Below are 72,089 nucleotides of genomic sequence, written 5' to 3' on the forward strand. Positions count from 1 at the left end.
GATCAGGAGAATGCAGTAGTGTATGCTCCAATGTCAGATCAGGAGAAGCAGTAGTATATGCTCCAATGTCAGATCAGGAGAATACAGTAGTGTATTCTCCAATGTTATATCAGGAGAATACAGTAGTGTATGCTCCAATGTTAGGTCAGGAGAATACAGAAGTGTATGCTCCAATGTTAGATCAGGAGAATACAGTAGTGTATGCTCCAAAGTAAGGTCAGGAGAATACAGTAGAGTATGCTCCAAAGTTATATCAGCAGAGTATAGTAGTGTACGCTCCAATGTTAGGCCAGGACAAGGCAGTAGTGTATGCTCCAATGTTAGATCAGGAGAATACAGTAGTGTATGCTCCAATGTTAGATCAGGAGAATACCTTAGTGTATGCACCAATGTTAGATCAGGAGAATACAGTAGTGTATGCTCCAATGTTATATCAGGAGAATACAGTAGTGTATGCTCCAATGTGTGATCAGGAGAATGCAGTAGTGTATGCTCCAATGTTAGATCAGGAGAATGCAGTAGTGTATGCGCCAATGTTAGCTCAGGAGAAAGCAGTAGTTTATGCTCCAATGTTAGATGGCAGTAGTGTATGCTCCAATGTTATATCAGGAGAATACAGTAGTGTATGCTCCAATGTTAGATCAGGAGAATACAGTAGTGTATGCTCCAATGTTAGATCAGGAGAATACAGTAGTGTATGCTCCAATGTTAGGTCAGGAGAAAGCAGTAGTGTATGCTCCAATGTTAGATCAGGAGAATGCAGTAGTGTATGCTCCAATGATAGGTCAGGATAAAGCAATAGTGTATGCTTCAATGTCAGATCAGGAGAAAGCAGTAGTGTATTCTCCAATGTCAGATCAGGAGAATACAGTAGAGTATGCTCCAATGTCAGGTCAGGAGAAAGCAGTAGTGTATGCTCCAATGTCAGGTCAGGAGAAAGCAGTAGTGTATGCTCCAATGTCAGATCAGGAGAAAGCAGTAGTGTATGCTCCAATGTCAGGTCAGGAGAAAGCAGTAGTGTATGCTCCAATGTCAGATCAGGAGAAAGCAGTAGTGTATGCTCCAATGTCAGATCAGGAGAAAGCAGTAGTGTATGCTCCAATGTCAGATCAGGAGAATGCAGTTGTGTATGCTCCAATGTTATATCAGGAGAATACAGTAGTGTATGCTCCAATGTTATGTCAGGAAAATACAGTAGTGTATGCTCTAATGTTATATCAGGAGTATACAGTAGTGTATGCTCCAATGTCAGGTCAGGAGAAAAGAGTAGTGTATGCTCCAATGTCAGGTCAGGAGAAAGCAGTAGTGTATGCTCCAATGTCAGATCAGGAGAAAGCAGTAGTGTATGCTCCAATGTCAGATCAGGAGAATGCAGTAGTGTATGCTCCAATGTCAGATCAGGAGAAAGCAGTAGTGTATGCTCCAATGTTAGGTCAGGAGAAAGCAGTAGTGTATGCTCCAATGTTAGCTCAGGAGAATACAGTAGTGTATGCTCCAATGTTAGGTCAGGAGAAAACAGTAGTGTATGCTCCAATGTCAGGTCAGGAGAATACAGTAGTGTATGCTCCAATGTCAGAACAGGAGAAAGCAGTAGTGTATGCTCCAATGTCAATTCAGCAGAAAGCAGTAGTGTATGCTCCAATGTCAGATGAGGAGAAAGCAGTAGTGTATGCTCCGATGTCAGATCAGGAGAAAGCAGCAGTGTATGCTCCAATGTTGGATCAGGAGAATACAGTAGTGTATGCTCCAATGTTAGGTCAGGTGAAAGCAGTAGTGTATGCTCCAATGTCAGGTCAGGAGAATACAGGAGTGTATGCTCCAATGTTATATCAGGAGAATGCAGTAGTGTATGCTCCTATGTTAGATCAGGAGAATGCAGTAGTGTATGCTCCAATGTTAGGTCAGGAGAAAGCAGTAGTGTATGCTCCAATGTTAGATCAGGAGAATACAGTAGTGTATGCTCCAATGTCAGATCAGGAGAAAGCAGTAGTGTATGCTACAATGTCAGGTCAGGAGAATACAGAAGTGTATGCTCCAATGTTAGATCAGGAGAATACAGTAGTGTATGCTCCAATGTTATATCAGGAGAATGCAGTAGTGTATGCTCCAATGTTATATCAGGAGAATACAGTAGTGTATGCTCCAATTTTAGGTCAGGAGAAAACAGTAGTGTTTGTTCCAATGTCAGATCAGGAGAAAGCAGTAGTGTATGCTCCAATGTCAGGTCAGGAGAATACAGGAGTGTATGCTCCAATGTCAGATCAGGAGAAAGCAGTAGTGTATGTTCCAATGTTAGATCAGGAGAATGCAGTAGTGTATGCTACAATGTTAGGTCAGGAGAAAGCAGTAGTGTATGCTCCAATGTTAGATCAAGAGAAAGCAGTAGTGTATGCTCCAATGTTAGATCAGGAGAATGCAGTAGTGTATGCTCCAATGTCAGATCAGGAGAAAGCAGTAGTGTATGCTCCAATGTCAGATCAGGAGAAAGCAGTAGTGTATGCTCCAATGTCAGATCAGGAGAATGCAGTTGTGTATGCTCCAATGTTATATCAGGAGAATACAGTAGTGTATGCTCCAATGTTATGTCAGGAAAATACAGTAGTGTATGCTCTAATGTTATATCAGGAGTATAAAGTAGTGTATGCTCCAATGTCAGGTCAGGAGAAAAGAGTAGTGTATGCTCCAATGTCAGGTCAGGAGAAAGCAGTAGTGTATGCTCCAATGTCAGATCAGGAGAATGCAGTAGTGTATGCTCCAATGTCAGATCAGGAGAAAGCAGTAGTGTATGCTCCAATGTGAGGTCAGGAGAAAGCAGTAGTGTATGCTCCAATGTTAGGTCAGGAGAATACAGTAGTGTATGCTCCAATGTTAGGTCAGGAGAAAACAGTAGTGTATGCTCCAATGTTAGAACAGGAGAATACAGTAGTGTATGCTCCAATGTTAGGTCAGGAGAAAGCAGTAGTGTATGCTCCAATGTCAGATCAGGATAATGCAGTAGTGTATGCTCCAATGTCAGGTCAGGATAATGCAGTAGTGTATGCTCCAATGTCTGGTCAGGAGAAAGCAGTAGTGTATGCTCCAATGTCAGATGAGGAGAAAGCAGTAGTGTATGCTCCAATGTCAGATCAGGAGAAAGCAGTAGTGTATGCTCCAATGTCAGATCAGGAGAAAGCAGTAGTGTATGCTCCAATGTCAGATCAGGAGAATGCAGTAGTGTATGCTCCAGTGTTAGATCAGGAGAATACAGTAGTGTATGCTCCAATGTTAGGTCAGGAGAATGCAGTAGTGTATGCTCCAATGTTAGGTCAGGAGAATGCAGTAGTGTATGCTCCAATGTTAGGTCAGGAGAAAGCAGTAATGTATGCTCCAATGTCAGATCAGGAGAATACAGTAGTGTATGCTCCAATGTCAGATCAGGAGAAAGCAGTAGTGTATGCTCCAATGTTAGGTCAGGAGAAAGCAGTAGTGTATGCTCCAATGTTAGGTCAGGAGAAAGCAGTAGTGTATGCTCCAATGTTAGGTCAGGAGAATACAGTAGTGTATGCTCCAATGTTAGGTCAGGAGAAAACAGTAGTGTATGCTCCAATGTCAGGTCAGGATAATGCAGTAGTGTATGCTCCAATGTCAGATCAGGATAATGCAGTAGTGTATGCTCCAATGTCAGGTCAGGATAATGCAGTAGTGTATGCTCTAATGTCAGGTCAGGAGAAAGCAGTAGTGTATGCTCCAATGTCAGATCAGGAGAAAGCTGTAGTGTATGCTCCATTGTCAGATGAGGAGAAAGCAGTAGTGTATGCTCCAATGTCAGATCAGGAGAATGCAGTAGTGTATGCTCCAATGTCAGATCAGGAGAATGCAGTAGTGTATGCTCCAGTGTTAGATCAGGATAATACAGTAGTGTATGCTCCAATGTTAGGTCAGGAGAAAGCAGTAGTGTATGCTCCAATGTTAGGTCAGGAGAAAGCAGTAGTGTATGCTCCAATGTCAGATCAGGAGAATACAGTAGTGTATGCTCCAATGTCAGATCAGGAGACAGCAGTATTGTATGCTACAATGTCAGATCAGGAGAATGCAGTAGTGTATGCTCCAATGTTAGATCAGGAGAATACAGTAGTGTATGCTCCAATGTTAGATCAGGAGAATACAGTAGTGTATGCTCCAATGTCAGGTCAGGAGAAAGCAGTAGTGTATGCTCCAATGTCAGGTCAGGAGAAAACAGTAGTGTATGCTCCAATGTCAGGTCAGGAGAAAGCAGTAGTGTATGCTCCAATGTTAGGTCAGGAGAATACAGTAGTGTATGCTCCAATGTTATATCAGGAGAAAGCAGTAGTGTATGCTCCAATGTTAGATCAGGAGAAAGCAGTAGTGTATGCTCCAATGTTAGATCAGAAGAATGCAGTAGTGTATGCTCAAATGTTATAGCAGGAGAATACAGTAGTGTATGCTCCAATTTTAGGTCTGGAGAAAACAGTAGTGTATGCTCCAATGTCAGGTGAGGAGAAAGCAGTAGTGTATGCTCCAATGTCAGATCAGGAGAATGCAGTAGTGTATGCTCCAATGTCAGATCAGGAGAAAGCAGTAGTGTATGCTCCAATGTTAGGTCAGGAGAAAGCAGTAGTGTATGCTCCAATGTTAGCTCAGGAGAATACAGTAGTGTATGCTCCAATGTTAGGTTAGGAGAAAACAGTAGTGTATGCTCCAATGTCAGATCAGGAGAATACAGTAGTGTATGCTCCAATGTCAGATCAGGAGAAAGCTGTAGTGTATGCTCCAATGTCAGATCAGGAGAAAGCAGTAGTGTATGCTCCAATGTTAGATGAGGAGAAAGCAGTAGTGTATGCTCCGATGTCAGATCTGGAGAAAGCAGTAGTGTATGCTCCGATGTCAGATCAGGAGAATGCAGTAGTGTATGCTCCGATGTTATATCAGGAGAATACAGTAGTGTATGCTCCAATGTTAGATCAGGAGAATACAGTAGTGTATGCTCCAATGTTAGGTCAGGAGAAAGCAGTAGTGTATGCTCCAATGTCAGATCAGGAGAATACAGTAGTGTATGCTCCAATGTCAGATCAGGAGAAAGCAGTAGTGTATGCTACAATGCCAGATCAGGAGAATGCAGTAGTGTATGCTCCAATGTTATATCAGGAGAATACAGTAGTGTATGCTCCAATGTTAGATCAGGAGAATACAGTAGTGTATGCTCCAATGTTAGGTCAGGAGAAAGCAGTAGTGTATGCTCCAATGTTAGATCAGGAGAATACAGTAGTGTATGCTCCAATGTCAGATCAGGAGAAAGCAGTAGTGTATGCTCCAATGTCAGATCAGGAGAATACAGGAGTGTATGCTCCAATGTCAGATCAGGAGAATGCAGTAGTGTATGCTCCAATGTTAGATCAGGAGAATGCAGTAGTGTATGCTCCAATGTTAGGTCAGGAGAATACAGTAGTGTATGCTCCAATGTTAGATCAGGAGAATACAGTAGTGTATGCTCCAATGTCAGGTCAGGAGAAAACAGTAGTGTATGCTCCAATGTCAGATCAGGAGAAAGCAGTAGTGTATGCTCCAATGTGAGGTCAGGAGATTACAGAAGTGTATGCTCCAATGTTAGATCAGGAGAATACTGTAGTGTATGCTCCAATGTTAGGTCAGGAGAAAGCAGTAGTGTATGCTCCAATGTTAGGTCAGGAGAAAGCAGTAGTGTATGCTCCAATGTTAGATCAGGAAAAAGCAGTAGTGTATGCTCCAATGTTAGATCAGGAGAAAGCAGTAGTGTATGCTCCAATGTCAGATCAGGAGAATGCAGTAGTGTATGCTCCAATGTCAGATCAGGAGAATGCAGTAGTGTATGCTCCAATGGTAGATCAGGAGAATACAGTAGTGTATGCTCCAATGTTATATCAGGAGAATACAGTAGTGAATGCTCCAATGTTAGGTCAGGAGAAAGCAGTAGTGTATGCTCCAATGTTCTATCAGGAGAATACAGTAGTGTATGCTCCAATGTTATATCAGGAGAATGCAGTAGTGTATGCTCCAATGTTATATAAGGAGAATACAGTAGTGTATGCTCCAATGTTTGGTCAGGAGAAAACAGTAGTGTTTGTTCCAATGTCAGATCCGGAGAAAGCAGTAGTGTATGCTCCAATGTCAGGTCAGGAGAATACAGGAGTGTATGCTCCAATGTCAGATCAGGAGAAAGCAGTAGTGTATGCTCCACTGTTAGATCAGGAGAAAGCAGTAGTGTATGCTCCAATGTCAGATCAGGAGAAAGCAGTAGTGTATGCTCCAATGTCAGATCAGGAGAATGCAGTAGTGTATGCTCCAATGTTATATCAGGAGAATACAGTAGTGTATGCTCCAGTGTTAGATCAGGATAATACAGTAGTGTATGCTCCACTGTTAGATCAGGAGAAAGCAGTAGTGTATGCTCCAATGTCAGATCAGGAGAAAGCAGTAGTGTATGCTCCAATGTCAGATCAGGAGAATGCAGTAGTGTATGCTCCAATGTTATATCAGGAGAATACAGTAGTGTATGCTCCAGTGTTATATCAGGAGAATACAGTAGTGTATGCTCCAGTGTTAAATCAGGATAATACAGTAGTGTATGCTCCAGTGTTAGGTCAGGAGAAAGCAGTAGTGTATGCTCCAATGTTAGGTCAGGAGAAAGCAGTAGTGTATGCTCCAATGTTAGATCAGGAGAATACAGTAGTGTATGCTCCAATGTCAGATCAGGAGAATGCAGTATTGTATGCTACAATGTCAGATCAGGAGAATGCAGTAGTGTATGCTCCAATGTTAGATCAGGAGAATACAGTAGTGTAGTATGCTCCAATGTTAGATCAGGAGAATACAGTAGTGTATGCTCCAATGTCAGGTCAGGAGAAAGCAGTAGTGTATGCTCCAATGTCAGGTCAGGAGAAAACAGTAGTGTATGCTCCAATGTCAGGTCAGGAGAAAGCAGTAGTGTATGCTCCAATGTTAGGTCAGGAGAATACAGTAGTGTATGCTCCAATGTTATATCAGGAGAATACAGTAGTGTATGCTCCAATGTTAGATCAGGAGAAAGCAGTAGTGTATGCTCCAATGTTAGATCAGAAGAATGCAGTAGTGTATGCTCTAATGCTATATTAGGAGAATACAGTAGTGTATGCTCCAATGTCAGGTCAGGAGAAAACAGTAGTGTATGCTCCAATGTCAGGTGAGGAGAAAGCAGTAGTGTATGCTCCAATGTCAGATCAGGAGAATGCAGTAGTGTATGCTCCAATGTCAGATCAGGAGAAAGCAGTAGTGTATGCTCCAATGTTAGGTCAGGAGAAAGCAGTAGTGTATGCTCCAATGTTAGCTCAGGAGAATGCAGTAGTGCATGCTCCAATGTTAGGTCAGGAGAAAACAGTATTGTATGCTCCAATGTCAGATCAGGAGAATACAGTAGTGTATGCTCCAATGTCAGATCAGGAGAAAGCTGTAGTGTATGCTCCAATGTCAGATCAGGAGAAAGCAGTAGTGTATGCTCCAATGTTAGATGAGGAGAAAGCAGTAGTGTATGCTCCGATGTCAGATCTGGAGAAAGCAGTAGTGTATGCTCCGATGTCAGATCAGGAGAATGCAGTAGTGTATGCTCCAATGTCAGATCAGGAGAAAGCAGTAGTGTATGCTCCAATGTTAGGTCAGGAGAAAGCAGTAGTGTATGCTCCGATGTCAGATCTGGAGAAAGCAGTAGTGTATGCTCCGATGTCAGATCAGGAGAATGCAGTAGTGTATGCTCCAATGTCAGATCAGGAGAAAGCAGTAGTGTATGCTCCAATGTTAGGTCAGGAGAAAGCAGTAGTGTATGCTCCAATGTTAGCTCAGGAGAATACAGTAGTGTATGCTCCAATGTTAGGTTAGGAGAAAACAGTAGTGTATGCTCCAATGTCAGATCAGGAGAATACAGTAGTGTATGCTCCAATGTCAGATCAGGAGAAAGATGTAGTGTATGCTCCAATGTCAGATCAGGAGAAAGCAGTAGTGTATGCTCCAATGTTAGATGAGGAGAAAGCAGTAGTGTATGCTCCGATGTCAGATCTGGAGAAAGCAGTAGTGTATGCTCCGATGTCAGATCAGGAGAATGCAGTAGTGTATGCTCCGATGTTATATCAGGAGAATACAGTAGTGTATGCTCCAATGTTAGATCAGGAGAATACAGTAGTGTATGCTCCAATGTTAGGTCAGGAGAAAGCAGTAGTGTATGCTCCAATGTCAGATCAGGAGAATACAGTAGTGTATGCTCCAATGTCAGATCAGGAGAAAGCAGTAGTGTATGCTACATTGCCAGATCAGGAGAATGCAGTAGTGTATGCTCCAATGTTATATCAGGAGAATACAGTAGTGTATGCTCCAATGTTAGATCAGGAGAATACAGTAGTGTATGCTCCAATGTTAGGTCAGGAGAAAGCAGTAGTGTATGCTCCAATGTTAGATCAGGAGAATACAGTAGTGTATGCTCCAATGTCAGATCAGGAGAAAGCAGTAGTGTATGCTCCAATGTCAGATCAGGAGAATACAGGAGTGTATGCTCCAATGTCAGATCAGGAGAATGCAGTAGTGTATGCTCCAATGTTAGATCAGGAGAATGCAGTAGTGTATGCTCCAATGTTAGGTCAGGAGAATACAGTAGTGTATGCTCCAATGTTAGATCAGGAGAATACAGTAGTGTATGCTCCAATGTCAGGTCAGGAGAAAACAGTAGTGTATGCTCCAATGTCAGATCAGGAGAAAGCAGTAGTGTATGCTCCAATGTGAGGTCAGGAGATTACAGAAGTGTATGCTCCAATGTTAGATCAGGAGAATACTGTAGTGTATGCTCCAATGTTAGGTCAGGAGAAAGCAGTAGTGTATGCTCCAATGTTAGGTCAGGAGAAAGCAGTAGTGTATGCTCCAATGTTAGATCAGGAAAAAGCAGTAGTGTATGCTCCAATGTTAGATCAGGAGAAAGCAGTAGTGTATGCTCCAATGTCAGATCAGGAGAAAGCAGTAGTGTATGCTCCAATGTCAGATCAGGAGAATGCAGTAGTGTATGCTCCAATGGTAGATCAGGAGAATACAGTAGTGTATGCTCCAATGTTATATCAGGAGAATACAGTAGTGAATGCTCCAATGTTAGGTCAGGAGAAAGCAGTAGTGTATGCTCCAATGTTCTATCAGGAGTATACAGTAGTGTATGCTCCAATGTTATATCAGGAGAATGCAGTAGTGTATGCTCCAATGTTATATAAGGAGAATACAGTAGTGTATGCTCCAATGTTTGGTCAGGAGAAAACTGTAGTGTTTGTTCCAATGTCAAATCCGGAGAAAGCAGTAGTGTATGCTCCAATGTCAGGTCAGGAGAATACAGGAGTGTATGCTCCAATGTCAGATCAGGAGAAAGCAGTAGTGTATGCTCCACTGTTAGATCAGGAGAAAGCAGTAGTGTATGCTCCAATGTCAGATCAGGAGAAAGCAGTAGTGTATGCTCCAATGTCAGATCAGGAGAATGCAGTAGTGTATGCTCCAATGTTATATCAGGAGAATACAGTAGTGTATGCTCCAGTGTTAGATCAGGATAATACAGTAGTGTATGCTCCAATGTTAGGTCAGGAGAAAGCAGTAGTGTATGCTCCAATGTTAGGTCAGGAGAAAGCAGTAGTGTATGCTCCAATGTTAGATCAGGAGAATACAGTAGTGTATGCTCCAATGTCAGATCAGGAGAATGCAGTATTGTATGCTACAATGTCAGATCAGGAGAATGCAGTAGTGTATGCTCCAATGTTAGATCAGGAGAATACAGTAGTGTAGTATGCTCCAATGTTAGATCAGGAGAATACAGTAGTGTATGCTCCAATGTCAGGTCAGGAGAAAGCAGTAGTGTATGCTCCAATGTCAGGTCAGGAGAAAACAGTAGTGTATGCTCCAATGTCAGGTCAGGAGAAAGCAGTAGTGTATGCTCCAATGTTAGGTCAGGAGAATACAGTAGTGTATGCTCCAATGTTATATCAGGAGAATACAGTAGTGTATGCTCCAATGTTAGATCAGGAGAAAGCAGTAGTGTATGCTCCAATGTTAGATCAGAAGAATGCAGTAGTGTATGCTCTAATGCTATATTAGGAGAATACAGTAGTGTATGCTCCAATGTCAGGTCAGGAGAAAACAGTAGTGTATGCTCCAATGTCAGGTGAGGAGAAAGCAGTAGTGTATGCTCCAATGTCAGATCAGGAGAATGCAGTAGTGTATGCTCCAATGTCAGATCAGGAGAAAGCAGTAGTGTATGCTCCAATGTTAGGTCAGGAGAAAGCAGTAGTGTATGCTCCAATGTTAGCTCAGGAGAATGCAGTAGTGCATGCTCCAATGTTAGGTCAGGAGAAAACAGTATTGTATGCTCCAATGTCAGATCAGGAGAATACAGTAGTGTATGCTCCAATGTCAGATCAGGAGAAAGCTGTAGTGTATGCTCCAATGTCAGATCAGGAGAAAGCAGTAGTGTATGCTCCAATGTTAGATGAGGAGAAAGCAGTAGTGTATGCTCCGATGTCAGATCTGGAGAAAGCAGTAGTGTATGCTCCGATGTCAGATCAGGAGAATGCAGTAGTGTATGCTCCGATGTTATATCAGGAGAATGCAGTAGTGTATGCTCCTATGTTAGATCAGGAGAATGCAGTAGTGTATGCTCCAATGTTAGGTCAGGAGAAAGCAGTAGTGTATGCTCCAATGTTAGATCAGGAGAATACAGTAGTGTATGCTCCAATGTCAGATCAGGAGAAAGCAGTAGTGTATGCTACAATGTCAGATCAGGAGAATGCAGTAGTGTATGCTCCAATGTTATATCAGGAGAATACAGTAGTGTATGCTCCAATGTTAGATCAGGAGAAAGCAGTAGTGTATGCTCCAATGTTAGATCAGGAGAATACAGTAGTGTATGCTCCAATGTCAGATCAGGAGAAGCAGTAGTGTATGCTCCAATGTCAGATCAGGAGAATACAGGAGTGTATGCTCCAATGTTATATCAGGAAAATACAGTATTGTATGCTCCAATGATAGGTCAGGAGAATACAGTAGTGTATGCTCCAATGTTAGATCAGGAGAATACAGTAGTGTATGCTCCAATGTTAGATCAGGAGAAAGCAGTAGTGTATCCTCCAATGTCAGGTCAGGAGAAAGCAGTAGTGTATGCTCCAATGTCAGATCAGGAGAAAGCAGTAGTGTATGCTCCAATGTCAGATCAGGAGAATACAGTAATGTATGCTCCAATGTCAGATCAGGAGAAAGCAGTAGTGTATGCTCCAATGTCAGGTCAGGAGAATACAGAAGTGTATGCTCCAATGTTAGATCAGGAGAATACAGTAGTGTATGCTCCAATGTTAGGTCAGGAGAAAGCAGTAGTGTATGCTCCAATGTTAGGTCAGGAGAAAGCAGTAGTGTATGCTCCAATGTTAGATCAGGAAAAAGCAGTAGTGTTTGCTCCAATGTTAGATCAGGAGAAAGCAGTAGTGTATGCTCCAATGTCAGATCAGGAGAAAGCAGTAGTGTATGCTCCAATGTCAGATCAGGAGAATGCAGTAGTGTATGCTCCAATGTTAGATCAGGAGAAAGCAGTAGTGTATGCTCCAATGTTAGGTCAGGAGAAAGCAGTAGTGTATGCTCCAATGTTCTATCAGGAGAATACAGTAGTGTATGCTCCAATGTTATATCAGGAGAATGCAGTAGTGTATGCTCCAATGTTATATCAGGAGAATACAGTAGTGTATGCTCCAATTTTAGGTCAGGAGAAAACAGTAGTGTTTGTTCCAATGTCAGATCAGGAGAAAGCAGTAGTGTATGCTCCAATGTCAGGTCAGGAGAATACAGGAGTGTATGCTCCAATGTCAGATCAGGAGAAAGCAGTAGTGTATGCTCCACTGTTAGATCAGGAGAAAGCAGTAGTGTATGCTCCAATGTCAGATCAGGAGAAAGCAGTAGTGTGTGCTCCAATGTTAGGTCAGGAGAATACAGTAGTGTATGCTCCAATGTTAGATCAGGAGAATACAGTAGTGTATGCTCCAATGTTAGGTAAGGAGAAAGCAGTAGTGTATGTTCCAATGTTATGTCAGGAGAAAGCAGTAGTGTATGCTCCAATGTTAGATCTGGAGAATACAGTAGTGTATGCTCCAATGTTAGATCAGGAGAATACAGTAGTGTATGCTCCAATGTCAGATCAGGAGAAAGCAGTAGTGTATGCTCCAATGTTAGATCAGGGGAATGCAGTAGTGTATGTTCCAATGTTATGTCAGGAGAATACAGTAGTGTATGCTCCAATGTCAGGTCAGGAGAATACAGTAGTGTATGCTCCAATGTCAGATCAGGAGAAAGCAGTAGTGTATGCTCCAATGTCAGATCAGGAGAAAGCAGTAGTGTGTGCTCCAATGTTAGGTCAGGAGAATACAGTAGTGTATGCTCCAATGTTAGATCAGGAGAATACAGTAGTGTATGCTCCAATGTTAGGTCAGGAGAAAGCAGTAGTGTATGCTCCAATGTTAGATCAGGAGAAAGCAGTAGTGTATGCTCCAATGTTAGATGAGGAGAAGCAGTAGTGTATGCTCCGATGTCAGATCAGGAGAAAGCAGTAGTGTATGCTCCGATGTTATATCAGGAGAATACAGTAGTGTATGCTCCGATGTTAGATCAGGAGAATACAGTAGTGTATGCTCCAATGTCAGGTCAGGAGAAAGCAGTAGTGTATGCTCCAATGTCAGGTCAGGAGAATGCAGTAGTGTATGCTCCAATGTCAGATCAGGAGAAAGCAGTAGTGTATGCTCCAATGTCAGATCAGGAGAATGCAGTAGTGTATGCTCCAATGTTAGATCAGGAGAATACAGTAGTGTATGCTCCAATGTTAGATCAGGAGAATACAGTAGTGTATGCTCCAATGTTAGGTCAGGAGAAAGCAGTAGTGTATGCTCCAATGTTAGGTCAGGAGAAAACAGTAGTGTATGCTACAATGTTAGGTCAGGAGAATACAGTAGTGTATGCTCCAATGTTATGTCAGGAGAATACAGTAGTGTATGCTCCAATGTTAGATCAGGAGAAAGCAGTAGTGTATGTTCCAATGTTAGATCAGGAGAATGCAGTAGTGTATGCTACAATGTTAGGTCAGGAGAAAGCAGTAGTGTATGCTCCAATGTTAGATCAAGAGAAAGCAGTAGTGTATGCTCCAATGTTAGATCAGGAGAATGCAGTAGTGTATGCTCCAATGTCAGATCAGGAGAAGGAGTAGTATATGCTCCAATGTCAGATCAGGAGAATACAGTAGTGTATTCTCCAATGTTATATCAGGAGAATACAGTAGTGTATTCTCCAATGTTATATCAGGAGAATACAGTAGTGTATGCTCCAATGTTAGGTCAGGAGAATACAGAAGTGTATGCTCCAATGTTAGATCAGGAGAATACAGTAGTGTATGCTCCAAAGTAAGGTCAGGAGAATACAGTAGTGTATGCTCCAAAGTTATATCAGCAGAGTATAGTAGTGTACGCTCCAATGTTAGGCCAGGACAAAGCAGTAGTGTATGCTCCAATGTTAGATCAGGAGAATACAGTAGTGTATGCTCCAATGTTAGATCAGGAGAATACCGTAGTGTATGCACCAATGTTAGATCAGGAGAATACAGTAGTGTATGCTCCAATGTTATATCAGGAGAATACAGTAGTGTATGCTCCAATGTGTGATCAGGAGAATGCAGTAGTGTATGCTCCAATGTTAGATCAGGAGAATGCAGTAGTGTATGCGCCAATGTTAGCTCAGGAGAAAGCAGTAGTTTATGCTTCAATGTTAGATCAGGAGAAAGCAGTAGTGTATGCTCCAATGTTATATCAGGAGAATACAGTAGTGTATGCTCCAATGTTAGATCAGGAGAATACAGTAGTGTATGCTCCAATGTTAGATCAGGAGAATACAGTAGTGTATGCTCCAATGTTAGGTCAGGAGAAAGCAGTAGTGTATGCTCCAATGTTAGATCAGGAGAATGCAGTAGTTTATGCTCCAATGATAGGTCAGGAGAAAGCAATAGTGTATGCTTCAATGTCAGATCAGGAGAAAGCAGTAGTGTATTCTCCAATGTCAGATCAGGAGAATACAGTAGTGTATGCTCCAATGTCAGGTCAGGAGAAAGCAGTAGTGTATGCTCCAATGTCAGGTCAGGAGAAAGCAGTAGTGTATGCTCCAATGTCAGATCAGGAGAAAGCAGTAGTGTATGCTCCAATGTCAGGTCAGGAGAAAGCAGTAGTGTATGCTCCAATGTCAGATCAGGAGAAAGCAGTAGTGTATGCTCCAATGTCAGATCAGGAGAAAGCAGTAGTGTATGCTCCAATGTCAGATCAGGAGAATGCAGTTGTGTATGCTCCAATGTTATATCAGGAGAATACAGTAGTGTATGCTCCAATGTTATGTCAGGAAAATACAGTAGTGTATGCTCTAATGTTATATCAGGAGTATACAGTAGTGTATGCTCCAATGTCAGGTCAGGAGAAAAGAGTAGTGTATGCTCCAATGTCAGGTCAGGAGAAAGCAGTAGTGTATGCTCCAATGTCAGATCAGGAGAATGCAGTAGTGTATGCTCCAATGTCAGATCAGGAGAAAGCAGTAGTGTATGCTCCAATGTTAGGTCAGGAGAAAGCAGTAGTGTATGCTCCAATGTTAGGTCAGGAGAATGCAGTAGTGTATGCTCCAATGTTAGGTCAGGAGAAAACAGTAGTGTATGCTCCAATGTTAGAACAGGAGAATACAGTAGTGTATGCTCCAATGTTAGGTCAGGAGAAAGCAGTAGTGTATGCTCCAATGTCAGATCAGGATAATGCAGTAGTGTATGCTCCAATGTCAGGTCAGGATAATGCAGTAGTGTATGCTCCAATGTCTGGTCAGGAGAAAGCAGTAGTGTATGCTCCAATGTCAGATGAGGAGAAAGCAGTAGTGTATGCTCCAATGTCAGATCAGGAGAAAGCAGTAGTGTATGCTCCAATGTCAGATCAGGAGAAAGCAGTAGTGTATGCTCCAATGTCAGATCAGGAGAATGCAGTAGTGTATGCTCCAGTGTTAGATCAGGAGAATACAGTAGTGTATGCTCCAATGTTAGGTCAGGAGAATGCAGTAGTGTATGCTCCAATGTTAGGTCAGGAGAAAGCAGTAATGTATGCTCCAATGTTAGATCAGGAGAATACAGTAGTGTATGCTCCAATGTCAGATCAGGAGAAAGCAGTAGTGTATGCTCCAATGTTAGGTCAGGAGAAAGCAGTAGTGTATGCTCCAATGTTAGGTCAGGAGAAAGCAGTAGTGTATGCTCCAATGTTAGGTCAGGAGAATACAGTAGTGTATGCTCCAATGTTAGGTCAGGAGAAAACAGTAGTGTATGCTCCAATGTTAGATCAGGAGAATACAGTAGTGTATGCTCCAATGTCAGGTCAGGATAATGCAGTAGTGTATGCTCCAATGTCAGATCAGGATAATGCAGTAGTGTATGCTCCAATGTCAGGTCAGGATAATGCAGTAGTGTATGCTCCAATGTCAGGTCAGGAGAAAGCAGTAGTGTATGCTCCAATGTCAGATCAGGAGAAAGCTGTAGTGTATGCTCCATTGTCAGATGAGGAGAAAGCAGTAGTGTATGCTCCAATATCAGATCAGGAGAATGCAGTAGTGTATGCTCCAATGTCAGATCAGGAGAATGCAGTAGTGTATGCTCCAGTGTTAGATCAGGATAATACAGTAGTGTATGCTCCAATGTTAGGTCAGGAGAAAGCAGTAGTGTATGCTCCAATGTTAGGTCAGGAGAAAGCAGTAGTGTATGCTCCAATGTTAGATCAGGAGAATACAGTAGTGTATGCTCCAATGTCAGATCAGGAGACAGCAGTATTGTATGCTACAATGTCAGATCAGGAGAATGCAGTAGTGTATGCTCCAATGTAAGATCAGGAGAATACAGTAGTGTATGCTCCAATGTTAGATCAGGAGAATACAGTAGTGTATGCTCCAATGTCAGGTCAGGAGAAAGCAGTAGTGTATGCTCCAATGTCAGGTCAGGAGAAAACAGTAGTGTATGCTCCAATGTCAGGTCAGGAGAAAGCAGTAGTGTATGCTCCAATGTTAGGTCAGGAGAATACAGTAGTGTATGCTCCAATGTTATATCAGGAGAATACAGTAGTGTATGCTCCAATGTTAGATCAGGAGAAAGCAGTAGTGTATGCTCCAATGTTCTATCAGAAGAATGCAGTAGTGTATGCTCAAATGTTATAGCAGGAGAATACAGTAGTATATGCTCCAATTTTAGGTCAGGAGAAAACAGTAGTGTATGCTCCAATGTCAGGTGAGGAGAAAGCAGTAGTGTATGCTCCAATGTCAGATCAGGAGAATGCAGTATTGTATGCTCCAATGTCAGATCAGGAGAAAGCAGTAGTGTATGCTCCAATGTTAGGTCAGGAGAAAGCAGTAGTGTATGCTCCAATGTTAGCTCAGGAGAATACAGTAGTGTATGCTCCAATGTTAGGTTAGGAGAAAACAGTAGTGTATGCTCCAATGTCAGATCAGGAGAATACAGTAGTGTATGCTCCAATGTCAGATCAGGAGAAAGCTGTAGTGTATGCTCCAATGTCAGATCAGGAGAAAGCAGTAGTGTATGCTCCAATGTTAGATGAGGAGAAAGCAGTAGTGTATGCTCCGATGTCAGATCTGGAGAAAGCAGTAGTGTATGCTCCGATGTCAGATCAGGAGAATGCAGTAGTGTATGCTCCGATGTTATATCAGGAGAATACAGTAGTGTATGCTCCAATGTTAGATCAGGAGAATACAGTAGTGTATGCTCCAATGTTAGGTCAGGAGAAAGCAGTAGTGTATGCTCCAATGTCAGATCAGGAGAATACAGTAGTGTATGCTCCAATGTCAGATCAGGAGAAAGCAGTAGTGTATGCTACAATGCCAGATCAGGAGAATGCAGTAGTGTATGCTCCAATGTTATATCAGGAGAATACAGTAGTGTATGCTCCAATGTTAGATCAGGAGAATACAGTAGTGTATGCTCCAATGTTAGGTCAGGAGAAAGCAGTAGTGTATGCTCCAATGTTAGATCAGGAGAATACAATAGTGTATGCTCCAATGTCAGATCAGGAGAAAGCAGTAGTGTATGCTCCAATGTCAGATCAGGAGAATACAGGAGTGTATGCTCCAATGTCAGATCAGGAGAATGCAGTAGTGTATGCTCCAATGTTAGATCAGGAGAATGCAGTAGTGTATGCTCCAATGTTAGGTCAGGAGAATACAGTAGTGTATGCTCCAATGTTAGATCAGGAGAATACAGTAGTGTATGCTCCAATGTCAGGTCAGGAGAAAACAGTAGTGTATGCTCCAATGTCAGATCAGGAGAAAGCAGTAGTGTATGCTCCAATGTGAGGTCAGGAGAATACAGAAGTGTATGCTCCAATGTTAAATCAGGAGAATACAGTAGTGTATGCTCCAATGTTAGGTCAGGAGAAAGCAGTAGTGTATGCTCCAATGTTAGGTCAGGAGAAAGCAGTAGTGTATGCTCCAATGTTAGATCAGGAAAAAGCAGTAGTGTATGCTCCAATGTTAGGTCAGGAGAAAGCAGTAGTGTATGCTCCAATGTCAGATCAGGAGAAAGCAGTAGTGTATGCTCCAATGTCAGATCAGGAGAATGCAGTAGTGTATGCTCCAATGTTAGATCAGGAGAATACAGTAGTGTATGCTCCAATGTTATATCAGGAGAATACAGTAGTGAATGCTCCAATGTTAGGTCAGGAGAAAGCAGTAGTGTATGCTCCAATGTTCTATCAGGAGAATACAGTAGTGTATGCTCCAATGTTATATCAGGAGAATGCAGTAGTGTATGCTCCAATGTTATATAAGGAGAATACAGTAGTGTATGCTCCAATGTTAGGTCAGGAGAAAACAGTAGTGTTTGTTCCAATGTCAGATCCGGAGAAAGCAGTAGTGTATGCTCCAATGTCAGGTCAGGAGAATACAGGAGTGTATGCTCCAATGTCAGATCAGGAGAAAGCAGTAGTGTATGCTCCACTGTTAGATCAGGAGAAAGCAGTAGTGTATGCTCCAATGTCAGATCAGGAGAAAGCAGTAGTGTGTGCTCCAATGTTAGGTCAGGAGAATACAGTAGTGTATGCTCCAATGTTAGATCAGGAGAATACAGTAGTGTATGCTCCAATGTTAGGTAAGGAGAAAGCAGTAGTGTATGTTCCAATGTTATGTCAGGAGAAAGCAGTAGTGTATGCTCCAATGTTTGATCTGGAGAATACAGTAGTGTATGCTCCAATGTTAGATCAGGAGAATACAGTAGTGTATGCTCCAATGTCAGATCAGGAGAAAGCAGTAGTGTATGCTCCAATGTTAGATCAGGAGAATGCAGTAGTGTATGCTCCAATGTTATGTCAGGAGAATACAGTAGTGTACGCTCCAATGTTAGGTCAGGAGAATACAGTAGTGTATGCTCCAATGTCAGATCAGGAGAAAGCAGTAGTGTATGCTCCAATGTCAGATCAGGAGAAAGCAGTAGTGTGTGCTCCAATGTTAGGTCAGGAGAATACAGTAGTGTATGCTCCAATGTTAGGTCAGGAGAATACAGTAGTGTATGCTCCAATGTTAGGTAAGGAGAAAGCAGTAGTGTATGTTCCAATGTTCGGTCAGGAGAAAGCAGTAGTGTATGCTCCAATGTTAGATCTGGAGAATACAGTAGTGTATGCTCCAATGTTAGATCAGGAGAATACAGTAGTGTATGCTCCAATGTCAGATCAGGAGAAAGCAGTAGTGTATGCTCCAATGTTAGATCAGGAGAATGCAGTAGTGTATGCTCCAATGTTATGTCAGGAGAATACAGTAGTGTATGCTCCAATGTTAGGTCAGGAGAATACAGTAGTGTATGCTCCAATGTTAGGTCAGGTGAAAGCAGTAATGTATGCTCCAATGTTAGGTCAGGAGAATGCAGTAGTGTATGCTCCAATGTTAGATCAGGAGAATACAGTAGTGTATGCTCCAATGTTAGGTCAGGAGAAAGCAGTAGTGTATGCTCCAATGTTAGATCAGGAGAAAACAGTTGTGTATGCTCCAGTGTTAGATCAGGAGAGTACAGTAGTGTATGCTCCAATGTTATATCAGGAGAATACAGTAGTGTATTCTCCAATGTTAGGTCAGGAGAATACAGTAGTGTATGCTCCAATTTTAGATCAGGAGAATACAGTAGTGTATGCTCCAATGTTAGGTCAGGAGAATACAGTAGTGTATGCTCCAAAGTTAGGTCAGGAGAAAGCAGTAGTGTATGCTCCAATGTCAGATCAGGAGAAAGCAGTAGTGTATGCTCCAATGTCAGATCAGGAGAATACAGTAGTGTATGCTCCAATGTTAGGTCAGGAGAAAGCAGTAGTTTATGCTCCAATGTCAGATCAGGAGAAAGCAGTAGTGTATGCTCCAATGTCAGATCAGGAGAATACAGTAGTGTATGCTCCAATGTTAGGTCAGGAGAATACAGTAGTGTATGCTCCAATGTTAGGTCAGGTGAAAGCAGTAATGTATGCTCCAATGTTAGGTAAGGAGAATGCAGTAGTGTATGCTCCAATGTTAGATCAGGAGAATACAGTAGTGTATGCTCCAATGTTAGGTCAGGAGAAAGCAGTAGTGTATGCTCCAATGTTAGATCAGGAGAAAACAGTTGTGTATGCTCCAGTGTTAGATCAGGAGAGTACAGTAGTGTATGCTCCAATGTTATATCAGGAGAATACTGTAGTGTATTCTCCAATGTTAGGTCAGGAGAATACAGTAGTGTATGCTCCAATTTAAGATCAGGAGAATACAGTAGTGTATGCTCCAATGTTAGGTCAGGAGAATACAGTAGTGTATGCTCCAAAGTTAGGTCAGGAGAAAGCAGTAGTGAATGCTCCAATGTCAGATCAGGAGAAAGCAGTAGTGTATGCTCCAATGTCAGCTCAGGAGAATACAGTAGTGTATGCTCCAATGTTAGGTCAGGAGAATGCAGTAGTGTATGCTCCAATGTCAGATCAGGAGAATACAGTAGTGTATGCTCCAATGTTAGGTTAGGAGAAAACAGTAGTGTATGCTCCAATGTCAGATCAGGAGAATACAGTAGTGTATGCTCCAATTTTAGGTCAGGAGAATGCAGTAGTGTATGCTCCAATGTCAGGTCAGGAGAATACAGTAGTGTATGCTCCAATGTTAGATCAGGAGAATGCAGTAGAGTATGCTCCAATGTCAGGTCAGGAGAAAGCAGTAGTGTATGCTCCAATGTCAGATCAGGAGAATACAGTAGTGTATGCTCCAATGTTAGATCAGCAGAATGCAGTAGTGTATGCTCCAATGTCAGGTCAGGAGAATACAGTAGTGTATGCTCCAATGTTAGATCAGGAGAATGCAGTAGTGTATGCTCCAATGTCAGGTCAGGAGAAAACAGTAGTGTATGCTCCAATGTCAGATCAGGAGAAAGCAGTAGTGTATGCTCCAATGTCAGGTCAGGAGAATACAGAAGTGTATGCTCCAATGTTAGATCAGGAGAATACAGTAGTGTATGCTCCAATGTTAGGTCAGGAGAAAGCAGTAGTGTATGCTCCAATGTTAGGTCAGGAGAAAGCAGTAGTGTATGCTCCAATGTTAGATCAGGAAAAAGCAGTAGTGTTTGCTCCAATGTTAGATCAGGAGAAAGCAGTAGTGTATGCTCCAATGTCAGATCAGGAGAAAGCAGTAGTGTATGCTCCAATGTCAGATCAGGAGAATGCAGTAGTGTATGCTCCAATGTTAGATCAGGAAAAAGCAGTAGTGTATGCTCCAATGTTAGGTCAGGAGAAAGCAGTAGTGTATGCTCCAATGTTCTATCAGGAGAATACAGTAGTGTATGCTCCAATGTTATATCAGGATAATGCAGTAGTGTATGCTCCAATGTTATATCAGAGGAATACAGTAGTGTATGCTCCAATTTTAGGTCAGGAGAAAACAGTAGTGTTTGTTCCAATGTCAGATCAGGAGAAAGCAGTAGTGTATGCTCCAATGTCAGGTCAGGAGAATACAGGAGTGTATGCTCCAATGTCAGATCAGGAGAAAGCAGTAGTGTATGCTCCACTGTTAGATCAGGAGAAAGCAGTAGTGTATGCTCCAATGTCAGATCAGGAGAAAGCATTAGTGTGTGCTCCAATGTTAGGTCAGGAGAATACAGTAGTGTATGCTCCAATGTTAGATCAGGAGAATACAGTAGTGTATGCTCCAATGTTAGGTAAGGAGAAAGCAGTAGTGTATGTTCCAATGTTATGTCAGGAGAAAGCAGTAGTGTATGCTCCAATGTTAGATCTGGAGAATACAGTAGTGTATGCTCCAATGTTAGATCAGGAGAATACAGTAGTGTATGCTCCAATGTCAGATCAGGAGAAAGCAGTAGTGTATGCTCCAATGTTAGATCAGGAGAATACAGTAGTGTACGCTCCAAAGTTATATCAGCAGAGTATAGTAGTGTACGCTCCAATGTTAGGCCAGGAGAAAGCAGTAGTGTATGCTCCAATGTTAGATCAGGAGAATACAGTAGTGTATGCTACAATGTTAGGTCAGGAGAAAGCAGTAGTGTATGCTCCAATGTTAGATCAGGAGAAAACAGTTGTGTATGCTCCAGTGTTAGATCAGGAGAGTACAGTAGTGTATGCTCCAATGTTATATCAGGAGAATACAGTAGTGTATTCTCCAATGTTAGGTCAGGAGAATACAGTAGTGTATGCTCCAATTTTAGATCAGGAGAATACAGTAGTGTATGCTCCAATGTTAGGTCAGGAGAATACAGTAGTGTATGCTCCAAAGTTAGGTCAGGAGAAAGCAGTAGTGTATGCTCCAATGTCAGATCAGGAGAAAGCAGTAGTGTATGCTCCAATGTCAGATCAGGAGAATACAGTAGTGTATGCTCCAATGTTAGGTCAGGAGAAAGCAGTAGTTTATGCTCCAATGTCAGATCAGGAGAAAGCAGTAGTGTATGCTCCAATGTCAGATCAGGAGAATACAGTAGTGTATGCTCCAATGTTAGGTCAGGAGAATACAGTAGTGTATGCTCCAATGTTAGGTCAGGTGAAAGCAGTAATGTATGCTCCAATGTTAGGTAAGGAGAATGCAGTAGTGTATGCTCCAATGTTAGATCAGGAGAATACAGTAGTGTATGCTCCAATGTTAGGTCAGGAGAAAGCAGTAGTGTATGCTCCAATGTTAGATCAGGAGAAAACAGTTGTGTATGCTCCAGTGTTAGATCAGGAGAGTACAGTAGTGTATGCTCCAATGTTATATCAGGAGAATACTGTAGTGTATTCTCCAATGTTAGGTCAGGAGAATACAGTAGTGTATGCTCCAATTTAAGATCAGGAGAATACAGTAGTGTATGCTCCAATGTTAGGTCAGGAGAATACAGTAGTGTATGCTCCAAAGTTAGGTCAGGAAAAAGCAGTAGTGTATGCTCCAATGTTAGGTCAGGAGAAAGCAGTAGTGTATGCTCCAATGTTCTATCAGGAGAATACAGTAGTGTATGCTCCAATGTTATATCAGGATAATGCAGTAGTGTATGCTCCAATGTTATATCAGAGGAATACAGTAGTGTATGCTCCAATTTTAGGTCAGGAGAAAACAGTAGTGTTTGTTCCAATGTCAGATCAGGAGAAAGCAGTAGTGTATGCTCCAATGTCAGGTCAGGAGAATACAGGAGTGTATGCTCCAATGTCAGATCAGGAGAAAGCAGTAGTGTATGCTCCACTGTTAGATCAGGAGAAAGCAGTAGTGTATGCTCCAATGTCAGATCAGGAGAAAGCATTAGTGTGTGCTCCAATGTTAGGTCAGGAGAATACAGTAGTGTATGCTCCAATGTTAGATCAGGAGAATACAGTAGTGTATGCTCCAATGTTAGGTAAGGAGAAAGCAGTAGTGTATGTTCCAATGTTATGTCAGGAGAAAGCAGTAGTGTATGCTCCAATGTTAGATCTGGAGAATACAGTAGTGTATGCTCCAATGTTAGATCAGGAGAATACAGTAGTGTATGCTCCAATGTCAGATCAGGAGAAAGCAGTAGTGTATGCTCCAATGTTAGATCAGGAGAATGCAGTAGTGTATGTTCCAATGTTATGTCAGGAGAATACAGTAGTGTATGCTCCAATGTTAGGTCAGGAGAATACAGTAGTGTATGCTCCAATGTCAGATCAGGAGAAAGCAGTAGTGTATGCTCCAATGTCAGATCAGGAGAAAGCAGTAGTGTGTGCTCCAATGTTAGGTCAGGAGAATACAGTAGTGTATGCTCCAATGTTAGATCAGGAGAATACAGTAGTGTATGCTCCAATGTTAGGTAAGGAGAAAGCAGTAGTGTATGCTCCAATGTTAGATCAGGAGAATATAGTAGTGTATGCTCCAATGTCAGATCAGGAGAAAGCAGTAGTGTATGCTCCAATGTTAGATCAGGAGAAAGCAGTAGTGTATGCTCCAATGTTAGATGAGGAGAAGCAGTAGTGTATGCTCCGATGTCAGATCAGGAGAAAGCAGTAGTGTATGCTCCGATGTTATATCAGGAGAATACAGTAGTGTATGCTCTGATGTTAGATCAGGAGAATACAGTAGTGTATGCTCCAATGTCAGGTCAGGAGAAAGCAGTAGTGTATGCTCCAATGTCAGGTCAGGAGAATACAGTAGTGTATGCTCCAATGTCAGATCAGGAGAAAGCAGTAGCGTATGCTCCAATGTCAGATCAGGAGAATGCAGTAGTGTATGCTCCAATGTTAGATCAGGAGAATACAGTAGTGTATGCTCCAATGTTAGATCAGGAGAATACAGTAGTGTATGCTCCAATGTTAGGTCAGGAGAAAGCAGTAGTGTATGCTCCAATTTTAGGTCAGGAGAAAACAGTAGTGTATGCTACAATGTTAGGTCAGGAGAATACAGTAGTGTATGCTCCAATGTTATGTCAGGAGAATACAGTAGTGTATGCTCCAATGTTAGATCAGGAGAAAGCAGTAGTGTATGTTCCAATGTTAGATCAGGAGAATGCAGTAGTGTATGCTACAATGTTAGGTCAGGAGAAAGCAGTAGTGTATGCTCCAATGTTAGATCAAGAGAAAGCAGTAGTGTATGCTCCAATGTTAGATCAGGAGAATGCAGTAGTGTATGCTCCAATGTCAGATCAGGAGAAGCAGTAGTATATGCTCCAATGTCAGATCAGGAGAATACAGTAGTGTATTCTCCAATGTTATATCAGGAGAATACAGTAGTGTATGCTCCAATGTTAGGTCAGGAGAATACAGAAGTGTATGCTCCAATGTTAGATCAGGAGAATACAGTAGTGTATGCTCCAAAGTAAGGTCAGGAGAATACAGTAGTGTATGCTCCAAAGTAATATCAGCAGAGTATAGTAGTGTACGCTCCAATGTTAGGCCAGGACAAAGCAGTAGTGTATGCTCCAATGTTAGATCAGGAGAATACAGTAGTGTATGCTCCAATGTTAGATCAGGAGAATACCGTAGTGTATGCACCAATGTTAGATCAGGAGAATACAGTAGTGTATGCTCCAATGTTATATCAGGAGAATACAGTAGTGTATGCTCCAATGTGTGATCAGGAGAATGCAGTAGTGTATGCTCCAATGTTAGATCAGGAGAATGCAGTAGTGTATGCGCCAATGTTAGCTCAGGAGAAAGCAGTAGTTTATGCTCCAATGTTAGATCAGGAGAAAGCAGTAGTGTATGCTCCAATGTTATATCAGGAGAATACAGTAGTGTATGCTCCAATGTTAGATCAGGAGAATACAGTAGTGTATGCTCCAATGTTAGATCAGGAGAATACAGTAGTGTATGCTCCAATGTTAGGTCAGGAGAAAGCAGTAGTGTATGCTCCAATGTTAGATCAGGAGAATGCAGTAGTGTATGCTCCAATGATAGGTCAGGAGAAAGCAATAGTGTATGCTTCAATGTCAGATCAGGAGAAAGCAGTAGTGTATTCTCCAATGTCAGATCAGGAGAATACAGTAGTGTATGCTCCAATGTCAGGTCAGGAGAAAGCAGTAGTGTATGCTCCAATGTCAGGTCAGGAGAAAGCAGTAGTGTATGCTCCAATGTCAGATCAGGAGAAAGCAGTAGTGTATGCTCCAATGTCAGGTCAGGAGAAAGCAGTAGTGTATGCTCCAATGTCAGATCAGGAGAAAGCAGTAGTGTATGCTCCAATGTCAGATCAGGAGAAAGCAGTAGTGTATGCTCCAATGTCAGATCAGGAGAATGCAGTTGTGTATGCTCCAATGTTATATCAGGAGAATACAGTAGTGTATGCTCCAATGTTATGTCAGGAAAATACAGTAGTGTATGCTCTAATGTTATATCAGGAGTATACAGTAGTGTATGCTCCAATGTCAGGTCAGGAGAAAAGAGTAGTGTATGCTCCAATGTCAGGTCAGGAGAAAGCAGTAGTGTATGCTCCAATGTCAGATCAGGAGAATGCAGTAGTGTATGCTCCAATGTCAGATCAGGAGAAAGCAGTAGTGTATGCTCCAATGTTAGGTCAGGAGAAAGCAGTAGTGTATGCTCCAGTGTTAGGTCAGGAGAATACAGTAGTGTATGCTCCAATGTTAGGTCAGGAGAAAACAGTAGTGTATGCTCCAATGTTAGAACAGGAGAATACAGTAGTGTATGCTCCAATGTTAGGTCAGGAGAAAGCAGTAGTGTATGCTCCAATGTCAGATCAGGATAATGCAGTAGTGTATGCTCCAATGTCAGGTCAGGATAATTCAGTAGTGTATGCTCCAATGTCTGGTCAGGAGAAAGCAGTAGTGTATGCTCCAATGTCAGATGAGGAGAAAGCAGTAGTGTATGCTCCAATGTCAGATCAGGAGAAAGCTGTAGTGTATGCTCCAATGTCAGATCAGGAGAAAGCAGTAGTGTATGCTCCAATGTCAGATCAGGAGAATGCAGTAGTGTATGCTCCAGTGTTAGATCAGGAGAATACAGTAGTGTATGCTCCAATGTTAGGTCAGGAGAATGCAGTAGTGTATGCTCCAATGTTAGGTCAGGAGAATGCAGTAGTGTATGCTCCAATGTTAGGTCAGGAGAAAGCAGTAATGTATGCTCCAATGTTAGATCAGGAGAATACAGTAGTGTATGCTCCAATGTCAGATCAGGAGAAAGCAGTAGTGTATGCTCCAATGTTAGGTCAGGAGAAAGCAGTAGTGTATGCTCCAATGTTAGGTCAGGAGAAAGCAGTAGTGTATGCTCCAATGTTAGGTCAGGAGAATACAGTAGTGTATGCTCCAATGTTAGGTCAGGATAAAACAGTAGTGTATGCTCCAATGTTAGATCAGGAGAATACAGTAGTGTATGCTCCAATGTCAGGTCAGGATAATACAGTAGTGTATGCTCCAATGTCAGGTCAGGAGAAAGCAGTAGTGTATGCTCCAATGTCAGATCAGGAGAAAGCTGTAGTGTATGCTCCATTGTCAGATGAGGAGAAAGCAGTAGTGTATGCTCCAATGTCAGATCAGGAGAATGCAGTAGTGTATGCTCCAATGTCAGATCAGGAGAATGCAGTAGTGTATGCTCCAGTGTTAGATCAGGATAATACAGTAGTGTATGCTCCAATGTTAGGTCAGGAGAAAGCAGTAGTGTATGCTCCAATGTTAGGTCAGGAGAAAGCAGTAGTGTATGCTCCAATGTTAGATCAGGAGAATACAGTAGTGTATGCTCCAATGTCAGATCAGGAGACAGCAGTATTGTATGCTACAATGTCAGATCAGGAGAATGCAGTAGTGTATGCTCCAATGTTAGATCAGGAGAATACAGTAGTGTATGCTCCAATGTTAGATCAGGAGAATACAGTAGTGTATGCTCCAATGTCAGGTCAGGAGAAAGCAGTAGTGTATGCTCCAATGTCAGGTCAGGAGAAAACAGTAGTGTATGCTCCAATGTCAGGTCAGGAGAAAGCAGTAGTGTATGCTCCAATGTTAGGTCAGGAGAATACAGTAGTGTATGCTCCAATGTTATGTCAGGAGAATACAGTAGTGTATGCTCCAATGTTAGATCAGGAGTAAGCAGTAGTGTATGCTCCAATGTTAGATCAGAAGAATGCAGTAGTGTATGCTCAAATGTTATAGCAGGAGAATACAGTAGTGTATGCTCCAATTTTAGGTCAGGAGAAAACAGTAGTGTATGCTCCAATGTCAGGTGAGGAGAAAGCAGTAGTGTATGCTCCAATGTCAGATCAGGAGAATGCAGTAGTGTATGCTCCAATGTCAGATCAGGAGAAAGCAGTAGTGTATGCTCCAATGTTAGGTCAGGAGAAAGCAGTAGTGTATGCTCCAATGTTAGCTCAGGAGAATACAGTAGTGTATGCTCCAATGTTAGGTTAGGAGAAAACAGTAGTGTATGCTCCAATGTCAGATCAGGAGAATACAGTAGTGTATGCTCCAATGTCAGATCAGGAGAAAGCTGTAGTGTATGCTCCAATGTCAGATCAGGAGAAAGCAGTAGTGTATGCTCCAATGTTAGATGAGGAGAAAGCAGTAGTGTATGCTCCGATGTCAGATCTGGAGAAAGCAGTAGTGTATGCTCCGATGTCAGATCAGGAGAATGCAGTAGTGTATGCTCCGATGTTATATCAGGAGAATACAGTAGTGTATGCTCCAATGTTAGATCAGGAGAATACAGTAGTGTATGCTCCAATGTTAGGTCAGGAGAAAGCAGTAGTGTATGCTCCAATGTCAGATCAGGAGAATACAGTAGTGTATGCTCCAATGTCAGATCAGGAGAAAGCAGTAGTGTATGCTACAATGCCAGATCAGGAGAATGCAGTAGTGTATGCTCCAATGTTATATCAGGAGAATACAGTAGTGTATGCTCCAATGTTAGATCAGGAGAATACAGTAGTGTATGCTCCAATGTTAGGTCAGGAGAAAGCAGTAGTGTATGCTCCAATGTTAGATCAGGAGAATACAGTAGTGTATGCTCCAATGTCAGATCAGGAGAAAGCAGTAGTGTATGCTCCAATGTCAGATCAGGAGAATACAGGAGTGTATGCTCCAATGTCAGATCAGGAGAATGCAGTAGTGTATGCTCCAATGTTAGATCAGGAGAATGCAGTAGTGTATGCTCCAATGTTAGGTCAGGAGAATACAGTAGTGTATGCTCCAATGTTAGATCAGGAGAATACAGTAGTGTATGCTCCAATGTCAGGTCAGGAGAAAACAGTAGTGTATGCTCCAATGTCAGATCAGGAGAAAGCAGTAGTGTATGCTCCAATGTGAGGTCAGGAGAATACAGAAGTGTATGCTCCAATGTTAGATCAGGAGAATACAGTAGTGTATGCTCCAATGTTAGGTCAGGAGAAAGCAGTAGTGTATGCTCCAATGTTAGGTCAGGAGAAAGCAGTAGTGTATGCTCCAATGTTAGATCAGGAAAAAGCAGTAGTGTATGCTCCAATGTTAGATCAGGAGAAAGCAGTAGTGTATGCTCCAATGTCAGATCAGGAGAAAGCAGTAGTGTATGCTCCAATGTCAGATCAGGAGAATGCAGTAGTGTATGCTCCAATGTTAGATCAGGAGAATACAGTAGTGTATGCTCCAATGTTATATCAGGAGAATACAGTAGTGAATGCTCCAATGTTAGGTCAGGAGAAAGCAGTAGTGTATGCTCCAATGTTCTATCAGGAGAATACAGTAGTGTATGCTCCAATGTTATATCAGGAGAATGCAGTAGTGTATGCTCCAATGTTATATAAGGAGAATACAGTAGTGTATGCTCCAATGTTAGGTCAGGAGAAAACAGTAGTGTTTGTTCCAATGTCAGATCCGGAGAAAGCAGTAGTGTATGCTCCAATGTCAGGTCAGGAGAATACAGGAGTGTATGCTCCAATGTCAGATCAGGAGAAAGCAGTAGTGTATGCTCCACTGTTAGATCAGGAGAAAGCAGTAGTGTATGCTCCAATGTCAGATCAGGAGAAAGCAGTAGTGTGTGCTCCAATGTTAGGTCAGGAGAATACAGTAGTGTATGCTCCAATGTTAGATCAGGAGAATACAGTAGTGTATGCTCCAATGTTAGATAAGGAGAAAGCAGTAGTGTATGTTCCAATGTTATGTCAGGAGAAAGCAGTAGTGTGTGCTCCAATGTTTGATCTGGAGAATACAGTAGTGTATGCTCCAATGTTAGATCAGGAGAATACAGTAGTGTATGCTCCAATGTCAGATCAGGAGAAAGCAGTAGTGTATGCTCCAATGTTAGATCAGGAGAATGCAGTAGTGTATGCTCCAATGTTATGTCAGGAGAATACAGTAGTGTATGCTCCAATGTTAGGTCAGGAGAATACAGTAGTGTATGCTCCAATGTCAGATCAGGAGAAAGCAGTAGTGTATGCTCCAATGTCAGATCAGGAGAAAGCAGTAGTGTGTGCTCCAATGTTAGGTCAGGAGAATACAGTAGTGTATGCTCCAATGTTAGATCAGGAGAATACAGTAGTGTATGCTCCAATGTTAGGTAAGGAGAAAGCAGTAGTGTATGTTCCAATGTTCGGTCAGGAGAAAGCAGTAGTGTATGCTCCAATGTTAGATCTGGAGAATACAGTAGTGTATGCTCCAATGTTAGATCAGGAGAATACAGTAGTGTATGCTCCAATGTCAGATCAGGAGAAAGCAGTAGTGTATGCTCCAATGTTAGATCAGGAGAATGCAGTAGTGTATGCTCCAATGTTATGTCAGGAGAATACAGTAGTGTATGCTCCAATGTTAGGTCAGGAGAATACAGTAGTGTATGCTCCAATGTTAGGTCAGGTGAAAGCAGTAATGTATGCTCCAATGTTAGGTCAGGAGAATGCAGTAGTGTATGCTCCAATGTTAGATCAGGAGAATACAGTAGTGTATGCTCCAATGTTAGGTCAGGAGAAAGCAGTAGTGTATGCTCCAATGTTAGATCAGGAGAAAACAGTTGTGTATGCTCCAGTGTTAGATCAGGAGAGTACAGTAGTGTATGCTCCAATGTTATATCAGGAGAATACAGTAGTGTATTCTCCAATGTTAGGTCAGGAGAATACAGTAGTGTATGCTCCAATTTTAGATCAGGAGAATACAGTAGTGTATGCTCCAATGTTAGGTCAGGAGAATACAGTAGTGTATGCTCCAAAGTTAGGTCAGGAGAAAGCAGTAGTGTATGCTCCAATGTCAGATCAGGAGAAAGCAGTAGTGTATGCTCCAATGTCAGATCAGGAGAATACAGTAGTGTATGCTCCAATGTTAGGTCAGGAGAAAGCAGTAGTTTATGCTCCAATGTCAGATCAGGAGAAAGCAGTAGTGTATGCTCCAATGTCAGATCAGGAGAATACAGTAGTGTATGCTCCAATGTTAGGTCAGGAGAATACAGTAGTGTATGCTCCAATGTTAGGTCAGGTGAAAGCAGTAATGTATGCTCCAATGTTAGGTCAGGAGAATGCAGTAGTGTATGCTCCAATGTTAGATCAGGAGAATACAGTAGTGTATGCTCCAATGTTAGGTCAGGAGAAAGCAGTAGTGTATGCTCCAATGTTAGATCAGGAGAAAACAGTTGTGTATGCTCCAGTGTTAGATCAGGAGAGTACAGTAGTGTATGCTCCAATGTTATATCAGGAGAATACAGTAGTGTATTCTCCAATGTTAGGTCAGGAGAATACAGTAGTGTATGCTCCAATTTAAGATCAGGAGAATACAGTAGTGTATGCTCCAATGTTAGGTCAGGAGAATACAGTAGTGTATGCTCCAAAGTTAGGTCAGGAGAAAGCAGTAGTGTATGCTCCAAAGTTAGGTCAGGAGAAAGCAGTAGTGTATGCTCCAATGTCAGCTCAGGAGAATACAGTAGTGTATGCTCCAATGTTAGGTCAGGAGAATGCAGTAGTGTATGCTCCAATGTCAGATCAGGAGAATACAGTAGTGTATGCTCCAATGTTAGGTTAGGAGAAAACAGTAGTGTATGCTCCAATGTCAGATCAGGAGAATACAGTAGTGTATGCTCCAATGTTAGGTTAGGAGAAAACAGTAGTGTATGCTCAAAGTTAACGCTTGCTTAAAACTGTAGTTGATGTACCAGGTTTACACTAGAAAACCATGGCATATGCACCAGGTTTTCTTTAGGATAATCCCATAGCATGTTTACCAGGTTTACGCCAGGAGATGTGGCTTGCCAATGTTACTATACTTAAGTTACAGAACAAAATTTGTACATAATACAGAACTTTAATGAAGTATCATATACATAATACAGTCTGTATCTTTACAGTGTTGTTAATAAATACATGCTCAAAAACAGAAAAGTAGTAATTAAGTTCAAATAAATAAAAATATGAGTTATCTTCCAATTCGACATCAAACGGAAATCAGCTTTCCTGCCACAAACTGAATGCTAAAATCAATACAGCGGGCGGTGATGGGGATGGCATCAAGGAGAGAAATGAGAGAGATGGGGTTTGGGGGGATAGATGAGGGGGAGAGATGACAGGGAGTGGTAGGCAGGGGTACAGATGAAAGCGCGGAGAGACAGATTTTAAGAGGGGGACAGGAAAATAAGTGGAGGGTGGGAGCAGTTGGAAGAGAGAGAGGGGGAGGGGACAAATATGTCAGACAGGGGGTGGGTGTGCAATAATGGAAAGATAAGAGAAAGAGAGGGAGATGGAGCAGAGATTAGAGAGGTGGGGGTGGGGACAGATGACAGAGGGAAGGAGAGACGGGGGAAGGACAATGATGAAAGAATTAGAGGGGGACATAAGGCTTGAGAGACACGGATCGCGTGAGGCTGCAGAGATACGGGAGGAGGGTGAGGCTGTAGAGGTTATTCAGGGATGGGGCTGAAGAGATGAGGGAATGAGGCTATATGGTGGTTACAATAGCTAGTGACCCAGCACACGATGGCTAAAACTACTAGTACTTAGATAGACAAATTAAACATTTCATAAGAGATAGTTATTTAATTTAATAGTTTATTGGGGATGTAGTCAGGTTCCCGACAGTGACCATCCTGACGGTCACAATACCGGCAGCAGAATCCCGACAGTCATATTACTGACAAATCCTGAAGGTGAGTATGAAGGTTAGGTTTAGGGTTAGGGTGCCGAAGGGGACAGTTAGGGTTAGGCTGCTAAAGGGGACGGATAGGTCAGGCTGCCGAAGGGTACAGTTAGGGTTAGGCTGCGGGAGGGGTGGGTTAGGCTGTGGGAGGGGTGGGTTAGGGTTAAAATCTGCACTAAAATTTGTTGGGATTTTGACTATCGGGATTCTGCTACCGGTATTGTGACCTTCAGTATGGTCACCACCGGGATATCGTACTCAAACTATTTATTGAATTTACTTTATGCCATTACATAGGAAACAGTTGTAAAATCATATTTACTTTTTGGCAGTTAGCTCAACCTCAGAAAATGTCCCCAACAGTTTACCTGATTTTAATGATCCTTAAACACAGTGGGCCTGACTCTGAGTCAGATACAAAGTGGCTGTAAATTTGGGATGCCGCTGGAAGTCTGATTTACTACCTTATTCTAATGCAAGTATCCACACAACTATTGCCGGTATCTGTAGGGCTTCAAGCGGGAAACCGCACCGCTCACTGTTTTTCCGTCCTCAGCCGCGACCATCATCATTAGTATCGCCACTTGCTCCTGTCCCATGAAACTTGCGTTCGACTGTAAACTTGCCAGCTGGTTGCCGCACAGAAATGCCTATTTCACACAAGGAGAGGTCCGGCCAACATCTGCCTGACTTAAAATTGGCTGGAGATACGGAACAATGCGTAAATTCACTTCTGCACATGCGCAGATAGCTAAAACTTGCTATTTGCAGCTGTATATGCATACCCAATTTTAGCGGTACAGTTCAGCTATTTGGGCACTGTTCCGCCATCCCCATGCCAGGCGTCTAGGCCCCGTGACCATATTTGTTATATCACACACAAATGTAATTAGGAAAATACATACCAGAAGAACGTGCCAGTCAGGTTACAGTAATTAATTGTAGAACTGAAACACAATGAAGAACATGAAATCCACATACATGAAAAGAAATAAAGACAGCCATAGATAAATAGAAGGAAAATCATTCATGTAAGTTCTAAATGGAATCCTCAATATGCTATTCAAATTCATTGTAATGGAAATACCTGGATAACCTAGGTGCATCAAGCATATCGAAAACAAATGAACAAAAAGATCTCTTTATGTGCTCAAATCTGAAACATTGATGCAGTTGTATCTAAAGAGTTGCAGCTCTATACAGTAGCACATATCTCCAACAAGCACCATGTGTCGTAATATGCAGATATATTCAATTGTAAACATACATTTCAAAATGGCTGATATCAAATGATAGCATAGAATAAGGATAAAAAGCTACATTCAGGGTTGTTAGTAGGGCCGGTGCCGCTGAACAGAGCACAGGATGCCCTGGGGGTGAAATCGTCTGTCACCGCAATCTCCATTTGCCATGTGCCCGCTGCACAGTTAATACTAGCGGTGCACCAGGCTCCTTCCTCTCCTGGTATCTCTCCCCTCACACAGCTCCAAACTCCTCCCCCATTTGCGGCACCCTGACCCCTCCCCCCACAGACACAGGTTACCCTTTGCTGCTCTCACTCCCCTCACACAGCTCCAAACTTCCCCTATTCATGGCATCCCTAACCCCCTTCAACTACCCCCACACCTGTTCCCCTCCTGCTCTTTCTCACCTCACAAAGCTCCAAACTCTCTTCTCCATTCACAGCACTACCTAACCCTCCCACCCAACACATGTTACCCTTTACTGCTCTCTCTCCCCTCACTCTCCATTTGCAGCACCCCTGACTCCCTCTCACTTGTTCCCCTCTCTTTCGCCACTCATACAGCTCCAAACTCCTCCCCCAAATTTGCAGCACCACCGACACCCCCCACCTCACACAGGTTACCCTTTTCTACTCTCTCTCCCCTCACACAGCTCCAGTAGATTTGGACCATAACTATTAATAAAACGATGAGTCGAGGGTAAGATGTTTAATGAGCAGTGATGTAACTAGGAACTTTGGAACCCAGGGGTAACTGTGTGCGCGCACCACATGCTACAAGGGACATGGCCTGTGAAAAATGGGGAGGTTTTAACATGACACGCCACCATTTCTTGTCACTCTGGGAATGTTCCTTTCCATTCCATATGCACCTTAATGCCCCCCAAAATACTGCCCCTTATGCAATGCCCCCAGTAGTAGTGGCCCTTAGGCAATGCCCCTAGTAGAAGTGCCTCTTATGCAATGCCCCCTGTAGAAATGCCCCTTATGCAATGTCCCCAGTAGTAGTGCCCTTTATGCAATGCCCCAGTAGTAGTGCCTCTTATGCAATGGCCCCAGTGGTAGTGCCCCTTATTCAATGCCCCCTGTAGTAGTGCCCCTTATGCAGTGTCCCCAATAGTAGTGCCCATTATGCAGTGCCCCAGTAGTGCCCATTATGCAGTGCCCCCAGTAAGCCCCTTATGCAGTGCCCCCAGTAGTGCCCCCAGTAGTAATGCCCCTTAATCATAAAAGATACAAACACACACACAACACTTACCTGCTCCTCTGGCTCGGCACTATGGGAGAGACATCATGACATCTCTCCCTTTATCCACTACGGAAGCCAGAAAGTGGAGCTAAGGAGTGAGCTCCAGCCTCTGGCTGCCGCTGCAGGGATGGAGTTCCCGGGCGCCCGCTGGTAACAAAGTCTCAGTGGGAGCCCAGCAAATGAAGTAGGCAGCAGCGGCACATCTCCAGCCCGGCCATGATGCAGCAGCCAATAAGAATCTGCCTGACTCTTATTGGCTGCTGCTGGCTGCCCCAGGACATTCACCACGATCGTCGTTTTGTACACTACTCAGGACCTCATTGACCTAGATGACGGGTGGTCGGCGGTGCCTCCTGCCCGGTCTGACACAGCTCACAGGGCACGTGCTCCGCTCGACCCCCCCCCTGGTTATGTCACTGTTAATGAGAGGGTATTTGTGGCATTATGTTATTTTAATTATGGAGTTGTTTGCTTGCTTGTGTGTATTGGATGGTAAATCTAATGAGTTATTTTTAATGAAGGAATTGACTGTGTGTGTGGTGGGGAGCAAAACTGGTTTAATTTTTCATGAGGGAGATTGAGGATTATCAAATTTGATGTACAGATTTTAATCAGGTGTAGGGGTCATATCTGGGGTAGGAATATTAATAATTGAGGTTTGGGTTTTTGAGAACTGGGGTCTGATTTTAGACAAAGAATGGTTTGATATGGAATAAAAATTTTAATGAGAGGCGAGGCAGTCAGATTTGGGGGTTTATTTAAGTGTCGGTTTCTAAACCCAGAGCTTTTAATCATGTTAATGCCAGAAATTTAAAAGGGCAATGCTATTACTAGCTGTGTTATGCTAGCTGTGCTTTGCTAGTTAAAGCATTGTCCTTTTAAATTTCGGGCATAAATACGATCAGAAGCACCGAGTGTTAGAACCTGACACTTTAACCCCTTGGAGTATGATTTTAAATGTGTTTATTGTATAGACCAGTGGTTCCCAAACTGTGTGACATAGCACCCTGGGGTGCCTTTGGACTAGGGGTGTGCACCGGCCACTTTTCGTGTTTTGTGTTTTGGTTTTGGATCTGGATCTTTCTTCGTGTTTTGGATCTGGATTGGTTTTGCCAAAACCACCCTTCCGTGTTTTGGGTTCTGGGTTTTGTGTTTTGGATCTGGATTTTTTCTTAAAAAATAAAAAAAAACGCTAAAATGACATAAAATGGGCCTTTTTTTGTTCCTACGCTATTAATAACCCCAATAACATTAATTTCCACTCATTTCCACTCTATTCTGAACACCTCACACCTCACAATATTGTTTTTAGGCCAAAAGGTTGCACCGAGGTAGCTGGATGACTATGCTAAGCGGCACAAACACGTGGCCCATCTAGGAGTGGCACTGCAGTGGCAGACAGGAAGCCAATCAGCGTTATGGTGCCCATTTGCATGTAGCACGAACCCGGGAGATCCGTGCTACATGCATCTGTGTGATTGGCACAGAGCAATGACAGGTCCATGAGACCCGTCTGTGCTGCTGTGGTAAAAAAAAAAAACCTGTGTAAAAAAAGAAAAAAATGGCGTGCACCCCCCCAAAAAAGAGCAACCAGCCCCGGGCATTAGTAACCCAGTGCTGGGTGTGCTTAAATACAGGGGACAAACGACGTAGGGGTCCCCTGTACTTAAGCACAACCAGCACCAGGCTAGTCAGAACCAGCGCTGGTTGCCAAAATACGGGGGACAAACGACGTAGGGGTCCCCCGTATTCTGCGCAACCAGCTCTGGGCTCTGATCCGGTCTTGGTTCTGGAAATACAGGGGAAAACAATTAGTAGGGTTCCCCTGTATGTTCCAGAACCAGCACTGGACAAATACAAAACCTACTAGCCCCAACTAACAGAGCAAGGACTATTCTAGTGTCTATACCAGAGCTTCCCAAACTTTTTTGAATCGCAGTGCCCTAGAGTATTAGCATTGTTTTCATGGCACCCCTAAGCCAAAAGTCTGTTATTGAGAAAAACAATATGAAGAAAATTGCACTTACCTGTCATCCTCAGGTTGAGGTATGTGGTTTTGGACAGATTTGCGCATCTGTTTTTCCACATATTTACATTACATTGACCATACATAATTTGATTTGGTGCTGGACCACCAACCTGAGGCACCCCTGCAAGTGTCCAAAGTAGGGATGAGCGGGTTCGGTTCCCTGAGAACCAAACCCACCCGAACTTCGGGGATCCGGGGCGATCCGAGCCCAAGCTCGGATCTCCCTGTCTGCCCCGGATCCCTCTCCCGAGGCAAAACCTTTTTTTTTTGCCAAGTCTGGGGATGCCTACTTTGGAACGAAGAGGACAGAACCTCGCATAGGAGATGGTGAGTATGTTTTTTTTCACAGGTCCCCTATGGATACTTTACCGGACAAGTGGACCGATGCTACAGGGTTACATAGGTGACTATGTGTACATGTGTGTGTGTATGTATGTTTAATAAACTTATACTGTCACAGTGTGTGTGTCCTGTGTTTTTTTTAAACATTTTTTTTACAGGTGAACTACAGGTACTAGTGGGCCCTTAATGCCCTGCATGCTGGTACTTGTGGTTCTCCAAGTACCAGCATGCGGGGCAGGCTTGCTGGGACTTGCAGTTCTACTTGTAAAGACAATGTTTGATATTCTTTATTTACACCACACCACACAATCAACCCGCCACCCACCGCCACCAGGGGTGGCGGGGATAGCCCTGGGCTATCAGCCTGGGCCTGGGGTGCCCTGGAGAGGGTGACCCCTTTATTGGGGGGGTCCCCAGCTCTCCAGGGATCCCCGGCCTGGGCTGACTAGCGGTCAGGGCTGATGCTGCGGCTGGGGGGCCCGGTGAAAGGGCTCCCCTGGCTGTGGCATCAGCCCCCCGCTAGAAAAAGTCCAGTGCTGGTTCTGGAACATACAGGGGAACCCTACTAATTTTTTTCCCCTGTATTTCCAGGACCAGATCAGAGCCCAGAGCTGGTTGCGCAGAATACGGGGGACCCCTACGTCGTTTGTCCCCCGTATTTTGGCAACCAGCGCTGGTTCTGACTAGCCCGGTGCTGGTTGTGCTTAAGTACAGGGGACCCCTACGTCATTTGTCCCCTGTATTTAAGCACACCCAGCACTGGGTCACTAATGCCCGGGGCTGGTTGCTCTTTTTTGGGGGGGGGGCACGCCATTTTTTTCTTTTTTTACACAGGTTTTTTTTGTTTTTTTACCACAGCAGCACAGACGGGTCTCACGGACCCGTCAGTGCTCTGTGTCAATGACACAGATGCAAGTAGCACGGATCTCCCGGGCCATGCGTGCATCTGTGTCATTGAAATACACAGCAGCACAGACGGGTCTCACTGACCCATCTGTGCTCTGTGTCACTGTCAGTCACACAGATGCATGTAGCACGGATCTCACGAGTCCGTGCTACATGCAAATGAGCACCATAATGCTGATTGGCTGAGAGCCGTGACAGACGGCTCTGTCAGCCAATCAGCACTTTGCCCATTAAAGGCAAAGGCATTTTTTTTAAAATGGCCGCTCGAGGCAAAACCTCGAGATCCGACAGCAGATCTCGAGGTTTTGCCTCGGGAGAGGGATCCGGGGCAGACAGGGAGATCCGAGCTTGGGCTCGGATCGCCCCGGATCCCCGAAGTTCGGGTGGGTTCGGTTCTCAGGGAACCGAACCCGCTCATCCCTACTTTGGACACTTGCAGGGGTGCCTCAGGTTGGTGGTCCAGCACCAAATCAAATTATGTATGGTCAATGTAATGTAAATATGTGGAAAAACAGATGCGCAAATCTGTCCAAAACCACATACCTCAACCTGAGGATGACAGGTAAGTGCAATTTTCTTCATATTGTTTTTCTTAAAACAGACTTTTGGCTTAGGGGTGCCATGAAAACAATGCTAATACTCTAGGGCACTGCGATTCAAAAAAGTTTGGGAAGCTCTGGTATAGACACTAGAATAGTCCTTGCTCTGTTAGTTGGGGCTAGTAGGTTTTGTATTTGTTTATAGGTCTTTGACATAGCAATTTTTTATATATTTAAATTTCTACTTAAGCCACACCCACATTACATAAACCACACCCACATTACATTCCTGCAAGATTTTCGTTACACTCATTTTTCCATCACAGTTTGCTGGTAGAAAAGCTAGGGCCACATGCTTGTGTTTGCCCCCAGGCTGAAAGTTGCCAGCCAACCCCAGGTTGTGGCTCAGTGTAAATGGGTCCCCGAAAAATTACTGGGGTCCACTGACCAAGCAATCTAAGCCGGGTAGAGAGCAGGGTTGGATCCAGGTTATGGGGCAGTCCAATTTACATAATAGAAACAGCCAGCTGACCGAAACTTGGAGATGTGTGACACGACTTGAAACTGGTGTTCAGTGACCCATGCTGGACCAGGGAATTTGGTGTAAAAGGAGTATTATAGTAAGGTAACAAACTTCTGTAAATTGGAAACCAATAATGTACTGTATACACAAATAAGGATAAGGGGGAATGGAAGAAAAGTCGCATCAAGGACTGATATTCAAAACATCATGGATCTCAAATAACCCTTAAATTCCTATTGCTATTATAAATTAATGATCAGGTAAGGGGTGCTACTCAGGGGCATTCTACATTATTTCAAAAAAGGAGAGAAGGGAAGAATCCCTATATGAGTGCACTAATACTTATAATAAAAAATAAAATATAACCTTTATTATAATTCTTAAAATACACCCTTGGGTGAACAAACACAGCAAAATACAAAACATACAATATTACATATAGCAGAACATATTAAAATATGTGTGCTCAGTCCTATATATTTGTCACATATACACTTGATAATGTACCTTTGTGTACCTATTAAATTTATAATGCTCCTAAATTCAATGACAGTTTGAGATGTTCTCAAATTTTTGGCTGCTTAATAGAGAGTATCTGCAATTAGTTTAATCCACGTGTGTACGTCTCATATATATATATATATATATATACATATATATATATATATATATATACATAAATATACGCAGTATATATGCATGTGTGTGTGTAAACACCCCTGTAAAAATCCTGTGTTTGCCCGTGCCCCCACACACAGTACGATTTTTTTAATTATTTGGGTGTTTTCGATCGACTGGAACGACAAATTGTTTAAAAAGTGCCGTGTGTGGGCATTATAACGTTGACGATGTGTGCTCCCACTGTCGTTGATCATGGTTGCTGATCAATTGAACCTGCAGAAAGATATTGACCTATCGTTCACAATGTGGCACACATCATTCCGTGTGTATGCACGATGAACGCGACGGTGGACAATATGTTGTCAATTTTCCTGGACACTCCCCTCCACTAATTTGTGCCAGCATCGTGACGTTATTTGTAGCAAATGATATATCGTTAACAATCTGCAGTCGTTAACGACCCATCTATATCGTTTGATCGTCTGTACAATCGTTCCATGTGTACGCACAATATCGTTTGACCGGGAGTGTACAGGAATTCAAAGGAAATCGCAAACGAGATTGGATTATTTGCAAATCGTATCGGCCCCTTACAGTAAACATTTAGTAAATGTAAACATCAAGTAAATGTCCACCAGGTGGCAGCATTGAATGACAGATAAATAGTATGGATCTAATTTATGAAGATTCTGCAGCACAAAGGAACTGGGGGCCTGATTCACTACCGATCGCAACTGCAATTACATATGCAATCTGTGATCTGCGTATGCATCGCAGTGCGCATGCGCGAACTAGCCACTGCGATCGGGACTGCGATCGCAGTGACTACACAGACCCATCGCAGAGTAATTGATAGGAAGTGCTGTTTGTGGGTGATGATGGGGGGAGAAACGCAGACGTGCCAGCGCGTTCAAACGCTGTTGCATGGGCGTGCATAAATTAGCCACTGCAATGCCATACACAAATTGAATACTTATAGCGTGCGATGAGGTTAGCAATTCCTGAGTAAGGGTGCATGAAGCTGCGATTGTACTCGATATTACCGATAGTTTTGCAGTCTTGCTAAACATTACGGATATAAGGAGATAAGGTGGGCGTCCCTGTGTAGTGCTGCGATGGTATAGTGGTCGCAATGGATTAGCATACTTTCGCAGTGAGACTGCGTGCGTAATCGCTATTGCATTTGCAGTTGCAATCCATAGTGAATCAGGCCCTGAGAAAGCAATGAAGTAACATACAGTACATATGCAATGCTGACCAATAAAATTGATATCAGACTGATACAGCTTGTAGTCTCAAGACAGTAAAGCATACAGAAGGGGACTGATTCAGAGGTGCAAGCAAATACGTTTTGTGGATTTTGATGTTTAGCACTGCACATTCTCTGTAGCCAAGCACACGCAAGTTTGAGCAACTATGGGCAATTCAGAGTCCTAATGCATCAGCCACAACTGAGTGGGTGTAGTTAGACGGTACCTGGGCGTTTACACTTAGGCAAAGTGTTCCGAGAGTGTGTATAGGCAGAATTGCAGGATATTCAGATGTGAGCATATGCAGAGACCTGTCTGATTTTAGACAGATATCTTGCACCATGGATCGGGCTGGTGTAAATGCCCCTATTCACCTGCATTTCATATATCCAGTATGTAGATACACGACTGCTGGGGCATCTCTTCTGATATAAACCTTTCCCAGCGATAAAAAGAAATCCGGGCTTGTGACCCAAGAGTCCTAATGCACATTCGCAGCCATCAGCTTGCACATGCAGCGGGATACGGAGTGGGATCCGAATAGGAGTAGAAGCTCATAGGTTTCTATAGGCAATGTCATTTATAGTTGCCTTTCAGGAATAAAGTTACACGTTTTGTAGCTTGCTGCTTACAGGCACATTGCAGCCCCATAGAATCCTACAGCGACTGCTGTGCCGTGGGACATCTCCAAGATCCCCTGTAGACCTTTTTAATACATTTTGGAATCCACATGTATTGTTATCCTGGTTTTACCACATGTTTAGACTTAATACATCCCATCCTTAATGTCTAGGATTGACTTAGTTGGAGCATTGTAAGGTTTTTGGACCATTTATAGAAATCTTTGCCTAAATATGCCTCTGTTCATCATATATGGGAAGGGCTAGCCTCATTAAAATTTTAATTTGCCAGCAGTAGTTGTATCTCTCAACTTCTTTCCATACTTGTAAAAACTGCATACACACAGTACAATCTGTACCACCAAAGACTTGAAAGATATCTTTCAGTGAAGTCATCCTGCCACATCTCTGAACAGGCAAAGTTGACAATATCGTGCAAGTTGGGCTGCATGTATGGACGATCATAGATATCGTTACCGTTCATGCGAGAATGCGCATCGTTGGTCGTTCACTGCATAAAAATGAACGATATGAATGATATATCGTTGAACGATATCGTTATCATTCATATCGTTCATAGATATCGTAACGTGTGTACGCACCTTAACTCTCACCGAATGTCAGGGAGACTCCCTGAAATAATTTTGATCTCCCTGACTCCATGAAGAGTCTAGCAATCTCCCTGAGCTCGGGCCAGCTGGGTGCCACACAGTTAAGATGTAATCATACTCAGGGCCTGATCCAGCGTTGGGAATAGAATAAGATAGAGCAAGTAACTGTGGGCCTGATTCAGACACGGTCGCAAGCACTGAGCACTCGCAACCTGGTCGATGTTTGCCCACTGGGCATGCTCACGACGGAGCCGGCTCCATCGTGCGCATGCGCGAGACCGGCTAGCGATGGGTGCTCCGTTGCTCCGGGTCTCGCACCAAGGGGGGCGAGCTGTCGATGGTGATTGACAGCTCGCCCCATTTGGTAGGCGTGGCCCAGGGGGTGGCTTCACAAACGTAGTCATTCCCAAGCGAACGCTTGTGGGCGGCCCCACTGACTTCACCAGTGATGTCAGTGGGAGAGCTTCTGGCTCTATTAGAGCCAGAGCTCTCTGGGGCTTGCAGCCACGAGACCCTACCACAAGGGTCGCGTCGCAAAGCCCGATGGTCATGATGGTTTTGACCATCGCGACCATCAACCTGTCCGCTCGCCATAGCTACGGGTGGTTACCAACAGCTATGCGAGCGGCCAGGACCCCCCAAAACTGGCCCAGCCAAGCCTCCCCAGGGCACCACCATAAGAAAAGTGCAGTGTAAAGAGATAGTTAGGAGCAGCTGCAGCTGCATATAAAGAATGAAAATAAAAAAGTGAAGTACATATATATTAAACACACACAGTGAAGGGTTAAAATGTGTTATAAAGGAAAATGTGTTATAATGCGGTGCCCTGAGACAGATTAACCAACGCAATCCAGGGGGACCCACACCCCAAAAATGAACCAACGTTGCACTACAGTATATAACTTGTAGGACTTATCTAGAATTTTCTTACTATGGTGGTGCCCTGGGGCGGCTTGGCTGGGTCCTGCGCTCTGGATTTGAACCCTAGTATGTTAGGGACCTACCCGAAAGAGGTTACCTGGATATGATGGGTAGGCCCATAACCTTGGCCATGATTATGCTAAAAACCTCTATTGATTGCAAAATTTTATTGCATTTATATATATTATTAATAATTTGGAGTTGTGCACCTGAGATTTGTCTGTTTCTGTGCCTGCAATTAGTCTCATCAGGTAGCACCTCCCATCATATATATAGTCAGGTTGTGCAGTCCAGAAATCTTTCCCATATACTCTATACATGTAATAAAAAATTCAAATAAGTTTGCAAGAGAAAACAAGTTTAAATACAATTCTATAAAGCGGTACTATAATATTATTGAGCTCTGAGCTGAGTTTTAAACTTTCAAACACAAGTGTCTTCAAAGAGCTTTATCCTGTAGGAAACATTGATCTCCATAATTCTGCATTGAAACCATTTGATGGAATTGCAGACCTGCATTTTTTCTGCCTTTCCAACACAATCCATAATATGCTACATTATAACGGAGCCTAGCACTATAATGTGCAATAATATAAAGCTACTTTAATTACAGGGTAATAGCATAAGTGATTACCCTTCATAGTGGAAAACCACCTGTGAACTTACCTCCCCCCCTCCCCAAATTAAGAACCCATTTATTAAATCTTATATATACTGTATCATGCACCTAAATGGATTATTCCAGGTGATGACTGTGCCCCTCCTCTTAAATTAATCCCCTGCAAACTGATTTACCTAAAATCCAAACCCTGAATAGAGGGCCTGATTCATTACAGATCGCAACTGCGATTATGCACGCAGACGGCTGATTGTTGCGTACTGCGCATGCATATGCATTGCAGTGTGCGTGTGCGAAGGCTCCACTGCAATCATACTGCGATTGTAGTGACTACGTATACCCATCGCACAGTGATTGACAGTAAGTGACCATTTGGGGGTGGTGACGGGGGGTCTTTGGTGACAGACAGGCGTGCCAATGTGTTTAAACGCGTTACAGGGGCATAAATGCATAAATTAGCCACTGCAATGCCCTATGCAGCTTGGCCTTTCACTGCGTGCAAAAAAGTTAGCAATTTCTGAGTAAGGTCAGACCAAGTGTGCATGAGGCTCTGATGGTTCTCGATGTTACCAATGGTTTTGCAGACATGCTAAGTATTACGGATGTGTGTAATGTAAAGTGGGCGTCCTTATGTTAGGCTGCAACTGCATAGTGATAGCAATCATTAGCATATTTTTGCAGTTTGACTGCGTGCATAATCACAGCTATGATCGCAATAGCAATCCGTAATGAATCAGGCCCAGAGCTTTTATACGGATTCTCCTCTAGATAATACTGACATGCACGCCACAGATTTTAACCTTTCCCTTCACCCTTCTGTGCTAACCCACAGTTCGTATGTGGTATGCTAGGCAGCAGCGATAATGAAGATGTTTATCTGTGTTAAGAATCCCTGGGGAAATTCACACTGACTAGAGGAAGTAATTAGTCCCAGGCAGTGCTTAAAGTGGTCCTAGAGAAGTGGTGGAACTCACCACCTCCCCCTTGGTGCTTTTTCAATAAAGGGACAGCGCGCACCGAAAAAAGGCATGGTCTCAAAGAAAGGGGCGTGGTCACACAATAGTATTTCCAATTCAAATTATGCCACACAGTAGCACAATCTTGATTCAAATTACACCACATAGTAGTGTCCCTTATTCATGTATGACACACAGCAGTGACCCTTTTACACAATGCCCACATTTGTGCCCCTTATACACAATGCCCACAGTAGTAGTGCCCCTTATACAATACCCACAGCAGTAGTGCCCCTTACACATAATGTCCACTGTAGTGGTGCCTCTTATGCAGTGCCTCGAGTAGTGGTAGTGCCCCTTATGCAGTGCCCCCAGTAGTGGTAGTGTCCCTGCAGTGCCCCCAGTAGTGGTAGTGCCCCTTATGCAGTGCCCCCAGTAGTGGTAGTGCCCCTTATGCAGTGCCCTCAGCAGTAGTGCCCCTTATACAGTGCTTATTAATGTCCCCTGTAGTAGTGCCCCCAATAGTAATGTCCCCAATAGTAGTGCCACCTGAATAATGCTCCCAGTAGTAGTGACCCCCAATAGTAATGCCACCAATAGTTGTGCCCCCAGAGTAATGCCCCCAGTAGTAGTGCCCCCTGAGTAATGCCCCCAGTAGTAGTGCTCCCTGAGTAATGTCCCCAATAGTAATGTACCCTGAGTAATGCCCCCAGTAGTAGTGTCCCCTGAATAATGACCCCAGTAGTAAAGCCCCCTATAGTGAAGCCGATTAAACAAAAAAATTCTAATACGTACCTTAAACCCCGCTCCCATGTCCGCTACCGTCTGGTCCGCCTGGCTGCTCCTCTGAACTATGGGAGAGATGTCATGACGTGACATCTCTCCCATAGTGCACTGTGGGAGCTAGAAGCCGGAGCTCAGGAGTGAGCTCCAGCCTATGGATGTCACTGTGGGGAGGGAGCCGGGCACCCGCTAATAACAAAATCTCAGTGGCTCCCGGCAAATGGAGACTCCCTGCAGCACCCGGTTGAGGTGGGTCCAAGGAGGTAGAACTGGTTCCATCTCCAAATAGATGTGACGGAATGCAGTTCCAGCCCACTTTAACCCCTGGTCCCAGGAGGTCAGATGAGTGCTGGGTAGAGGTGTGGCCTTATGGCCGACTGGCAGCTTTGAGGGCTGATGTGTACTTGGCATAGATGTGGCCTTGGGCCAAGTTGCAGCCTTGAGGGCTGAAGTGTACTTGGCTGGGGTGTGGCCTTGATTCCAAGTTGCAGCCTTGATGGCTGATGTGTACTTGGCTGAGGTGCGGCCTTGAGGCCGGGTTGCAGCCTTGAGGGCTGATGTGTACTTAGCTGAGGTGCGGCCTTGAGGCCGAGTTGCAGCCTTGAGGGCTGATGTGTACTTGGCTGAGGTGTGGCCTTTCAGCCGTGGTGCGACTGAAACTGTTGTAGTGGAGTGGAGTTGGTATACAAACGCTGCGATGCGGCTGAGACTCTGTGATGTAAATATGTAATCAGAAGCCACTGTGCAGCAGAGGGAGCGTTTATGGTAAGTACAAAGTTCACTAGACGCTGCAGTGCGGCTGAGGCCACCGGTGACAGGATACACTCTAGGTTAAGGCAGATACTATGATGTGGCTGGTACCGTCGTAATGTAATATTGCTGTGCTTACAGCCAGACACTATGGAGCAGCGGCGATTGCCGAGGTACACTCTAGGTTAAGGCAGATACTATGATGTGGCTGGTACCATCGTAATGTAATATTGCTGTGCTTACAGCCAGACACTATGGAGCAGTGGCGATTGCCGAGGTAGAATGACAAAGTCCACTCAGACGCAGCAGTGCGGCTGAAACGGCAACAAGACAGGGTGGACAGGAGGAGCAGAAACACAACATGAGGATGAAATCCACACACAGGAACCGAAAGACATGTACAGGATGCTATAGCTGCCATCAGAACAGAGAACCAGCAGTGGAGATAAAGGAAGAGGATCCAATCGGAGCAAGGCAGAGGTGACGGAGCAGTTAGGTGGGAGGACCTACGGAGTAGCAGCCCAGCGTCCTTGTCTCCTAGCATCAGGCATGAGAGAGCCGCCCAGAGCAATGATGTCAAACAAGATGCTACAGCGGCATGTGACATTCTGCCTGAACCCTTAGGGGTCTAGTCATCAACACTTAATTTCCACAGAAGCAGGTGAAAATGAAAATGTACACCTACCTTTGTAGAATTTAAGTATCAGGGCCATTCATCATAAATGTATCGCAGATATCTCCTGCTTGCCTCTGTCTCCCGATGTGGCCCTCTGCCCCCATACACTAGAATGGGGACCTAAGTTCATCAACCTCCAAAAATACTATATTTTCAGAGCTTGACTATAGGAGCATTCTCCATCATCAGATGGCGTCTGCTTCCACACACCCGCTTCTTCCCTGTGGGAAGGAGTCCCGGGTTACGAAGAGGGATCTTTTCAGATCCCTCCACCCCTGTCCAGGTCCTTCTGTCAGATGCTGGGGCTTTGTGCACCATGTGAAACCTAGTTCATGCAGGCGCACTAGCAATGCTGAGTCAGGCTCCCAAATGGTCAGTGAAAACTCGGTGAGACAACTGATTTTCAGATCAGCTGTCTCCATGCTGGAGCATTGATGATCTGCTCCAGCACTAAGCACAAGTTAGAATGTTAATTATCAAGGTCTGCCCGGACCATGATAATTAACATAATGAATATAACCCTTAGTCTGTGTCCTGGGTTCATACAGCTATGGATTAAGAACCTGTCATTCAGTCTAGTAGTGATATATTTTAGCACAGCGACTATGAATAAATATGAAATGAATCTATGTATTAAATGCTGTTCTACAAAGCCTATCTTCTAAGAATGATTTATATAAGTAAGTTTCCATTCATAAACTGGGATACTAGGTCACCATGCATAGCTGAGTGGTATTTCTGTTTATTAGAGCCATATATAACAGTTGTAATTTTAAGTGCCCTATTTACTATTTTTATCACTTTATCACTATTTTTATCCCTGTCAGGCTTTAAGTCTGCTGTTACAGTTACATAGTATTTTATGCCAGAGATCAGCATATCCCCTTCCTGTGGTCACGGCTTGTGAAATAGCATGTTTACAGAACAGTCAGTTACATCTTCTAGAACAAAGGCAAGCAGAAAATATTACTGCTAAAAATTGCAGTAAATGTCATCATTTCAAATGTTCACCAACTTCAATCAGATAAACAATTAATATGTATGAAATAAACATTGTGCACAGTTTATAGTGTGACATTTAATGCTACTTATTACTTCAATAAAGAACATCTTCAGAAACAAACCTGGTGAAAGTAATCAATCATACAGAAACCAATAGCAATCTGGTTAACACTGTAACAATTAATTTGACATTCCTTCTAAAATGCTTCATATAATAACTTCAATGCAGTTTTTTTTAATCCATTCCAAATTTGTAATAATATTTATAAAACATATATATTTTTTCACTGCCTTATACAAAAAATACAACACACACTAAAGCTATTTTTATACCTTTAAGTCAAAGTTTAGACTAACTATTTAGCCTGTAAGGATACTGGATTTAAACCTCTATACGCACCTGCCTATACCTTCTAAAGCCTGCCTATACCTCCTTGAATTGACGCTATTTGCGTACGCAGTCATACAGTAAATAAATGCCGTGTGATGCCCTGGGGATGGCCCTTGGTTGGAATTTTTTTGGGGTGCCTTGCTTCTCGGACGTGAATCCCTTAATGCTAGGGACGCCAGTATAGAGGAGCCTTGACGATTGGCCTGGCGCTTATTCATATATTTGCAAATGTATGTAACTAATACCTCTGAATCGCTATTATCATGTAGGATTTAAGTATTATTTTTGCTGCAGTGTGCTGGGGAGCAAATCTCTTTTTTTTCTGTGTTCAGTGTAAACCCCGCCCTTTACAAGCACCTGTGTTATGCAATTAAGCTGATCTGAGCAACTACCATTTTTTTTGCAAGTTTGGAGAGGCATGAAGGCAGTCAGCATTAGGAGGAGGTGCTGATGCTTATAGTGCCATGTGGAGGTTTTTTGGGGTACCTCCAAGGTAAGTTAGCTCTCAGCTTTTATATGTACTGTTATCATGCAGTACATCAATTGTAATTATATGACCCAGAGTGGGTGCTACCATTATGTAGCAATAATTATTTTGGGGTGAGCGTTTGGGAGTGGGGCCCCCGGGAGGGTTCTGACTGGGCCTTTCTCATGGCATCACCACTTAATTCACATAGAATACCTTTATCACTTCTCTATTTGTTTGTATATTATTTGTGTCATTTTAATTCTTTCTCATTTCATTAACACTTATTGATTATACTTACACATCTTTTCTTTATACTTCACTATCACCTTTTCCCTTTTTCGTGTGATGCCCTGGGGATGGCCCTTGGTTGGAATTTTTTTGGGGTGCCTTGCTTCTCGGACGTGAACCCCTTAATGCTAGGGACGCCAGTATAGAGGAGCCTTGACGATTGGCCTGGCGCTTATTCATATATTTGCAAATGTATGTAACTAATACCTCTGAATCGCTATTATCATGTAGGATTTAAGTATTGTTTTTGCTGCAGTGTGCTGGGGGGCAAATCTCTTTTTTTTCTGTGTTCAGTGTAAACCCCGCCCTTTACAAGCACCTGTGTTATGCAATTAAGTTGATCTGAGCAACTACCATTTTTTTTGCAAGTAAATAAATGCCTTCAGACTTTGAGAAATGTGTTTCCAATACACAAAGGTTATTATTCAACATAAAAACAGTAGGTTACATGCTGTGATCTAAAGACAATTTAGCGCAAAGAAATCATACAGACCCAAGGTACAGTTATACATACGCACGCGCACTGGGACCAGTTACCGGCATCAACAAGAAACCTCCATCAACAGCATCAGCAAGAAGACTCCAGATTGGAGTCAGTACGCACATTTATACCCTTATAGGGATAAGTAACACAATAGGCAAGTTTGGCATGATTCCATTGGTTCCCAGTCACGGTGCTTCTGTTACAGGACATTTAACAGGTTGATTCAAATGGACACAGGTCCGCCTCCGACAGCCTTTTGTCTCCTTTTTCCCGCCGCATGCAAATCTAAGCTGCTAACATTACAAAGTACATTTTAGTGTTTTAACTCTCTACAGTCCATTAGTTGAGAATGCATGTTGCGATCTTCTCACCGATGACACCGGAAAGCTGTTGAGACAGAGTAGATCAGTACAACACCAAACATGGTTTGCTTATCATGTACTAAACCTTAGATATCAAATAGTCTTTATTTCACAACCTTAGTAAGAAATGAATAAACCTTGGATATTACACTTTGAAGCTATGGAACCTTTTATGTGAGTTTGCAGTGTGTAAGTATGAGGGGTTTGGGAAAAGACACTAGTGAACTTGGGGCAGATGCGTACGCATGAAGCTAATAAACAGCATTCACATGCAGGATATTATGCATTCGCTAATGTGCATCGTGTTAACAGCGCAACTGTGTGTATTTAATGTGTGTATGGGGTATGGTGAAATATGCGATCGCATGATGCTAATAATAGCATTGCCGTATGCACTTAAGTGTGAGTTTATCTAAAATGGCGCTGGGGGCAATTCACAAAATGGCGTCATGCAGATCACATTTTTAAGATGGTGTCTTGTGGCCATTCGCAAGGTGGCATTGTTCCAATCTAATTTTAAACTGATTCTGTCTCAGCCAATTATCCAGCTTCGACACCTGGGATGTTAATCGTCTTAAAGGTCTATATTCAGAGATGCACGCAATGCCCGTCAGTGCTGTGATCACTATGCAGTGGACTTATGTACAAAAATGAAAACATCCAAAACATCGGTCACACATCTTACCTTCCCTAGTGCCTATCCCTATCCTCCTCCTCATAGCCTAACCCTATCCTCATCCCACAGCCTAACCCTATCCTCCTCCCCCCACAGCCTAACCCTATCCTCCTCTCCCTGCAGCCTAACCCTAACCTTCCCTAGTGCCTATCCCTATCCTCTCCCCACAGTCTATCCCTATCCTCCTCCCCCCACAGCCTAACCTTCCCTGCAGTGCCTAACCCTATCCTCCTCTCCCAACAGCCTAACCTTCCCTAGTGCCTAACCATTATCCTCCTCCCCCACAGCCTAATCCTAACCTTCCCTAATGCCTATACCTATCCTCTTCTCTCCACAGCATAACCCTAGCCTTCCCTGCAGTGCCTAACCTTCTCCTTCTCCCCCCACAGCCTAATCCTAACCTTCCCTAGTGCCTAACCCTATCCTCCTCCCCCCACAGCCTAATCCTAACCTTCCCTAGTGCCTAACCCTATCCTCCCCCCACAGCCTAATCCTAACCTTCCCTAATATCTAACTGTAACCTAGCTTCTAACCCTCCCTGCAGTGCCTAACTCTATCCTTCGCCCCCCCACAGCCTAACCCTATCATCCTTCCCCCACAGCCTAACCCTATCATCCTTCCCCCTTAGCCTAACCTTATCATCCAGCCCCCAAAGCCTAGCCCCCCTGCGTAGTGTAACCCTAATGTAACATTTTCATGTCAACATGTTGAATGTTGACATTATGGTTGTCAACATACCACACTACACCTGCTTGGGTTCCCTTAAGTGTGCCTGAAGCTCCTATACCCTCCCAATTTACTATATATATATATATATATAGATAGATACAGGCATTCAAGTCCCAGTAGCACTCTTAGATGAATCAGCGGAGAAGTGCACGGTACATAAGATAATGGTAAACAGTAAATTCAAAGAATTCGAATTTACTATATATATATATATATATATATATATATATATATATATATATATATATATTAGAGATTTTGCCAAAACCTCACCTACGTGTTTTATTTTCGTGTTTTGGTTTTGGATCTGGATTTTTTCTTAAAAAATCCAAAAAACAGCTAAAATCACATACAATGGGCCTTTTTTTGTTACTACAGTATTAATAACCTCAATCACATTTATTTCCACTCGTTTCCAGTCAATTTTGACCACCTCACAGCTCACAAGGGGACAAGGAAGAGTGCTTTCCAAAAATAAATAAACAATTGACTTAAATAATTCTTTGCAAATCTTCTATAAAGGCATTTCCCAACCTGTAGAGGGACATAAAAAAACATAGTTAGTTACCTTCAAACTGCCGTTGTTCCCACTGTCCACTTAACCATGTGAGATATATTATGAACAAGCGGAACAGAGCAGCAAATGCAACATTTCAGACCTAAGGTTTAAGTATTACGTTGTGTCTTTCTTGGGAATTCTTTCTTGAGTGCCATGCTTGCTTGCTGGGAGTTGATTTTTTTCATCCCAGAAGGGGACCAGGAAGCGTGCTTTCCAAAAATAAATAGCCAACTGACTTAAATAATCCTTTGCAAACCTTTTCTGTAACGGAATTTCCCAACCTGCACAGGGACATTAAAAAAGTTAGTTAGTGGCCTTCAAATTGCCATTGTTCCCACTGTCCACTTCTCTTAGGTATGTGAATGTTAGAAACTTAGAATGTAGAAGGCCAAAAATTGGGTGGACCACAAATGGCTGATTGATTAACCATGGCAACTGGATTAGTGTCATAAGGAAGAGGAGGCTGCAAACTGGGTGTCATGTTATAATGAGTTGGCCATATGGGGTATGTTGCTGTTAAGGGATCAGGTTGGTTATCAGTGGACACATTATTATAGTTGTTGTTATTCTGGGTTGCCATCTCCTGAAGGGTGTTTACCAACAGACAGAGACTACCTACCTATCAGCTCAGGCATAGACACTTCCTGAGGAACAGGGCTCTGTTCTCTGGAGGGAAGCCAAATAGGTGGGCCCCCTGTACTTCCAACAGCTGAACTTCTTATCTCTCCACAACATCTATGATAGAAGAAAAAAAATGTCATTGGGGACATCTAGCTTCTCTTTCTGGACCCTGCTTATCCTTTTTGGACAGGAAGTCCAGGATGGATGGTTTGGAAGAAGAAGGCCTAGCAACTGATGGGGATGGTGTTGGTGTTGGAGATCAAAGGTGCTTGGATCTCACAGAGAGGAAACAGGTAGGTGACACTGGACTTGTTATGTTTTGAGTTTTGGAACTTGGCAACGTACACTTTGATATTTGATGAATGCGCTCCAAGTGACATAACAAGGAGGAGGTTCCTAGGTGGTTTAGGTCCCTCTCGCTACTCACTCTTGCATGGCAACGGGCCCATATGGCTTGACAACTGTTGTCCGGATCGGGATGGAAATAATTCCACACGTGAGAAGTAGATTTTTTTGTCTTTTGTCTCGGCATGACAACAATGGGCTTTGGCTTTTTCAAACCATGGACAACAGCTGTTGCCTTACTTACACAAAGGACATCCTCGGCATCATCATCCTCATCACCAACATCTTCATCACCAACATCCTCATCATCCTCAGCGCCTTCAACTACCAAAATATCCTCCTCCTCCATGTGCAATTCCAGAGAAGCATCCTCAATGACTACGTGTGCAAGATGTTGACTGCCCTTCCCCACATTTACAGAGGGCACACAAATGTTGGAACTTGGGGGATCCTCCAGTACACCAGTATTTAGGTCGGGCTCACGCATGGCAACTGCGGACACACTGGCACTCTCCTCGGGGATTTGTGATTTCGATTTCTCAGGGCACACAGTTTGTTTTCCCAGAGCTGTCTTAACAACTTTCACATTTTTAATTGGACCACCACCACTACTACTACAAGCAGAAGGGCTAGCAGCAGTCTTCATAAAGAAAGGCCAAGGCCTTATCCTTTCCTTGCCACTTCGTGTAGTGAATGGCATAATGCCAATTTTTTGTTTATCTAAAGGCAAATATCCTTTAAATTTTTTTTTCTTAACTTCAGTAAAACTTGCTTTACCATATCGATGGCGTGACTTAAGCCATCGGGCATGGGCCTTCATAGAGGACGAGGAAGTTCACGGCCTTGCACTGCTGGCGGCAGCTACAACATGTGGTTCTTGGCCTTGCTTTCCTGTCATGTGACAGCCCTCCATATTTTCTGCAGTCTTGAAGCAGAAATCACCAATAGTGTAGCCAAGGTGCGTTTACAAAATTAACACACGTGCAGTCGTGAGCACACACAAAAATATTAGAAAAAAAGAGAATTATTATTTTTATTTTTTGTCAGCTCCAGAAGAACTTGGGCCCAGAGCACCGATTGATCATGACTGGAGTCAGGCAGCACAAGGTTGCAACTTGCGGTGCTGGCTGGATCTTGTGCGCTACTGCGGTTGAGCCTAACACCCACACGCACACAGAAGAAAAAAATATGAGACACTTTTATTGCTTTTTTTAGGAGAACGACTGGAGTCGGGCAGCACGAGGTTGCAACTTGCGTTGCTGGCTGGATCTTGTGCGCTACTGCGGTTAAGCCTAAAACCCACGAGCACACACAGAAGAAAAAAATATAAGACACTTTTATTGTTTGTTTTTGGAGAATGATTGGAGTCGGGCAGCACAAGGTTGCAACTTGCGTTGCTGGCTGGCTCTTGTGTGCTACTGCGGTTAAGCCTAACATGCATGCACACACAGAAAAATATAAAAGACATTTTGATAGATTTTTTGTTTTTTGCACGACTGGAGTTGGGCTGGATCTTGTTCGCTACTGCGGTGTCGAAGCTTGATTATTGGCTGAGACAGGATCGGTTTAAAATTAGATCGGGGCGACGCCATTTTGCGAATGGCAACGAGACGCCATTTTGTGACTGGCAGGCCAGCGCCATTTTAGTGAAACTCGCCATTATAAGTACATACGGCGATGCTATTATTTAGCGTTGTGCGATTCCCATGCAATAGAAAGAAGTTAAAGGTCCTCACCATACAAATACAGACAGTCATTAATAAATATAAAATGACTATCCCTGCAAAACATGTACCATGGTGTATTCCACAAAACACATAGTCGCACAGCGCTAACTAGTGTCTTTTCCCAATTCCCCAATACTTACACACTGCACACTTACATAAAAGGTTTCCTAGCATTAAAGTGTAATATTCAAGATTTATGCAGTAATTATTAATGTTGTGTAATAAGGTTATTTGATATCTGGGGTTTAGTACATAGTAAGCAGACGGTGCTTGGTGTTGTACTGATCCACTGTGTCTCCACAGATTTCCGGTATCATTGGTGAGAAGATCGCAACATGCGTCTGCAAACTATGGACTATAGAGAGTTAAAACATTAAAATGTACTTTGTAATGTTAGCATCTTAGATTAGCATGCAGCGGGAAAAAGGACACAAAGGGTTGTTAGAGGCTGTTTGTGTCCATTCGAATTGACCTATGAACTATCCTTTAACAGAAACACCTTTAAGAAGAACCAATGGAATCATGTCAAACTTGTCTATTGTGTTGCCTATCCCTGAAAGTGTATATATGTGTGCTCTCTGACCCCAGCTGAGAGTCTTCTTGCTTTGCTGTTGACGGAGGTTTCTAATGTTGATGCCGGTATCTGGGCCCAGAGCGCGTGCGTATATAACAACTGTACCTTGGGTCTGTATGATTTATTTGCGCTAATTGTCTTTAGATCACAGCATGTAAACATCTGTTTTTATATTGAATAATAACTTTTTGTGCTTTGGAACCACATTCAAAGTCTGAAAGCATTTATTTACTGTGCGACTTATTACGCTAAATATCAACAATTTTAGAAGCTATAGACAGGATTTTAGAAGGTATAGACAGGATTGCATAGAGGTTTTAATCAGGTATCGATAGTTGGGGGCTCGCAGTGTGAAATCACGCTACCAGTCACTAGGTAACACTCGGTAGCGATCTCTCAGCAAAAGGGTGGAGGTGCCTAGCAGGAGAACGCATTGTGCCTTCGAAATCTGCTATCACTTTGTTGCTGAGAGTCTGCTACCTGTTATTGTGGCTTTAGGAGCGCTGATTGAAAATCCAGGGACGAGGGAGGAAAAAGTTTGTTTTCCTTCATCGATAGTTGTTTTTGTGTGTGAAAAAGGGGAAGTTGCATTTATTGTGTATGCGACCAAGTTGCACTATAGCGTAAAAGTCATAATACGCGTTGTGTAGTAGTCGCATTATTGTGTATGCAACTAGTCACACAATAGCGTATACGTATTTCCTGTATTGCTGCCATGTGTTTTAAACAAAGCCGTTGAGAGTGCAAGGTGATATTGATAGATAGCATTGTTGTAAATACATTGATCAGTGTTGCCATAGTCTGGGAAAACGTGTATTTTTCTGCGCAGGAAAAGGGGGTGTAACAGTGAGTATTTGTTGGTAGGGACAAGAGTTCCCTAGTTAAGGGTATCGTAGGGCCCTTAAGGACTAGGCGCAAGGGTCGATCTAGTAGCTCGGAAGTAGATACCATTCTAACACATAAGCAGGTGTAGTTGTTGTCTTTGTTGTAGGTTCGGCTCCCAGTGTGATTACAGTATTCAGTGATCAGTTAGGGTTATCTGAGCATTGTAATTGAACCGCACAGTTTTGGCTAAATTGTGATTGTGAACTGGGTAGAGGGTGGACGAAATCACTGAAAAGGGTGGGTGTTATTGGAATACCTACATGCTAGCAGTTGAAAGGTAGTCAAAAAGGGAATAGGTGAGTGGAGGCATCTAAACTTTCTTCCATAGGTGAGTGGAGGCATCTAGACTTTCTTCCATAGGTGAGTGGAGGCATCTAGACTTTCTTCTATAGGTAAGTGAAAGTATCTGGACTGTCTTTCACCAGTTTAAATCTCCATTGAAAAGCTTCGGGTTCTCCCAGAATGGAGGCCAAGCAAATGGTAGAGATGTTAGATGATGTGCTGCTGTTGGAAGCGCCGCTTGGATCGGCACGCCATATTATGCATACTAAGTATGGTGCTTATGCAATTAGGTACTGTGATGTATGGTTTAAAATGACGATGAAGAGTGTTAGACCATTCCCCAGAATTGGCAGCTTTGATAAGGAGGTATTGAGCAATGTCTGAGATAGCATCTGTATGGTGCGCTCTCGAATGAAATAAATAAAGTATAATGAGTGTTTAAAACTATGGCAGCGTGAGGGGGATGTGTGGCTTAAAGGTGTGCAAGTGACGCAAACTAGCGTCGCAAGCACGTTACCAGAGAGTGCACCCGCAGCACTAATCTGTGGTGCATGCGCGCACGTGCAGCAAGGTAGCATTGTGGAAGGTATTGCCAGTGGTTCACGCATACCACCGCCGCCCTATGCGGATGGGGGTGCAGGTACAGTTGTTGAAAAAACCCATAAAAATTATCTTGTACCCTCTATTAAGTAATCATAAGGAAAATGTTTATGATGCGGATGATGAGCCTATTATTATGTCTGCCATTTCCCATGCTGTACACATGTTACATGCTCCACCACAACAAGCACAAGTGGTGCCGCTATCTTCATCAGTGATAGTACAGGAAGTGTTTACATCCACTGCACCCATATAGGAAGTTGTTAACCCTATACATAGCAGTAATAGACTAAGGACCTCATTCAGAGACAGTCATGAGCGCTGATGCACTCGTAACCGACTTGATGGTTAGACCTGCACACGCGCAGTGGCCGCACTGCGCGTGCGCAAGCCCTGGAGTGACGGAGGAACTCTGTTGCTCTGGAGCTCGCTACCAAAGGGGTGGCTGTCGATGTTGATCGACAGCTGCCCCCATTTGGTAGGCGGGCCGGGGGGGTGTTTTCCAAAATGGAGGCATTCCTTTACGAATGCCTGCCGTTTTGTGGGCGGCCGCACTGACATCATCAGTGATGTCAGTGGGGAGCTTCCTGCTCCATCAGAGCAGAAAGCTCCCTGGGGCTTACGAGTGCCCAGACCCAACATTAGGGCGATGGTCGCATTGGTGATCACCATCGCGACCATCAACCTGGTCGGTCATTAAGCTGTGGGTGGTAACCCACAGCTTAATGATTGACAAGGAGGCGGCCATTCAGGATGCAAGCGGCCGCCCTGATTCAGGGCGACCGCTTGCATCTAACGACCGCCTCTGATGAGGTCCTAAATCTCCAGCGAGGTAACAAGGTCAAAAGTAGCAGTGCAGCTGGTCTGCATCACATCCGAACAATAACTGTTCCGAATGGGAATGCGGATGTTATCGGTGTAGTGCCCACAAGGGAGGTAGCAATGCATTGTCCTTGGACAAGAGCGGAGCTAAATTCCATAATGAATGATTTCCCCTATCCTAAAAAGGAATTAGCCAAATGCCAAAGATTTTTGAAAAATTTGGGTAGTGCTCATGAGCCAACCAATAAAGATTGGCGAGTGGTGTTAAGGGCTTGTCTTCCACGCAATACCGACGTGACAAAGTTTATCGCGGACTGTGTATTGGATGGAGATGTTCCATTAACAGACGAAATTAACCAAGGTAACATTTCCCGCATTATAACTCAATTGGGTGTGTATTTTCCAGTAGTAGTTAACTGGAGCAAAATTTTCACCATAAAACAAAAAGAGAGTGAATCTGCAGAGGATTGTTGTAACCGAGCTCTGCAGGCTATCACCCAGTACACTGGGTTAGAAGATATTACAGATAGCACTCATCACAGGGGAATGATCGTCACTGTACTTATGGATGGTCTAAAAGAAAGCCTAAAGAGCCGAGTTCAGACCTCACAACCTGGCTGGATGGGAGTCACTGTAGACACCCTCATAGAATTCACTATTGAACATGATAAGAACATCTTTAAAAAGAGAGAGACCCAGAGCGAGAATCTAATGGCTGTTAGTATTCAAGCTCTAGAAGGTATGACTATAACATCACAGCCAACAGACACACATGCACCTGCACAGCTACACGTCCTCACCAATCCTGCACCACCTCAAACACAACCTTACCCCACTTATCACACACAGCCACAAAACCCATACTATCCACAACCACCATATTTCTCTCAATATCCTTACCCACACCCACCATCTTTCCCTTCCGCTCCACCCACACAGCACACCTTTCACCCACCCCACTCATGAAAGTGCTTTAACTGCAACCAAGTGGGACATGTAAGTAGGAACTGTAGGGTGAAGTAGGTAGGACCCCCATACAGGATATACACAGTGTACAGGAAACCCACAACAGCTCCATTTGTGGCCGTAAATGCTGTATTGGAGAGTGAGAGTCAACGCTAGGGGTCAGGTCATACATGTAGTCTACAGATAGTCAGGTTAACGGGAAGTACTAGAGAAGAACCGGTGATGATGGTTGATGTAACTGGTACTAAATATCCTTTTCTTGTAGACACAGGGGCAACCAGGTCAGTGATAAAATCACCTGCTAACTTAAAGGTAACCAGCGAGACGGTACCAGCAATGGGTGTAACGGGTAAAGTGCAACATTATCCTTTAACAAAATCCACAGAGGTCACTATTGGGCCATTGCATACCAGGCATTCTTTCCTCCTGGCAGCAGCGGCTCCTACTAACCTACTGGGAAGGGATTTGTTATGTAAGATGGGATGTGTCATATATTGTACCCCTGATGGTGTATTTCTAGATATCCCAGAGAGAATTGCGCATGAGGTGAGGGATATGTTGGACACTCCCCAAAGGATGATGTATCACTCTACTGGTTTAAGTGAAAATCCATCTCCGGTAGATCAAATGTTATCCCAAATTCTAGATTCACTTTGGACCAAGATTGGACAGGACACTGGATTAATGGCAAACGTAAGTCCCGTAATGGTAAATCTAAAAAGTGGTAGGCAAGCTCCTAAAATTCCCCAGTACCCATTAAAACAGGAGGTAGAATTAGGGGTTTATCCCATAATTGAGCGATTGTTACAGCAGGGAATTTTAGTTCATATAGCTAGTGTAGCCAACAGTCCCATCTTTCCTGTAAAGAAGAGTGGTGGGAGGGGTTATAGGCTGGTACAAGACCTAAGAGGGGTTAATAAGGTGGTAGAGAGCCAATTTTCCATAGTGCCAAATCCAGCTGTCATTCTTATGCAGATCCCACCCAATGCAACCCATTTCACTGTCATAGACCTCTGTTCTGCTTTCTTCTCTGTGCCTCTTCATCCTGACTGTCAGTACCTATTCGCCTTTACATACAGGGGTGTACAATACACATGGACACGATTGCCCCAGGGTTTCATAGACAGCCCCAGTATCTTCTCCCACGACTTACACAACTGTTTACAATCTTTTCAACCTGCCAATGGATCTGTTCTAATACAATATGTGGACGATTTATTATTATGTTCTGATTCGTTTATGTCATGTTTAAATGATACTAAACTTTTGTTGCTTCATCTCTCGCAAATAGGACACAAGGTTGCTAAGGACAAACTACAGCCATGCCAGTCCAGGGTTAAATATTTGGGATTTTGCCTAACTCAGGGGTTACGACATCTCACAAACGACAGAATCCAAGCCATACAGAACATGACACTGCCGCAGAACCAATAGCAAATTCGTACCTTCTTGGGAATGAGTGTATACTGCAGAATGTGGATCCCAGGTTTTTCTATTTTGGCCTTGCCATTACAGGACTTAGGACCTCATTCAGAGTCGGTCACAGCGGCCGCACGGTCGTACGACCAACGACCGCAAATTCCGATCGTACGGCAGGTCGATCGTAAACAAAGTGACGCCCATTCGTTAGCACTGCACCTCCTCTAGCTACCGACTGATCTGATCATACGAACGAAACAATCATAGTCAGGCGCTGTCAGTCGCTGTATGCTAATTATGTTCTGATGTTTGCGGCCGCATGTGTTGTTTTGATGGTCACATGTCATGTTTTCATGGACTATCGATCAGCTTGTTATGAGCTTGTTGTCAATTATCTAATTAACTCTTGCTGTTCTTTAAAACGAGTTTTTTTATCATGTGTCAATAAACTTTATTGTTAATTTCGTGTTTGTTTTCTCTTTTTTTTTTTCACACAATTTTAAAAACAAAGTAAGATTTATTATCTGTGAATGTACTGTTGATAAGTGTATTAACTTTAAAAATGCATGTGCATTTTGCGTTAGGATCATTTGAACTCTTATGTTTGCAATTGCACACTGCGTGTCGTAGCCAATCAAATGTGGCCTTATTTTTCGGGTCACATGATTAAAGGATTGGCCAATAGTGGGTTTTTTTGGAAACTGAGTAGATATTTTAGCGAATCATCTTTTTTTAAGCCCATGTATATTTCATGTTTTCTGAAAAAACGGCCATTGCCATCATGAGAGCCGCGGCCTTTACCCGTCGAGAACTGCTGATCCTGGTGCAGATAATGGACAAGCGGATTACGTCCGCACAGCCACCCATTTCCAACCGCATAAAGCGGACGGCCTATGCGGAGGTCAGGCGAGCCCTTAGAAGTGCGCAATATAGCACAATTAGAGAGGAGCTGGTCAGATCTGCGCCGCCGGTCGCCTGTCCTTTCAAGGAATTTGCAGGCGTAAGTATGCGTTTGTATAAATGTAATAATTAGTGGACTGTTAAAAATGTATGTTCCTTTTCCAATTATTTTAGTCAATGTTAAAAAACCTTCCTGTATGTTGTCCCTATTGTCCTGATTGTGTAAAGTGTACTTGTATTGTGTAGCTGACATTGAAAACTAATCTTTATTTTTTTTTTTAAACTTAAAATTTTAGAAACACAGCGGAGACAGAAAAGGGCACGCAGAAATTACGGAAATGCAGGTGCCAACCTGCAGCACTCACCCTCACATTCCCCATCTGCTCAACCCAGCCCTCCCTCCCCACCACCATACTCCCCAAGTAACCCTCCCTCCCTCTTCCAATCCTCCCCGAGTATTCCTCCCTCCCCTGCCCACTCATCCCAAATATCCCCTCCCTTGGATATTTGCACCTCTATTTCCCCTTCCACCATTCCCCCAACTCCAATGTACTCCCCATCTCCTGCAACAACTCCGGCCACATCGACATCTGGTGTTTTGCCACCCCACTCTGATTGTATGCGTTTTCTAATGTTTTTTTTTTTTATCCATGTTTTTGAATTTTTTTTAGTTTTTTTTTTTTTGGGGGGGTAATTTCAGTATGGGTGTCAGAATCATTGCACAGTAATGCTGTTTTTCCAAATTTCTACCTTATGTTTTGTGGCTGGTTTTTTTTTTGTGGGGGGGACCACAAAAATGTAGGTTTTTTGGGCTTTTAAAAATGTTTTTTATTTCAATTAAAAAATGGTTACATTTGGATTCAGATTTTAGAATGTTAAAAAACATGTCACACAATTTGGCAAGGTGCTAGGAACCATACTACCCTTATTAATGTTGTGTACACTGTGTTTAAAATGTACTAAGATGTAACTTCATTAGGAAAAGTGATGTTTGCCATAGCAAACAAACACATTGTATTTTTGGATTTTCAAGAACATTCTAGAAGTGAATACGTGCATTGTGTTTTAAGGATATGGCCATCATGACTTAAGAATACACCTCCCATTATTTTTAACATCATCATAGGGGTTTAAGGCTTATGCCACATAGTTAGGGTTTCCAATTGTTTTAACAACATAAAAGTATAATCCTATAAATAATGTTGTGTGGATGCAAATTTCAAACACACCCTAACATCATTGTGTTTACCCACTTTTTGGTACATTGAATAATGTGTAATGTTCAAATGTTGGTAATTTTTATTAAGTTTTTAAACAAAAATTTTTTTTTCTGTCCACAGATCTAACCCACATCCTGGGGCAAATGAGGGAGGAGCTGAGAACCACAAGTGGTCATTTATTGCAGGCTTACTGAACATTTGCAGTAATGTTGTTTACTTTTATTTTTAGGGTTTGGCATATATTATCCACCTCAAAATGTATTTCCTAAAAAAAAATCACAAAACATTTGTATTTAATGTAAAAAATTTATTAAATAACAAACATGTTGCCAACAGGCTTTTACTTGTAAAAAGAATTTCATCACAGAATCACACATAACGAATGTCCTCAGGGTTTTGCCAAAGAAAACATCTGGCTTAGTCAGACATAAACAACAATAGTAAAAAACATACAGATTTTTGAATGGAAAACATACAAATTAATAAAAGAAAAGGTAAAATAACTAAACATATTGGGGTATATCCAGGCTAAATTTGTTAGTTGTCCAAAAACATACAGGGAATTGCCAATGGGTTCCATTAGTTTTGCAGTTTTGTAAAGTGTTGTGATTTTGTTTGTAGGAAAAGGAAAAAAAAAGGTACACATTAAAATACATTTGCACTAAGTGTTACAAAATAAAAACAGGTAAAAAACAGGTAAATATTCTTACCTAAAAAAATGTGAAACAACATAATCGTATCTGCCCCCCCTCAACAGCATCACAACACCTTCCTCCGGGGGGCCATCCTCTGGCAAGGCATCCTCTGGCTGCATGAGTACTCAACTCCTTATTACAATGTTGTGTAAAATCCCACAGGACCACAATGCGAGAAACCATATCCGGCGAGTACATGAGTGCACCACCAGAATGATGGAGACACCGGAACTGGCCCTTTAAAAGGCCGATACAGTGCTCCACCACCTGCCTGGTGGCAGTAAACACGGCATCATATCGAGTTTGTGCCCTGGTGTGGGAGTCAAATAAGGGGTCAGCAGCCAGGGCGTGCAAGGATATCCACTGTCACCTGACGGAAATGGGACACCAAAAGATACATAAATTGACCAGGAAAACATGTTTACACTATTACTATAGCTACATACTGGATTTTTACTTACCAAGAAGCCAAGGTGAGATTGCTGTAGGAATGTGAATCTGACTTTCTAGATCATTCTTTATTATTGAAAGAGTGTCTAGGATAATATTTGGAGGCAAGCGATAAGTGGTTACAACCACATCATCAGGCATTCCAAAAAGGGTGACACGTGTTCTATATATCTTGGCCCTTGCACGCCTCATATGCCTACGCCCAGGAGGAGGCTGAGGAAGGTTGGTGGGGGGCAACATGGCCACTATTAGCTATCCAACATCGCTCTGTAAAGTTAATGTATTTAAAAAAAAAGAGTTTTAGAGAATGTATGTTGATTATTTGTTCCAAAATACTTAGCTTTATAATAATGGTGCATATTCTTACAGGGTCGGGCAGTGCCATCTTCTGAAATCCATACAGGTGTATTTGTTGTACGGTTGTTTTTTTAAGGGAAGAAAAATATTTTTTTTTAAGTTTGATTAAAAACCACTATTACTACTATTATTGTTAAAACAAACCTTAACTTTTACATTGATCAATATACATTTTGGCTAATGTAATTATTTTCATTTCCAAAATTTTTATAAAAAACATTATTAAATTTTGGAAAAATAAACCACCACCCAAAACAAAATAAAAAAATAAACGACCAACAAACAAAAATACTAAATAAAACCACCACCCAAAACCAAAAATAAAAAAACTACCAACAAACAAAAATACTAAATAAAACCACCACCCAAAACCAAAAAGTAAAAAAAAATACCACCAAACAAAAATACTAAATAAAACCACCACCCAAAAACAAAAACAAAAAAAATACCACCAAACAAAAATACTAAATAAAACCACCACCCAAAAGAAACTAAAAAAAAACAACAGCCAAAACAAAAAAAAACAAAACACAAAATTAAAAAAAAAAATACCAACACCCAAAAAAATAAATAAATAACAACACACCAAAATTAAAAAAAAAACAAAAAAACACTCAAACAACACACACAAGCAACACTCCAAAAACACACATAAGCAACACTCCAAAAACACACACAAGCACCACTCAAACAACACACACAAGCACCACTCAAACAACACACACAAGCAACACTCCAAAAACACACGCAAGCACCACTCAAACAACACACACAAGCACCTCTCAAACAACACACACAAGCAACACTCCAAAAACACACACAAGTAACACTCCAAAAACACACACAAGCACCACTCAAACAACACACACAAGCAACACTCCAAAAACACACACAAGCAACACTCCAAAAACACACACAAGCAACTCTCAAACAACACACACAAGCACCTCTCAAACAACGCCAAACAATGTAACCACTAACAATCCCTTCCTGCACCACAAATCACTCCAACTACAACCCACAAGTAAGGGAACATTTGGCTTGGCCTTAAATAAAGTAAAAAAAAAACGATTATCGAATCATTCAGGAAAGGTGTGCATTTGTACTTAGGCAAATAAGGATGCACGGGTAACCAATCCAGGGATGCGCTCACATCTAGCCCAACCCATGCAGTGATTACGGTATGCAGGAAAGGTGTGCATTGTATTTAGTTAAATAAGGATGCACGGGTAACCAATCCAGGGATGCGCTCACATCTAGCCCAACCCATGCAGTGATTACGGAATGCAGGAAAGGTGTGCATTGTATTTAGGCAAATAAGGATGCACGGGTAACCAATCCAGGGATGCGCTCACATCTAGCCCAACCCACGCAGTGATTACGGAATGCAGGAAAGGTGTGCATTGTATTTAGGCAAATAAGGACGCACGGGTAACCAATCCAGGGATGCGCTCACATCTATAAAAAAGTCTGCACAAGCAGTATTCTTCATGCTCTCTCACAGGTTTGAAAAATGACAAGCGAGGAGCATGGTGAGCAGAGGCCAACTGAGGCAGGTAAGTGCGAATCACATTTTTAAAACAACACAAGAACAGTTCATTTTTCCAAAACTAAACTTTTGATATTTTATCTAATTTTAAAAATGTTGTAGGTGCTGGGAATCCAATTCCACCACTAGAGGAGGAGGAGGCGGGCCCAAGCAGGCCAAGGCCAAGAAACCCTCCGTTTTCACGGATCGAGCTTGAGACATTGGTGACCATGACAATGGAGAACCTTGTCCATGCCCCAAGAAATATGGGGGCTGGAGCCAAAGACAGGATTTGGGAGGAGATATCCAGGGCTGTTAATGCTGTGGGGACAACCCACAGAACCCAGAAAGTCGTTAAAAAACGGTAAGAAAATGATATTGTGAGTGTACTGAAGTCAAAAGCGAGATCTTATTTTCAAAAACTAACCCTTAAAAAATGCAAAATAACATTGACAGCTGGACTGATTTCAAGTACCAACTGAAGAGGAAGCTACGGAGTAGGGTGGACCATGCTGCGGGGACAGGTGGTGGTCCCATCCCTGAGGAGCTGGCCTTGACAAGGTTGGAGACGTTGGCTCAGGGATGTGTGACGGAAGAGGAGATAGTTGGTGTGTCCACTATGGACACTGACATGGCCGACTTCAACGCTCCACATGTGCAAGAATGTAAATATTTTGAAGACTCAAAAAAGTATAACGCTAAAACGTGTATGCGTTTTTTTTTAAATGCAAAATAATATTTTTTTTGTATCTTTTTTTTCCAGACTCAGAGGAGGTAGCGCCTGCTCCTGAGGTCAGGTCTGGGTCCAGCACAGATGGAGACTCTGTAGGGGAGGATCCAAGTACTCCATCTGGGGACCCTGTGGAGTCTACTCCAGGGCAACCATCAGACCGAGCAGTGCCTCTCCTCACCAGGTTGGTCTCCCAAACTCAGGAGAACAGATGTGTTCTTATGAGGATGGAGACCACTCTGGGGAGGGTGGCGGTGGCCCTGGAGACCATTGCTGGTGCCCTAGATTGTTTGGCCAATACCCAGGAGCAGGCAAACCCACCTGCCATGATGGAGCGAGACTCCCTTCCTCCCAGGACCACCACCTCTGGCAGCCCAACAGCTACCCCCGCAAGTATGGAGAGCCCTATGCCTAGGCCAGAGGAAATCCCATCTACCTCTGGCCAGGCCAGTCGGCGTGTTACATGCCAGTCGGCTGTCCGTAGCTTTCCTCTTCCTCTGAGCCGGCCCAAATGACGAAAGTAGCCCAGGATATCTCCTCCCTCACCTGTTGTCCAGTCCCCATATTTCTTGTCACCAATGTCTCAAGCTCTTTTTTTTTTCGTTTAAAAATTTGTTTTTTTAATTTGTTTTTTATTATTTGAATTATATGCAAATGTTGCCGTAACAATTGTTATTTCAATTGTGCTGAAAGGCGAATTGCAAAAAAAAAAAAAAATTTTATTAGAAAAAATGTCTATCTTTAACTATATCAATGTATACAAGGTTTAAAAAGTAGGGTTTCTGAAAATGCTGCTACGCAAAACACAATGCTAGATGTTTTAAAAACTGTTTTACCTAAAAAATGTTTAAAAAGCACAAATAAACATTGGTAACAAATTCCCTAATGCACACGCAAGTGAAATCAGTTACAAGGTAATTAGCAGTGTTAATAGTTACAATGCAGCAATGTTAGCTGCTTGGTTTGTGTGGTTCCAATTAGAAACATCGCAGGTAACATCGGATTAACGATTGTACTGTTGTGGCTTACGGAAGCTTCTTGTCTACCTTAGCCTGGACGATCATCCTGTTCGTAGAGTGACGTTGTCATGCATCTGCAATTCTTGGTCGTACGAAGCAGATAATTTATGCACTCCCCTAAAAGGCCTGGAAATGCTGAAGAATGCCTCCGTTTGCAGACCACCACCCCCCTATACTCCCACAAACGGTCTTTCCTGTCAATAAAAATTAGCAATCCACATCAGTGTCGGAAGACCTACGACCGACAGTATTTTTCATCGGTAGAGCTCGTACGCACATGCGCACAGCTAGCCAGGCGCAGGCGCAGAAAGAAAAACATTGTATGCGTACGACCGTGCGGCCACTACGACCGACTCTGAATGAGGTCCTTAGTCTCTTCCTCAAAGCCCGATCGTGTCATGCACACAGAGGAATCAAAGCAGGCTTTCCTTAATCTTAAGGATAGTCTGACAAGAGCACCTGCATTGGGTATACCTGATTATGAAAAACCTTTTGATTTGTATTGTACAGAAGCCGATGGTCGTGCAGCAGGTGTCCTTACACAAAACCATGGTGATGCCAGTAGGCCCGTAGCATACTACAGTGCACAATTGGACACTGTGGCAAGATCACTCCGAAAGTGTTTAAGAAGTGTAGCAGCAACTGCTCTATTGGTCAGTAAGAGTGAGGATGTTGTACTAGGCCATGATATGATTGTCTATACTCCCCATGCTGTATCTGCTTTGCTAAACTCTGCCCTAACCAGACATGTCTCCTCAGTTAGGTTCACAAAATGGGAACTAGCCTTAATAGCACCTGCAAACATCACCATCAAAAGGTGCAGTATGTTAAATCCAGCTACATATCTACCATATGTGCAACATGATGCACAAAGGGTGGAGAGCGGTGAGCCGCTGGCAACAGGTGAGTTCTGCAGGTATATTGATGCACATGATTGTATGGAATATCTGAATCAAACCTTTACTGCAAGACCTGACATACGGGATACACCTTTAGAAAATGTAAATGTGACATTTTTCATGGATGGGAGTTGCCATAGACAAACTGACACTGGAAAGTTATGTACAGGTTATGCTGTGGTAAATTACGAGGATGTTATAGAAGCCGAACCTTTAGGACACCACACTCTGCCCAAGTGGCGGAACTGGTGGTACTAAAGAGAGCGTGTGAATTAGCAGAAGGTAAATCTGCTGATATCTACACTGACTCTAGGTATGCCTTCGGGGTACTACACTATTTTGGTGCCTTATGGCTTCAGAAAAAATTTAAAGCTGGGTTAAAAATGAATGTAGCAACTGAACAAATCATGACTTTCAAACAATTGATATGCTGAAATTAATTGAGATGCAAAATTTGTGTTCTATCCAGGAAAAGTCAGTCTGGAGGTCCAAGGGATGTGGGCAAGAGTCCTCTGGACTCTGGAGAGACGGACAAGGTAAGCCAGTGGCTCCCAAGGCATACTACCCAAGCCTGGCTGAAGCAGCGCAAGGTCTGACTAATTTGGGAAAGCAAGGTATGTGCAAATTGGTGAGAGCATACTGGTGCGCACCGGGTTTTTCTTCTCAAGCGGAAAAGAGAGCGATGTCCTGTCTGACCTGCTTGAGGAAAAACATTGGGAAAATGATCCCTACCAAACCATCCCACATTCCTCCGACTTTCGGACCTTTCCAGGTAATACAAATTGATTTCATACAATTACCACCCAGCAGGAATCTCAAGTATGTATTAGTGTGCACTGATGTGTTTTCCAATTGGGTTGAGGCATATCCAGCTGCCACTAATGCTGCTGCGTTTACTGCCAAGTAAATTGTTCAGGAGTTTGTGTGCAGATACGGTATCGCTAAAATTATCGAGAGTGATAGGGGTACTCATTTCACAGGTGATGTTTTTCAAAATATGTGTAAACTGATGGGTATTAATAGTCGACTTCATACCCTCTACCGACCGCAAGCCAGTGCCAAGGTGGAGAGGATGAATGGTACTATTAAAAAAAAATCATGGCAGAGACTGGACTAGGACGGCCAGAAGCATTACCGTTGGTCCTACATAGCATAAGGACCACTCCTAGACCCCCTTTGAAATACTGTTTGGTAGACAACCTCATTTGATTATAAGTCTGCAGGAAGATTTGAAAGGTAACAACGAGGTAACTGTAAGGTATCTTATAACAATGAGTAAACAGTTAAAACAGCAAAAGCAGAAACTGAAATTGTTGTCACATGATATGCCTGAAACAAACTGTCATGATGTTGAACCTGAAGAATATGTTATGACCAGAAATTTCTTGCGTTCAGGTTGTTTGACTGATCGTTGGGAAGGTCCGTATCAGGTGTTGCTGACGAGTACCACATCTTTGAAGGTGGCCGAGAGAGATACCTGGGTCCATTCCACTCACTGCAAGAAGGTCAACCAACCGGTGGAGAAACAAGGCGGAGACGAGGCTTATAACGTGGACCTGTCAATCGCGAGCTTGTTCCGGGAGTGTTAAAAGGTTGCAGTGAGATATCTGAACTAAAGAAATTTGCAGGTCCTTGCTACAGGAATGGACTGGTCTGCTGTGTTCATTTTTGTATTCTCTTCCAGAGTTTCCATCATCCTGGTTTGTTCGGGGATTTCTTGTTTCTGTGACGGAGACCGATAGAGGAGATGGGAGCTAATGGCAGTATTGATGGAGTGGAGTCAAGAGGAGGAGTGCTATACCAATCAGGGGAGTGTTTGACCAATCTTAGTACAGTAATTGTTAAGAGATCTGCTATTTTGGATACTCGGAGACAGTGTGAGGGTCTATCGTCTGAGGATTATTGTATGTGTGAGTTCTGTGGGTCCGTAATTGATGAGAGATGCATCCAACAGTGTCAACCCAAGTATAATCAGTATTGGGGTGGGTATCCTTTAGAGGACTATCACACCATGGTGGGCAAAATTTTAAACCAAACTGATTGTTGGGTGTGTTCTCACGTACCCTAAGGACAGCATAATGTAGGATTAGTGCCATTCCCATTAAATGTCTCTGAAATTATAGAATCACCAAGAGGACATGCACTAGATGGAAAATTTCTTAATACCAAACCACCCCATTTTAAACTCCACCAGTACCAAGTAGATAAATCACTTTAATGTTTAAACATCACCAACTCCAATGAACCAGGAAGTTGGGAGGTGACTGGGAATAATCAGACGAAGACCTTCTCACTAAGAGCTGATTGTGATCCTATGAATTATGAACTGTTACGCACAATTAGGTCGAGTGGATGACACTTCCGGTACAAATATACACTGTGGGCCTGATTCAGAGGCTCTCGCAAAAAGCGAGCGCTCGCTCTGAATCAGGGCGGGCGCTTGGTTTTTAAGTTGTGACCTCTTGGCAGCTCGCATAGTTGTGGGTTACCACCCACAGCTTATGCGAGCGGCCATGATGATGGTCGCGATGGTCAAGACCATCGCGACCATCGGGCTTGCGACAAGACCCTTGTGGTAGGGTCTTGTGGCCGCAAGCCCCAGAGAGCTTTCGGCTCTAACAGAGCCGGAAGCTCTCTCACTGACACCACTGGTGATGTCAGTGAGGCTGCCCACAAATGGCAGGCGTTCGCTTGGGAACGCCTTCGTTTGTGAAGCCACCCCCGGCCACGCATACAAAAGGGGTCGAGCTGTCGAAAGCCGCCCCTTTTGTAGTGAGTCCCGAAGCGAGCGCTTTTTGCGCTCGCTCCGGGGCTCGCGCACAATGATTCTGTAATGCAATAAGAAAAAAAGAAAAAATTGTAATCCTTGATTAAAAAAACAAGCTTTAACGGCACTCAGGGCCTGATTTTGATTTGTACGCAAACCCAATGGTTTACATATAAATCCAATAGTTCTCAGTCTGCGCAGGTGTAGCAGAACCCATTCTGCACATGTGTAAAATGGATCCTGCATGATCGCTCACTTGGGGGAGGTGATGACCAGGACTGTTCTTCAAAATGAGGGCGTGTCTCTCAGCATTATCCGCTCCACTGTGTCTCTCTGCCTCATCCGCTCCCCTGTGTTTCTCTGTCTCATACCCTTCCCTGTATCTCTCAGCTTCATTCCCCACCCTGTGTCTCTCAGCCTCACCCCAGCCCCTATGTCTCTCAGCCTCACCCCAGCCCCTATGTCTCTCAGCCTCACCCCAGCTCCTTTGTCTCTCAGCCCACCCCTGCCCCTGTGTATTTCTGCCTCATCCCCCCCTCTCTGTCTATCTGCCTCATTCCTCCTCTGCCATTTCATCTCCCCCAACCACCGCCTGATCTGTGTCTCTCCAGCCCAGCCAACACTTACTTGCTGCCTACTGTTTCTGTTCCCTGTAGGCTCCAGCCCAGCTCCTCTCTGATCCAGCTATGCAATATCATGACGTCACGCATGCTGCGCTGGCATACTATAACTTTGGATTAATCAACTGTCCAGTCTCACTGGAGTCCTTCTCCAAGGTAGAATATAGGAATTGCCCTTAGAGGGAATAAGAGTTGCAGGACTAAGGCGCCGATTCAGACACAGATGCTAAGCTGTGTTCTCTCACTGCCAAAAAGGGGCTGGGTATGCAAATTCCGCATCACACTGTCTGGTGGAAGGACGCCCTCTATGTTTTAGAGAGCGACGGCAGAGCGAGCGCACGCCGGTATAAAAACGCCCACTTTTCTTTCTCAACACACGTCATCTCCAGGAAGTGTATGATTAATCAGAACCATCGAGAGCCATCGGAGCTGCACGCAGCGCTTGAGGCAGACCCTACTCCACCGCAAGCACTGCGATTACTGTAGGCTGAAATACAACCAAGTGACATGTACAATGACGCTTCCATGCTAATTTAGCAAAACTCCGTTTTGACACCCAGACACGCCTGCGTTCGCAGCACAACTCCCCCGTTCACAAGCACCTTCCCCTGTTCCCATCCACAAACAGCATGAGCTGTCACTAAAAGTAGCGCTCAGTCTGTTTACAACGAGCGCACGACTCCCGATCGCAGTGACTGGTTCGCGCATGCGCACTGTGATGCATACGCATGCGCAGACGGGTGACAATCGCCCATATAATATGCATCCGCGGCTTAGAGCCCGGGTCTGAATCGGGCCCCATGTCTCTATTCCTGGGTAATCCACCTGCCTGTTTGTTTGGACCATCATCAGTAGACACAGTAATTTATATCATCCACCTTTTTGCTGGTCAGGAACTCTTACTGTATTTACAGTGACTTTTTTACCGACAGCCAACAGCCTGGTCCTAAATTCTTTTATGTACAATGACTTTGTTTTAGCACGAAGATACTAGGTGTTT

Source organism: Taudactylus pleione, unplaced genomic scaffold (genome assembly GCF_031769625.1).
Source record: "Taudactylus pleione unplaced genomic scaffold, aTauple2 ptg000256l, whole genome shotgun sequence".
Classification (NCBI taxonomy): domain Eukaryota; kingdom Metazoa; phylum Chordata; class Amphibia; order Anura; family Myobatrachidae; genus Taudactylus; species Taudactylus pleione.